We start from the raw sequence: 69,830 nt of genomic DNA, 5'->3' as shown, positions 1-69,830 counted from the left end.
ACGTGGCTGAACGGGGTTTCATCTTCTGTCTCTGAGCACGGTAAAGCTAGGTAAGCATTCAAAAAGAGAGACATGGAAGGACCGTCTTTTGGCGGCGGTCCTCCACTTTTCACAAACTGGAGAGTTCGTGAAACTCTCCAGGCAGGCGGCTGTACCTGACTGCAGATATGCCGGACATCTAACCCCACAGCAAATGTGGAGTATGAGACCTTTTCTCTGCTATGGGACAAGACCCTGCTTGTAGGCAGTTGCTGGAGAACAGCTGATTCGTGTTAAACTTATACCTTCATTTTCCTGTGCAGTATCGTCTGCATCACAGTTCTATCCACAAAGCCGAGATGCTTTTTCCCCTGCCTTTCAGGATTGCTGCAGGCACGTGTTTTAAAGATATGTTGATCTAGCCAGCATGCTGTAAGGGTATGGATAAGATCAGGTTTCTCAGTGATACTTTTTCTTCCCACCAATTTAGACTGGTAAAAGAGATCATTTTCTACTAAGAAAGCTCATTCTATATGTTGCTAAAAACACTGGGCTGCTCAGACATTAGAGAAAGGGGCTAATTACAGAGAGAGAGGCTAGACAAGTCTCTCCATAGTAGCAACAGCACTGTGTTGAATGTGAGTTGTTTGCTAGCTCTTGTGACTGTCCTTTTCCCAAATAAGTATTGCTGGACTTGCCTCGCAGGTAGGAAAGCTGAGTCCCTGCGAGATCAAACACCTTGCCTGGTCCCTGGCAGAGCTGTCATTAGATGAGTGCGAATCTGCGACCGTCAGTGTCATCCTTGGTGCATCTTCTGTGCTGCCTGTGGCACAGGAGGGATTTTTTTCTATCTGTAGGAAAGAGGAAAAGGTTTTGGGTTGGTTAAGAAAATGGGGAAGGTTTCTTCTCTGTGGCCCGGTTGTCCTGGGAGTCCCCGTGCTGCTTTGTAAGGGAAAGTTGCAAGGCTGTCTCTGTGGTGGAGCCCAAGGAGGATGCTCTGGGGACAGCAATGGAGCAGACCCCTCCATTGCAAGTTGAGCCTCAAGGAGGAGAAGGTTTCAGCCCAGGTTGCGTCACCAGCTTTTGGCGGCAGTCCTCCACATTTCACAAACTGGAGAGTTCATGAAACTCTGAGAGGCGTCCCACTGCGAGGAGGATGCTGGTGGCAGCCCGCTGCGGTGCAGGAGAGCTCACTTGGGACGGCTGTTTGTAGGTTTGTAAGATGATTGGCTTTAGTCATCAGGAAGTTACTGGAAAGTTACTGGAATTCCAGCAACACTGGTACTGTTTCACTCGGGCTATGGCCCAGGTAAGGGATGTTCCAAGGCTGTCAGGGGATGGCTGGTTATTCCCGCTCTCGTTACCGCCTTGAGTTGGGTAACAGGAGTGCTTGGTACAGTCAGTGCTGCTCCCCACCTTAGCCATGCAAGAGTTCCTGGTACAGTCAAGGGACGCTTAACCGCCCATCTCGTTGCGCAAAGGCCGAGGCCCAGCTGGAATTCCTGAGATCATAGAGCAGCCCAGGAAAAAAGTGGGGGGGAAGGAATGCACCACCAGAGCCCGGTACTCCCCAGCCTGTGGTGCCCGGTGGCACTGGGTGGGATGGAGAATGCCCTGGCGGGACCCTGCCAGCTGAGGAGAAGGGCTGGGTGTGCGGGAGGGGAGACTGACCCCTGCTCTGCCTCTGTGACCGTGAAGGACCACTGAGCCCTGGTCCTACAGTGTGGTGGTACCGCAGCATGTTTCTGTCCTCAATATCACGGGGACTTAGATGGCTTTTAGCTTCCAGAGGAAACGTGAGGCCAAGACTAAGGATTAAGGTAGTGTCAGTCCCAGGAACAGCTATCGAACCGTCCTGTAACTGCGTGGGTGATCAATGCCCTTGACATCTTTGCGTTTCCTTGTTCAGGCTGAGCTGCTGTGGCAGTACCTTGCTGAGTCAGGCCTGAACCTCCATCCAGAGCCTACCCATCTTCTTGTGCATTGTCTGCGGGCAATCACAGCCCCAGTTATTGCCTTCTCTATGTCAGACATTCCCCTTGAAATGGGATTAACTTCTTGAGGCTTATAAATTTTCTTCTTCTTTGTTTTAAAAAGCAGTGGGGAAAAAACAATTTTTTTTTGGGGGGGGGGGTTTCATGGCTGTACGGCAAATGGCAGGGTCTCCAAAATGTAGGCGTTTGAAATCTTGTCTTGATTCAGAACAGGAGTAGAGAAGCAGTTCAGGGTTTGGAAGTGAGATGTAAACTAAGCAAAAAGTGAGGAAACAAAATGGATTCCCAGCATGGGAATAAAAAGGGAGAAAGCAAATCCAGGGCTGTGCCTTGAGGTCTGTGCTACCAAAAAACCCGATGTTCTCCCCTGCAATGTGGGATTGCATTGCTCAGAGGAAGGCAGGGGGGAAAATGGCTGAAAGGGGCCAACTCTATTGTCCTTCTTTTTTCAGAAGAAGACAAGTATGAACCCTGCCTGGACAAAGAGGGCTATGGGCTGCCTGTTTGGGACTTCATGATTGGCACTTCACGAGGTTGCAGTTAGGTAAGTGATGTCACTGCAGTTATTTGGGAGGAAAAGTTTTGATAGCATCTAAAATGACTGAGTGTTGCAGTCGTATTCCTTTCTTTAACCAAGTGCTGGAGTTTTACCTTTATGGGTTGAAGTGGGGGTAGTGGATGCTCCCATCTGCATCCCTGTGACGGTGTAAGCTGTCTGCGCCAGCACTTCCCTGCTCTCCCTGGATCCTCATTGCAGCTCTGGTCTTTGCCTTTGCTGTGGCTCTGTCCTCTGCAAGACACCAGATGTGTCCAGTTGTTCTGTGGGTTTGATCTGGTGAGTGCAGCACTGGTGACAGGACAGCTATGTTTCTGATGTGCCTGTTTCAAACCCGCCCAGGGGCTCTGGTGTTGGTGTTCGGAAGCTAGACAGTGCCTGTGCTGTCAGGTCTCATCTCAGAGCCTGCAGCAGGGCTTTTGGGGATGGTGGCTGATAGTGCTCTGTGTCCCTCTAGCACTGCAGCAAGGGAGAGGTTACTAATGCAACATGGCTGCCTGTTGCCCTTGGCTGTATGCTCTTTTGTTTCTGCAGGAGGGTAAGAGCGATGTAAACAAGGCTTCTCAGGGGATGGGGGGGAGGATTTTGAGCCCTGTAGAGCAGCTCCCGGCACGGACTGTTACCTGTGCCTCTAAGGAGACCAGGGCCAAGAGCCTGCTTTGGTCAGACCCTGCTAGGGTGGAGAAGGGTGGCTTGTCTGAAGTGCTGAGGTGGGTGGCTTGCTTCTGTGCTGGGCTGTGTGCAAGTGTGATCCCCCCCTCTCTGCTTGCTTGGGACTAGCTGCAGTCTGTGCTGTTTGAAATGTGTCCTTTGAGGCAGAAACGCAGGCAGGCAACTGAGAGCCAAGTGTGAATTGGGAATGGTGGCTCCAAGGTGAACCTAATGGTGAGAGTTGGATATTGTGAAGGAAAACTCTCCCAGGTTGCATAAAAAGCAGTGTGACCAGCAGGTTGAGGGAGGTGATTCTCCTCCCCTCTACTCCACTCTCATGAGACCCCACCTGGAGTACTGCATCCAGTTCAGGGCCCTCAGTACAAGAAGGACATGGACCTGTTGGAGCAAGTCTAGAGGAAGGTCACAAATATGATCGAAGGGCTGGAACACCTCTCCCATGAACAAAGGCTGAGAGAGTTGGGGTTGTTCAACCTGGAGAAGAGAAGGCTCTGGGGACACCTGATCGTGGTCTTTCAATACTTAAAGAAGGCTTATAAGAAAGACAGATAGAGACTTTTTACCAGGGCCTGTAGTGACAGAACAAGGGACAATGATTTTAAACTGAAAGAGGGTAGGTTTAGATTGGATATAAGGAAGAAATTGTTTACAATGAGGGTGGTGAGACACAGGTACAGGTTGCCCAGAGACGTTGTGGATGCCCCATCACTGGAATTGTTCAAGGTCTGGTTGGATGGGGCTTTGAGAAACCTGACCTAGTGGTTGGACTAGATGATCTTTAAAGGTCCTCTCCAACCCAAACCATTCTATGATTCTATGAAAACAGGTGAGCTCATGGGGCAGAGAGGGTGTTGGCAAGGGAAGAGGGGCTTGTTGGTCCCTGTGGGGTTGTATGTACAGCCCCAGGAATGGAGAAGGAGCAGTGATGTAAACCCTGTACCTCCTCTGAGTTGGTGGTCCTGAGCATCCGTGGTGGTGTGAATTTCAGCTTCTGGGCTCTCTTTTTGAAAGCGTGGGTCTCCCCTGGGGAAGATGGCTGATGCTTCACTTTGTGGCTAGCTTGCAGGCGTTCTTGGAACTGATAAGCCCTGTCCTGAGGAAGAAGCCTGGAAGAGACTTGGTCTTCCCTGTCTCAGCTACACCTGTGTCTCTGGCAGCAAGCTCTGTGAGACGAATGGTCTGCCTTATGACTTCCACCTCCGAGCACGGTGAAGCCCAAGAGTGGGCCAGAAAGCGGTAGCTGCAGTCTTCTACATCCTGCAGGACGTCCTGAACCATGCGTGTAGGCTTGCAAAGTATGTACACCCATGTTGATTTTAATTTTGGGTCTGTTACTGTTCAAAAATGGCAGCTTGGCAGGGCTGCCTGGTGTCTGTATCCACCAAGAGCCATGGTTATGGTGGAGAAGCTATGGGACAAGCTGGCTGTGGCCTCCCCCTGCTCAGCTGCCAGCACTCTGTCTGGTAATGTACAGCTGCAGCGACACCTCCCTGCTGTGCTCTCTGGGAATGCAGTGTATTCCTACCCCTCAAAGTCCCCGTTAGCTAGAAGTAATAATCTGCAGTGTTCACCTTCTGTGCCATCAGAAGTTAAGCAGCTTTGGCAGAACATGTGTTTTGCAAAATTCCGGAGCCCCCCCGAGGGCTTTTGTGTGCAAAAGCCGAGAGAATCCAAGAAAGCTGCTTTTTGCAGAGAGCACCGCTCCCCTTCTGCTTGCTGACCAGGGTCTCCGAGGCTCCCCTTTCACAGGGCTGCATCAGCTATTGCCTGCTGCCTGCCAGGATTTTGTCTGAGTGTTTAAGGCCCTGGCAAAGGGAGTTGACCTCCCTCGGGGCTGGGAGCAGGTTTTGCAAGGGTTACCCAGACTCTCCCTCTAGTGATGGGTGCTGCAGGGAGGCTGAAGAGCCTGGCTGAGCGCAGGGATAGAGCTGGGGCCCTCTGGGTGCTGTGCTTCTGTAGCCTGGGTGGCTGAAATTAGCTCCTGCAGACTGTCTTGGTGTGCTCTTCCCAAGTGGTGACCTCTTCAGGGCTGTCATTTGGAATTTCCACAGTGATAAACCGTGTTGCTGTGTGTGCTGGTGTAGTTGCCCTCCAGGTGGTGGGCTTGGGTATGTCCAGCCCAGGGTCTGGCAGGAGCAGATGGAGATTTGCCGGGAGTTGAAATAAAGGGAGTTAATGTATGGGAGTTGGGATGTGGGAAGAGGAGCCAAGGAGAAAAAGGCTTTGGAGTCAAGGCATGTGCATAAAAAAATGTCAGCATACGTTTCTCCCTGTCCGGCATGATTGAGCTCCCCTGTCCCAGGCTTCTCTTGTACTGTGAATTCTGCTTTACTTTGGATTGAACCTGCCTAGGAAAAAAAACCTGCCTAAACTTTGTGCAACATCTGTAAGATCTCGCTGGGTCTTCATCTAGATGAGAAAGTACAGTGAAATAGCCAAGCTATGGGATCCATATCCCAACGTCCACCTGGTAGAGTGGGGGTGAATAAGCTGGCCTTTGCTGATGTGAGGTGGATGGAAGGAAAGCAGTGGCTGGGAAGAACTGCAGGTCACATCTTGCCCTGGTTACCTGACCTCAGAGCCCTGCGTTTCCGTCAGTTAATGACTGGCTCGTCTCTGTGGCAGTGTAGGGAACATAGGGCAAAAATGAACCTGCCCGTAGCATGTAGCTCCAAGGTCGATGCATGGTGGGAGGAGGATGAGCCCAGGTTGTGCTCATGCTGAAGGCACCGGAGGGTGATGTGCTGCATACTGGGGTGACACTTTATTGCGTGCATTTGTATTTTGTCGCTCAGTCCTTGGAAGAGACTGTACGCTGAGAAGCAGACGTTCTGCTACGTGCCTGTCCTGTGGCACAGGGTGAGCCCTGCCTGAAGGCTTGCTGTTACCCAGGAGCACAACGCACGTGCTCCCAGGTGAAGTGTGTTAATGGCTGTGGGTCTTCTCAGGTCTAGTTGTTTAGGCAGGAGCCTTTTTGTTGGAGAGGAAGTGTGGGGAAGAGGAATGGCTGACATGTGCTTTTTTGATGGCTCTTGTCACAAATAGCCTGGTACAAAGATCCTGGTTATTTTCTCTTTCCTCTTTTCCGCACTGAGAAGTCCCATTTAGTTTTTGCAGCTGTCCGGACCCTCTTCCCCCCTCTCGTTACTGGGAAGCCCTGTGGCAGTTAGAGCTGGCCACCCCCGGGAGGAGGTGTGCTCCGCGGGCTTTTAAAGAGTTTGCAGCGCTGTACTTTGTGCTCATCCCCAAAGCTTTTCTGTTCTCCCTGTGCAATGGATTTTAATGTTATGCTGCTCCAAGTCCAGTAACAGCTGTACAGATACAAAAATATCTAGATCATGGATTGGTTTCATGAAGCCTTGATTCTCTGAATCTCCTTTGGAAGGTATATCATGCCCCATTCTCTCTCTTCCTCTTTCCTTCTCAAACTGTTTCACAACTGGCCTTCTTCCCCAGGCTTTGCCTGGCCGCCTGGGCGGACTCGAGCTGTTCGGATACTGCAGGTTGAGTGGCTGTTGTGGGAACCAAGCTGGTCAGAGACAGCAGGCGTTGATCTAGTAAGGAAGGAAGGTTTTATGGTCTAGCTCGGGTCTTGCCGAAGCTGCTTTCGTTACCATTTCAGAAAACCAACCTAGGGCTGAATCGGACCTGGATGTTTGCTGAAGGTACCAAAGAATGAGGGGTTTAGGTGCCAAAGCCTAATCCTGTGGGCAAGCTTAATTCCACTTCTTTAACTTGTAGGAGGTATTTTATTTTGGTTTCTGCATCAGGTGGTACAAAGCAGTCCCGTGCAGCTGGAAGCTAGAGGCAAGGCTATTTATTTCAGGGCTTTGAAGATCTCCGCACCAGCGATCGCTGTCTGGCTGCTGCAGCGGTTGGTTTGCTTTGGAGCAACTGAACAAAAATGTTCCTTTCATTTTGTTTTCCCCCAAGGTGGGAGAATTCCTGGAAGTCTCCTGATGGAGGTGAGGAATGTCTTCATCTTTGTATCCCTGAAATGGGCTGAGTGCAGCTGCCAGAAAGCCGGGCTTTGGAAGCCTGGGAGCGCTGACCTGACCAGACTCCTGCCTTCCAAGAACTGTTACCAAAAGCTGCTGTATTTTTGTCACTTGCCAAATGCCACCCATGAATCTCGATTTTTGTTGCTTTGGGCTTTTATATGTTGCCTTTAATTAGGATGTGTGCTTTTCTGGCCGGGGCTGATGGACAGTGCTCTGGTGACCAAATCCAGGAGAAAAATAGAGGCTTCCCAGAGACTTGCATGTCTCAGCCTACATCTCCCCGGCCTCCGTCCTGAGCGGGGCAAAGGAAGCACCGAGCTGTCTCTGGTCTTTGCCGAGAACCCGGGTGGCGGCACGTAGCTGCGCTGCTCCAGCTGCAACTGTCGGTTGTCTGGTGGAGTGCAGCTAGAGCTGGGCTGTGCTGCCGTCTCCTCTGGCTCCCGAGGAGAGGCTCTGCGGGGCTGTCCTGTGCCCTTGGAGTCAGTCGCTGCGGTGCGGTAGAGAAAGCTGACCCAGAACCAGGCTCTGTCCTTCCCAGGGACCTTGGTGCCTTCCCTTGGAAGGCCTGGAACATTTCTGACGTGCTGCGTGCAGGAAACGGGGCCTTTGGCTTTGTAGGCAAAAGTCACAGCGTGAGAGAAGGGCCCGTTTGTCAAGCAAGACTTTACAGGGCTGCTCTGCCTGCTCCTCTCCCACACAGGGCTTGTGGTACCTGCCACGGTGAGCCCTGGGCAGTGGCTCTGAGCCAGGCGGGAGCCCGTCTCCCCAGTGGGCAGGAGAGCAGGGGAGAGGTCTGGCAAGTGGCGCTGCAGAGGATCTCCTCTCGGGGCTGGAAGCTAGAAGCAGAGAGCGGGACAACTAGCGCTTGCTCCCAAGGGGCCCTGTCGCGGGAGAGGAAGGCTCTGAGCGATGCTTCCTGCTGCTGCGTCTGCTGGAGGCATGCAGGGGGCGAGGGCCTGACTCCTTGGCCTGCTCCTGCTCCGTGACGTCCCGGGGGCCTGCAGGGGTGTGGGCCGGGCCCTGTGGGGCAGGGGAAGCTGAGCCGAGGGAGTGTTTTGCGGAGAGGCTGCCGTCTTGCTGGGGCTGAAGTAGCCCTGAAACTCCCCCTGGCCTGCAAGGCCACCCTTCCCTGCCTGCAGAGCCGGAGCCGGAGGCAGTGCCGGCACCAGGGCCTGCGAGGCTTCCCAGGGCCACGTGCCTCCCCTCCATCTCCCCCACTCCCCAGGCCATACCTCTCTGTCTCCCCCACGACCTGGACCTTTTTCCTCCTTCTCCCCTGGTTCCCACAGCCATATCCCTGCCCCTGTCCCGCTTCCCTGGGCACCGGATCCCTCCCTCTTACCTACATCTCACAGCCATAGCCCTGTGTTTAGCCATTTCCCACACCCGTAGCCCTCCCTCTCCCCCAGTTGCTGGGCAATATCCATCCCACCCTCTCCCGCTGGTGCCCACATGCCATAGCCTTCCCTCTCCCCAAGTCCGCAGGAACTCGCCTGCCTCTCCCCCAGTTCCCAGGGCTAGATCCCTTCCCTTGCCTCCAGCTCCAACATCCACCTTCCTCCCTCTCTGCCAGTTCTTCAGCTGTGTCCCACCCTCTCCCCAAGTTCCCACAGCCATATCCTTCCCTCTGCCCCAGGTCCCAGGGCCATATCCCACTCCCCTAGTTGGGCAGCAATGAGCAAACCAGGACGGAAGAAACCAGGCGAGGCCCCTCTCAACATCCCCAGGGTTTTTATTCCAGAGGGACCCCGGGAGGCCCGGACGTCCCGCTCACAAGCAGAGCCAGGGGAGGCGGCGCGCGTGGTCCCCCGAGCCCGGCTCTTCCTCCCGGACCCTGCGCAGCCACGATGGGTCTTCGCTTGTCTCCGGTGGGTGGTGGAGCCGGCTGCGCCCATCACTGTCCCACTGCCCGGACAGGCTCCGGACACGCTGGCGGAGCAGGGCAGGGCTGCGCTCCCCACCCTCAGCGGAGAGGCTCCGGCGCCGGGGACCTCCGGGGCCCCGCTGCTGCTGCCGCTGCCGCCCCTGCCGCCACGGCCCTGGCCCCGCGTAGGGATGGAGGCGGCCGCGGTGATGGTGGGCCACCCCACCGTGGGCATCCTCCACCTGCAGGCGGCAGATGGCCATGATGGGCTGCCGGCAGAGCGGGCAGGTGGCAGCGATGGCGGTGGCAGCCCAGCGCTGGATGCAGGCATGGCAGAACGCATGCCAGCACGGGGCCACGCCAGCGGGCTCTTCAGGGGGCCCCAAGCAGATGGGGCAGGTGTCGCCCACCCGGGGGATCCTGGCGGCTCCCGGCACCGCTGGCTCCTGCCCGGAGGCCTCCATTGCTGCTGCTGGCACTCGCTGTCCTGGCAGGGGCTGGCGGGACTTGATGGGTGCCGCTGGCGGGACTCGAAGGCTCGTGTTCCGCAGGTGGGACTCGGCAGCTCTTCGGCTGCTGGCTCGGGCGCTGCGCACAGGACTCGACGCCTCGTGTGCCACTGTCAGTACGCGACGCTGGCATGTATTCTTGCCCACCGCAAGTGACGTCATGGGGTGACTGGGACTCTTTGGTGACATCACAGGGCTCGCGGGGGCGCACGGTGGGGCTAGCCAGGAGCTTCCCCAGCCTCAGAGACAAACCCTGTGATGCAAAGCCCACCTGGCGGCATGCTTCACGCCTCCGCGTTTGCTCGGGCCCCTTTCAGGCGGTCCCTCTTGCGGGGGGGTTGTTGTGCAGCGTCACACACTCACAGAGTGGTTGGGGTTGGCAGGGACCTCCGGAGCTCATCTGCTCCCAGCCCCTGCTGCAGGAGGGCCACCCTCAGCCGCATGGACCCTGGGCACCACTGAGAAGAGCCAGGCTCCACCTTCTTTGCACCCTCCCTTCAGCTATTTAGATAGATATGCAGGAGATCCCCCGAGCCTTCTCTTCTCCGGGCTGAGCAGTGCCAGCTCTCTCAGCCCCTCCTCACTGGAGAGATGCTCCAGTGCCTTGCCCATCTTGGCGGCCCTTCGACGGACTCTCTCCAGTCTGTCCCTGTCTCTCTTGTCCTGGGGAGCCCGGCACTGGACACAGCCCGCCAGGGCTGGCCTCACCACTGCTGCTCCCCTCCCTCGACCTGCTGGCAGTGCTCCTCTCCGTGCAGCCCAGGACACCACCGGCCGCCTTTGCTGCCTCAAGTGCAACGGGGTGTCCACCAGCACCCCCAGGGCCTTCTCTCCAGTTATACACCTATAAGCTAATTTTGGTATCATTAAGGTGAACTGTCCAATATACAACTTTGTATCTTTTCATTTCACGTCTAAGATCAAAAAACTTGATGAGAAGATACTGCTTTATCTGTAAAGTTGGTTTCCTTTTTTCAATGCAAAGGCTTAATTTAACTAAAATGAACTTTCAGCCTTTACCCACTGTGCTTTTGAATTCAGATTAATTTTCCCAATACTTACACTGATAAGGGAATACGTAAAACATGTCAAGTGCATGGCTGCTGGCTATGATTAGTTTCAGTGAAACAGGGCGTATGTGCAACAGATTTCCTGTCCAGTGACCAATGCTGTATGTCTTGTTCAGGTCTTTATGCTGTACTAGCATAACAGCAATAAAAAATAAAAATATAATACCCATTCTTGACAACAGGTGACCTGTTCTTTTAGATAATGATTTCACACTTTGCAGTCCAGTGGCATTTTCCCAAGGCTCAGAGTTTGAAGTGGATGGCTTCTTAATGAAATACCAGTGATGCTGACTGTGAAGCAGGAATTAACCTCCAGATATCTGCTTTGGAAGTGCTCTTGTTTGCCATCTTAGGCAACTTGAGTTTTCCACCATGATGGAAACAGCCGGTTCCGTTTTCCTAGTCGCGGAAGCATCTCTGGCCTTGACATGGGCATGAGGGATTTGAGGAGAACTCCGCAAGCCCTGAGCTCCCTTCAGCCCTGTGTCAGACCCTGCACAGGAGTGCTGGGCAGAGGCACTTGGGTGAAATGCATCCGTTTGAGTGGACCAGCAGTGTGCCCAGTGATGGAGCTCAGAGCCCATCTGGAGCTCCTCAGTGAGGGAGTGAGGGGGAGCCTGGCTTCAGGGAAGAGTGTAGAGCTGTGTCTGTTGGGCTGTGCTTGTCGGGGTGTACTTCTTACAGCGCTTCCCTGAGGAATGACGAGGTTGGCTGTGCCGGTTTGTGCATCGGTGTCGCCTGTGCCGAGCGCCGTGCCACAGGCAGACTGGGAGGTGCGAGGTGGCAGCCGAGCAGGTGAGCGGGTGGGACTGGGGTGCGAGTTATCACCCAGAGAGCAGGAGAAGAGCAGATAGTCCCTTCTGAGGGCAGAGCTGGTACTTCCGTGGGATGTGTGTGACTTGATTAGGCTCTGTTGGCACACCGGCTGTTTCCCAGTGGTGTGTGGCTCTTTTCGTGATCAGTGCTGCGTGCTCGCTTGCTTGATGTTAGAGCTGGCAGAGGGGATAGCCCTGGGAGACCGCAGGCAGCCACGGCTCCTCAGCGGGGCCGTCCGGGCGCTGAGCGCCGCAGGCCCCTCCGCCTCCGTGTCCGTGTCCGCCCTCCTGTCCCGAAGGCGGCGCCTCCCTCCCCTGCCGGCGCCCGGCCCTTGGCCGTGGCCATGGCGGTGTTGGGGAGTCCCGGTTGCCTTCGGCAGGAGGGCAACAGCCCGTCTGGCAGCGGGGATCGGGGGTGTGAGTGTGCCCCGTGTCCCCCGCGGGGGAGAGAGGTGGGGGGACGCTGGTGACCCCCCGTGCTGGGGTGGTGGTGGCTGTGTCCCCTCCCCGGAGGAAAGCGGGAGGGCGGTGCCAGTGCCCAGGGTGCTTTTTTGGGGAGGCTTTAGGGGTGAGGTTGCGGGTGGAGCAGAGTGGGGCTGTGGTGCTGGGTGAGGTGCCCCCGGAGGCTGCAGCCCTTTCTCTGTGTGGGGAGGGGGAGTTGGGGCCCCTTCTTCCCCCCAGGGCTGGACGGGGAGCGAGCTTTGCTCCCTGAAGGAGAGCCTTCCCAAACTTCTCCCTTTTTTCCCCATGGGATGCCGATGTGGGTTAAATGTGGAGGGGGATGGAGGCTGCCTGCCTCGCCGCTGCTGGTCTTGCCCCCCTCGTCTCGCACGGGGGCTTTCGGATGTTTTGGCCTTAAATCTTTGTGTGGCCCCGTCTGTAAATGAGGGACGAGACGATTTATTCTCACTTTGTCTATAAAATGCCGTGAAGGCTTATGATGCAAAATGCAACAAATGGCCTAGCTCAAAGCGACTGCGCAGCCAGCTCACCCTGACTGTCCTTTCCTTGCATTCTAAATCCATAGGTGATTTCCTGAGAAGCAATTCCTGTCTACATCGAGAGAATACCCAAAGGCTGGACTACTCCAGGAAGGTGCAGATTGCTCCTAACAGGTTGTCCAGCCTTGCCCCTTGACTTGAAGGGTGGGAAATAACTCGGTGAAGCCAAAGTCTGCTCTGTAGCACCTCGGGGTTACAGCCAGTGCTGTAGTGTTACAGGAGTAATCCAGTCAATAGGGAATATTTTCTATTCTGGCAGTCATTAACGTGTGTGTGCTGGATAATTGGGTACGAGGCTGAAGCCAGCCAAGGTGAGGTGGCGGGGTGGTAGTCCTGCCTAACCTCTTGGCTCCCAGACTTAGGCAGAGGACTGTGAACTAAAAGGATTTGCGTTGTTGTAGTCATTCGCTTGTTTTGCTTTGTAATTCTATAGGTGTGTTTACAGTGTTGTATTACCTTATGAACTCGACTTACGACCTAAATAATGAAGAGTACAGTGTGAGCCTGATGGTCATAAGAAAAGGAGTGACTGTTAGGAAAATCTCATTCCCTAACTATGCTACCAATTAGGCTTAAGAGCATGACATTGTATAAACATAGTATATGCATCCCAGCCCCTCCGACACCTCTGGGAAACCCTCCCAACATCTGGCATCAGGGATACAGAACTGCAGCGAGACCGACTCCAGGGATGTCTAGATCAAGAAAGAAGCAGATGGATGATGACGCCGTAGAATTAGAGTTGCTTTGCAAAACAGCAGCGCGTGTGTGTGTGCATGTGTGTGTGTATGTTAGGTAGTGATTGGTCAAATCGCGTTGTACTTGAATGCCTGGAAGGCATAAGAACCATGTGCAAAACCACCTTCGGGGTGCCCCAGTTGGAATGGGACACCTCATGTCCATGAATAAAGAATTACTTTTTTAATTCTACACTTTGTGCCCTATCCTCTCTCCTTGGGCGGTACAGGCCAGTTGCTAAATTTTCCTGACAGCTCCCCATCTTGGCCCCAAGGTACCGGTACCGTCTCCGGTCCCACCACAGTTGGGAGCAGCAGTTGCCCCTCCGGGGCAGAGAGGGGGAGCACAAAAAAACCCCAAAAGCACCCCGACCCCCACCATCCCCACCACCGGGGCTGGATGGGGCAGCACACACAGGTTGGCATCGCAGGGCCTCTAGTGCTGGCCCCATCCCTTCCCCTTGGACAGGAAATTGAGCTCCTTGCAAAAACCATGCTTGGCATGGGAAATCGTGGGGGTGTGAGACCGTTGGCATAGGAAACCCTCACAGGGCTGAGAAATCACTGTTGGGCTGGGAAACCACCGTGGGGATGGGAAATGATCATTGAGGATGGGAAATCACTGACACGGGAAGTTGTTGTGGTATGGAAAATCTGGCTGGTTGAAGCAGGTGCTGGCGGAATGATCGCCATGGGGACGGAAGCCCCAACAAACCCCACCCTGAGCAACCGCCATGGCAGGTACAGCAGCCGGCTCCCGCTCCTCCTGCTGTTCCTGCCCTCCAGGTAACCCCCCAGCCGGCGCTGCCTGCCAATATCTCACCTTATCACCCCTCTTTGCCTCCCCCAACAGAGAGGTTCCCTCTCCGGCTGCCGACGGCATCGGAGGTGCCCGGTGTGAGCTTCACCGTTCCGGCCATGCCACCACCGGTTGCTGCCTCTGCGCTGCCTTCTGTCCCGGGGCTGCCGGTGTCCTCTGAGCTTGCCCAGGTCCACCCCATCACCTTCCAGCTGGCGCCGGCCAGCGTCTGGCATGGGGTGCCAGGGCCCCTGGGGACCCCAGGGCAGCTGGTGCAGGTCCCCTCCATGGTGCAGCTCCCCGAGGGGGTGCAGCTCCCCTCTGTGCTGCAGCTCCCTTGCGGGGTGCAGCTTCCCCCTGGGGCGCAGCTCCCCCACGGGGCGCAGCCTTCACGTGGGGTGCAGCTCCCTTGCGTGCCTGCTCCCTGTCCCCCTGCCTATGGCTGGGGACAGCAGGTGGTGATGGGGACGCTGCTGCCCCAACAGCCCATGGGGCTGGGGCTGGGAGCCGTGGTCCAGGGCCAGCCCCTGTACCCCACGGGCTCCCACCTGCTGCACATCCCTGCCTACCCTGGCCCCCCACAACCCTGCTGCGCCGCAGCTCAGCATTGGGTGCAGGGCCCCCCTGTGCTCCACACCCTTCCTGGCAGCACCCAGAAGCCATCGGAGGCCTCCAACAAGGACGGGGCAGCCATCAAGGACAGCATCCCTGCCGCCAGCCCCCGCCAGCCCGCCTTGGCTTCGCCGACCGGCACAATCACAACAAAGGCCAAAGGTGTGTTTTGGGGGGTGCCAGAGCTCGCAGGTGGGCGGCCAAGCTGAGGAAAGCTTGCATCGCCACGGGGTTGGGTTGGCTTTTTTGCTTTTTCAGCAGCGGTGACCACCCTGGCGGCCCCGGGGAAGCCCTCCAATCTGCCCGAGCAGGGGCCAGCCGCCTTGGCCCAGGCCTTTCCTGAGCAGGCAGAGGACACCACTGTCAACCATACGCTCGCCTGGCTCGACACCGCAGACGGCGAGGACACCGTCCCTGATGTCCCCGACAGCCCCAGCTTGGCCTCCTTCCTCCACGAGCTCCCCGACCTCTCCGAGGACGTGGCGGAGGGCGACTGCCCCAAGGAGCGAGTGGCAGTGGTGGGGCTGGGGGACAGCAAGGACACCGTCCCTGATGTCCCCAACTTGACTGCCTTGCTCGATGAGATCCCTGACTTCTCCGAGTACAGAATCACAGAATCAGTACGGTTGGAAAAGACCTGTAAGATCATCGAGTCCAACCTGGGGGGGGGGGGGAAAAAAAAAAAAAAAAAAAAAAAAAAAAAAAAAAAAAAAAAAAAAAAACCACACAACACAACCACAAAACCCACGCCACACAACAACAATAACAAGCCACAACCCACCCAACACCACACAGCACCATGTCCATCAAGCTACATCCCACAATGCCACATCCACACGCTCCTTGAATACCTCCAGGGAGGGTGACTCTACCACCTCCCTGGGCAGCCTATTCCAGTGTTTCACCACTCTCTCAGTGAAGAACTTTTTCCTAATGTCTAGCCTGAACCTCCCCTGGCGCAACTTGAGGCCATTTCCTCTAGTCCTGTCACTAGTCACTTGGGAGAAGAGACCAACACCCACCTCTCTGCAACCCCCTTTCAGGTAGTTGTAGAGAGCGATAAGGTCTCCCCTCAGCCTCCTCTTCTCCAGGCTAAACAACCCCAGCTCGCTCAGCCGCTCCTCATAAGACTTGTGTTCCAGACCCCTCACCAGCTTCGTCGCCCTTCTCTGGACACGCTCCAGCACCTCCATGTCCTTCTTGTAGTGAGGGGCCCAAAACTGAACACAGTATTCGAGGTGCGGCCTCACCAGAGCCGAGTACAGAGGCATGATCACCTCCCTGCTCCTGCTGGCCACACCATTTCTGATGCAAGCCAGGATGCCGTTGGCCTTCTTGGCCACCTGGGCACACTGCTGGCTCATATTCAGCCGGGTGTCGATCAACACCCCCAGGTCCTTTTCTGCAGGGGAACTTTCCAGCCACTCATCCCCAAGCCTGTAGCGTTGCCTGGGGTTGTTGTGGCCGAAGTGTAGAACCCGGCACTTGGCCTTATTGAACTTCATCTGGTTGGCCTCAGCCCATCGATCCAGCCTGTCCAGATCCCTCTGCAGAGCCTTCCTACCCTCAAGCAGATCAACACTCCCTCCCAACTTGGTGTCATCTGCAAACTTGCTGAGGGAGCACTCTATCCCCTCATCCAGATCATCAATGAAGATATTAAACAAGACCGGTCCCAAAACCGAGCCCTGGGGGACTCCGCTTGTGACCGGCCGCCAGCTGGATTTCACCCCATTCACCACAACCCTCTGGGCTCGGCCATCCAGCCAGTTTTTTACCCAGCGAAGAGTGTACCTGTCTAAACCACAGGCCGCCAGCTTCTCTAGGAGAATACTGTGGGGAACAGTGTCAAAGGCTTTGCTGAAGTCCAGGTAGACAACATCAACAGCCTTCCCCTCATCCACTAGGCGGGTCACCTGGTCATAGAAGGAGATCAGGTTGGTCAAGCAGGACCTGCCTTTCATGAACCCGTGCTGGCTTGGCCTGATCCCTTGGGTAACCTGCACGTGTCCCGTGAGCGCCCTCAAGATGAGCCTCTCCATAACCTTCCCCGGCACCGAGGTCAGGCTGACAGGCCTGTAGTTCCCCGGATCCTCCTTCCGACCCTTCTTGTAGATGGGCGTCACGTTGGCAAGCCTCCAGTCATCCGGGACCTCCCCCGTTGACCAGGACTGTTGATAAATGATGGAGAGCGGCTTGGCAAGCTCTTCCGCCAGTTCCCTCAGCACCCTTGGGTGGATGCCATCAGGCCCCATAGACTTATGAGTGTCCAGGTGGCATAGCAGGTCGTTAACTGCTTCCTCCTGGATCATGGGGAGCCTATTTTGCCCTCCATCCCTGTCATCCAGCTCAGGGGGACGGATACCCTGAGGATACCCGGTGTGGCTGTTAAAGACTGAGGCAAAGAAGGCATTAAGTACCTCAGCCTTTTCCTCATCCTTCGTGACAAGGAACGTACGTGGTGGAGGATGGCTGCCCCAAGGAGCGAGTGGTGGCGGCAGGGCTGGGGGACAGCAAGGACACCTTCCCTGATGTCCTTCATTTGCCCAACAGCCTCGCCAGAGCCGCTTTCCTCAGTGAGAACCACGACTTCTCGGAGTACGTGGCGGACGGCGACTGCCCCCAGGACCAAGCGGTGGTGGCACGACCAGGGCACAGCGAAGACGCCATCTTGACCGCCAGTGTCCCCAGCTTGACCGCCCAGGTCCTCGATGAGCTCCCCGACCTCTCCGGGTACGTGTCAGAGGGTGGCTGCCCCAAGCAGCGAGCAGTGGCGGCGGGGCTGGGGGATAGCGAGGACACTGTCCCCGATGTCCCCAACCTGACCACCTCCCTCAACAAGCTCCCCCACCTCTTGGACTACAGGGCAGAGGGCAGCTCCGACAAGGAGCAAGTGGCGGCGCTCATGCTGCTGGACGGCGAAAACACCTTCCCTGATGTCCACGACAGCCTTGCCAGCAGTGCCTCCTTCAACGAAGTCTCCGACTTCTTGGAGGACGGGGTGGAAGGTGACTGCCCTGAGGACCGCCTGGCAGCGGCGATGCTGGGGGACACCGACCCCTTCTGGGGGGTGGCGGCCTCCCCCTTGCAGGACCCCGAGGTGAAGCAGGGCGGACTTGCGGCAGACCTCCCCACCTGGCTGTCACTGTCTCCCTTGGAGACTTCCGAGGACAGCTCTCCACAGAGTTCTCTGGAGACTTCACAGGAGACTGCAGAGGACACTCCTGTGGAGAGTCCCTGGCAGGATCCGCTCAAGGCTCCTCCGGAGAGTCCCCTGCTGAGCCCCCTGCAGATCCCGCTGCCGAGTCCCCCGGCTGCCCGTCCGCGTCATCCACCTTGCATGGCCCAGCTGGTGGAGGAGGCACTGCGGAGGCAGCCACAGGTAGTTATGACCCGCTTGCCGCTGCTGCCGGGCGTCATCTCCTGCCAGGCGGTGCCCAGATCGGGAGAGGCGGGCAGCAAGAAGGCCAAGCGCCCCGCACCAGCCAGCACCCCCAAGGCGCAGGAGACCACCCGCACCACTCAGAAACAGTCAAAAACTCTCTGGCAGGGGAAGCTGGCTGGGGACGGCACAGCGGCGGGCAGCAGCGGGCAGCAGGCAGGAAGCAGCAAGCGGAGAGCATCCACCAACAACAAGGTGCTCTCCAAGCGACCTAGAACCTGGGGAGATGCCATGGGGCAAAGGTCCTTCATGCAGCCGGACGGGACAGGTTTTATGCAGCCGGTCCACCGTAACCCCACAGCACGGAGGCATTAAACCGCTGGACGGGGGCTCCGGCCCCACACCCAGCCCAGGGACCTTCGCCTCCGCAGTCCCCTGACCCCCCGCGCTTTAAGCTATGGCTCCCCGCTGCCCAGGGACTGCGATATATGTTCAATGGAAGAGGCAGCACAGCGATGCCAGCTGCCAACACCGACAGTGTCAGGGCCTGGCTGGGCCCGCGGCTCCCGGCAGCACTGGGCCGCACACCGCTGCAGCGACCAGGGGCAGCCCCGGGAGGCCCCGGGCCGGGAGGAAGCCGCCACTTCCGCTTCTGCCACCTCAGCCCCGCGCCCTCACCGGCCTTGCCCCCGGAGAGGTGGCCATGCCCCCTGCCTGGCACAGGCTGCAGCCGTGGCTCCACCTCGCCGGTACAAAAAGGAACAACTGATACGGATCCAGCGTCCCCACCCTGGCCTGGCACCAGCACCCCTGGTACCGCCGTCTCTCCCCCATCCTGCTACTGGCAGCCCCACGACTGGGCAGCCCCATTACCGGCAGCCCCACCTCAGCCTGGTACCGGCCTCCCCACAACAGCATCCCCGCCCTGGGGCTGAGGACGCCCCGCACCAACCTGAGGGTGTACTTGCTCAACTCCATCCAGAGTTTCCACCCACTGGGGCAAAGACTGATGGTGGTGGGGCCGGTGCGCCCACGGCCCAACCCGGAGCCCCAGGCCGGCCCCACTGTGCCCCCCAGGGTCCCCAGTGCCCTGCTGGTGGCCTCGAGACCCAGCGCGGGGTCGGCTGCCTCCAAGGCCCCGGCTGATGGCAAGAAGGAGACGGCACCGGCAGCGGCATCGAGCAGCAAGGCGCGCACCAGGGAGTGTGCCAAAGCCAAGCAGCCGAGCTGGCTGCGCCTGTCACCCACGGGGGGCCAAACCCCATGTGAGGGGCTGCCGCAGCAGCTGCACGTGCCGCCGTGGCTGCCGCGACCTTCTGAAGAGTCTGTGCTACCCCTCGGGCCTTGGGGTCCTCACGGCTGCACCCACCCCACTGGAGGAGCAGGAGGAGTCGGTGCCCATCACACCTGAGCAGCGGCCCTAGCGCAGCGCATGAAGAAGCTGGCCCAGGAGAAGTGGGAGCGGGCGGCCCTGCAGAAGTCACTGGGCCAGCGGCAGTTTTTTGTGCAGAGGGAGACCAACATGGAGACAGCCAGCGAGTACGGTACCCATAACCCGCCACTCTGGCACCGTCCCCCGTAGCACCCGCATGCAGAGGACATCTGGAGGCAGAGACCTGCACCCACATGCTCCAGCCCCAGCCCTCTCCCAGATCCCCCTTTTTGGCTTAATTCATTAAAAGAGTTGGCTCTTTGCTTTGTAGTGCCTCTCTCTGCTGGCGGTCATTTGCACAGCGGGAGGGGGGATGGGGGGGTTAATGCAGCCCCTGCCCACCCCGCGGGTGGCTGAGCTGGGCTGGGGATGGCCACCGAGAGGATGGGTAGATGGAGCATTGCTCCGGGTGGCGGGCACCCGTGGGAGACATCACGCTGATCAGCATCAATGCCAGGAGGACAGAGACCTCCATCGCTGCCCCAGTACCGGCATCATCGCCCCAGTACTGGCATCACTACCACTGCCCCAGCACCAGCATCACTGCCAGCGAGCTGGATCTGACCCTGGGAAGGAGCTGCGGGAGCCCCGGGGGAGCAGGCAGGGACTGGCTGAGTGCAGAAGACTCAGCTGGCACCTAGCTGGCGAGGGGGCATCACTGCCCGGGGCTAACACGCCGAGATCCCGGAGCTGCTCAGCTCTCTCCAGCCCCTCTACGGCCTTGGCCGGCACTGCTTGGACCTCGTCTGGCAAAATGCCCTGCCCACAGGTGAGCCCCGAGCCCCATTTGCTTGCAGTAAGCACACTGATCTTTCAGGAGGGCTTGATTTCCCCTAAGTGGGGCACTTACACCGCTTCTCATGGCCCCCCTCCCTCCAACAGTGTTGTTTCTTGATGGGTTCCGAGGGGGTACCTGGCCCCCCGTGGTACGTAAGGCAGCCACTGTAGCATTGGCAATTGTTTTGCTCATTACTCTCTCTTTCTGACTATCCCTATTCCGACACACTTGCCAGGCAGCCTCCAACAATTTCTCCAAATCTCTCATATCTGTCCCTTGCACTTTCTGTAACTTTCTCCTGATATCATCCGCCGACTGTCCCAAAAGCAGGAATGTCAAATGACCCTTTCCCTCCTAAGAGGTAGGGTCTAAAGGGGTATATTTCTGCATTCCTTCTTTTAATCAGTTAAAAAAATCAGCAGGGGATTCTTTTCTATCTTGTTTAATTTCATACAATTTAGACCACTTCACTGATTTTGGGACAGCATTTCTCATTCCATAAGCAATCCATTCCCTGTACGGCGCTAACAAATTCCGAGCTCCGGTCTGATTAGGGGCCCAACCAGGATTAGTAATCGCAACATGGTTATCCACTGTTCTGGGCAGAGTTCCAGCCAAAACCAGAGCCTGTACCTGGGTTCTAGCCGCTCTCACAACCATCTGCTTCTCTGACTCACTAAACACCGCATCCAACATTGCATCCACATCTTCCCAATCAGGGCCCTGGGTTTTAACAATCAATTCAAAGCCTTTAGCAACCTTTTCGGGGTCATCCTGGTAATCACCTGCAGTAGCTCGCCATCCCTCTAAATCTGCTAAAGCGAAAGGTACTTTAATTCTGACAGGTCCTCCCATTGCCTGTCTTAGTGGAGCCTGTATGATAGGTCCCACTTTACTTTGCATTCTGGTAATGATGGGAGAAAAGTTAACATTAATCTCTTCCCTTTCCCTTGCCTCTTATTCTTCACCCCCAACAGTGCTAGCATCTCCTTCTCTATCACCTTCTCCTTCTGGTGGAGGCAAGCAATCCTCTAATCTCTCATTCTGTGAACCAATCTTTAAACATCTTTGCCCAATGCTGCAAGCCAAGCAGCATCTTTTTAGCTTCCTATTTTGCTTCTTGTTCTCTTTTTCTATCGCCAGGACCATAGGGTCCTGGGGTGCTAAATTGATTCCGCATTCTTTTTGCCATTCAGGGTGATTTCGCAAAGTGAAGAACGTATCTGCATAAACCCCTTCATCCCATTTTCCTTCTCGGCGCAGAAATAACATAAGCTGCAACCAAGTGTTGTACCTTAAAGTTCCGTTAAAAGGCCATTTTTCTCCATCATCTAGCTTGTCTAAAGGCCACCACTGGTTACAATATTTAATGAAGGTCTCACGATTTACAGTCCCTCCAGGTGGTCCCCCGATATCTTTCTAAAGTGGTCTAAAATGCAGCCCAAAGGGCTCTTTTTCAACACTCCGCCTTGTTGGTTCCCCATTCTGAATTTATAGGACACAAGGACAGGGGTCGGGGCACGAACACTACACACAACCAACAATTACTATCACAGTAAAATAACAACCATTAACTCCAACCGTTAATTACCAGAGGTCCTTGTCTGCCCCCGCGAGGATCCGCCGAACCGGTGGGTCCCTCCAGAGAATTCTCCGGGGCCGGCCTAGGGAGTCGCCGACTCAGAGGTTCCTGCAGCTGGACAGAGATTGTCCCATCGGGGTCGCCGAAACTGAAACAACAAAGTAACTCAGTAACAACTAGTTGGTTATTAAGCAGGCATCCTTTAATACAGCGCTGGGCAGCACTGGGGATTTGTCCACCACGAGTGCTCCAACGGGTTAGCAAAGCACCTCAGTTCAGATACAGAAACATCATGCATATTCATCAGGATTCTAAAAAGGGCGGTCTCATGTGGATGAGTTCCCGGAATTCATTTGCATAGTCCAAGCATGCGCAGTGAAATTAGGATTAGGGTCTTTTCACCCTCCGGTGGTCGTTCATAGCCTTCCTCACACCGTCTGCTAGTTGAACTTCGGGCTTCCTTTGTCCATACATGGTCATGGAATTGGCCCATCCATCCTTTGGCCTCGGAATGTTACAAAAGGGTCACTTTGAACTAGTTCTTTGGCACTTATCTTGACACAAACGTCCCGAGTCCCTGTCATCAAGGATATACTCAGGAGGCATAATGAGCTACCTCAAGGCCCATTTGATCTTGTCAGGAAGGGAGTCAGACGTCTTGAAACATCCTATTATCAACTCTACTCAGCAAATAACTAAAACTATGCAAGTAAAGCTTTTATGTATGACAGTAGGGTCTCAGCCAGGGACCGTCAGTGATTTAACCCTTCATTCACACTCACTTTGTCAAATGTTTTTCAGCTGCAGTGAGACTCAGTAACTGTGATTTGTATGCTCCTTATCTAACATATTGACAAAAATGCCTTATGGCAAGTGGATATTTTCATGAGTTTCGTAGGTTTTATTGAGAATTAAAGATGGTATAGTGTGGTATTACTGGATCTCTGTATTCTGCTCCCCCCATCCAGAGCTGGAGTATTGCAATGAAAACAGGGAATATATTTAGGTGTTGCCAAAGTGTTTCTCAGCATTTCAAATGGCTACTGCAGTAAATTATTTCTATAGCTTTTCTCCCATCCCCGTAGTAAAATGTGTGCACAGAAATGGATTTCATACTTAATTTTTATTCTTATTTTTCTTTTGATAGGCAATCCTCAGGTAACACACAATTCCAAAGTCTTGGGATGCTCTAAAACAAATATTGCAAGCATGCCTGCCATCTTTTTTTTCTTTCTTAAAATCTTTCTTTGGACCAGGGATTTTCTTGCTGAGAGAACACACTTTTGCGTGGGTGTTCTCCTGAGGTTTGGAGGGAATATAATTAAAACTGAGTCTGAGGTTTTATTCTAAAATGTTCTAGTCTTTCATATTCCAGTAAGTAGACTTGTTGAAAAACAGAGGGGGATGTACTGTTTACATTTTGTCTGTTCTTCAAGAATTCAAAGAGATACTTTGCATTTTTTGGTGCTTTTCCTTGATTATTGGACTTGGAGATTTTTTCCACTTGAAATCTCAATGCAATAAACAATACTACAGAGCAGAGCACAGCAGTCATGGAAATGTAATTATAATGTATTTTACTTCAAAGAATCAGGATTATGACATTATTAAGGAGAAATTGCATTTATGGAAACAATGGTTTAAAATATTTAAATCCTTTGATAAAAATACCAGTCTTGATGACATTTTTCTAGGGAAGGAATGGTTCATAATCACAATTAGAACAGTTTATCTGGGTAATCTTTCAGGAATCATTCAATACAAAACAGGGATTTTTTGTGTGGGAGGGTAGTTTTTGTCCTACAGTACAGTATTTATTTTAATAGGTCAGTCTTTCATTGTAGCACCCTCTATGAATGACACTTCTGCTGGGCTGTGCTCTGTCCTGACTAACTTTCCTTTCTTTAGTAGCCAAAAGAGGAACCTGACAGCAAACTTCAAAGAATGGTGTGTTCTTAGGTGATGAACCTAATCACAGGATGCCCTGTAATGAACGGGCACATCAGCATGGGCCACAGCTGATCTGCTTTGGTTTTTTGGGCATTTGAGAGTGCTGGAGATACTTGCTAATACTTACCTGATGAGAAAGCCGTCCTTATTTCATTTTAGTAAAACCCTGCTTGCTTTTTAACAAGTGGCAGTGCTGAATGGTATGGAGTATGGTGGTATGTAGTCACCTTTTCAGAGCAGTGTCATGAGCGTGTCTTTGCTTGTGGTGTGGGTGCCTGTTGCTCTCCCATCTCTGCTGCTCACGGTGGGAGGAGGGGACTCGCTTTCAGAGAAGCCTCCCTGCCCTCCTGCTTGTGAAAGTCTTGTAGGGTCTAGTTTAAAGTGCATTGGCTTGCACATTGCTTTCCCTGCTAAGTACCCGCTTGCAGAATTTGCTGCATTCTGGTGTTTGGCAGCCCAGAAATGAGTCGCTCTGCTTTATTTTTCTTCTGTATCGCAGTGTAGTAATGCTGTTCGTCTGTTGCAGCATCTTCTGACGAGCTTGAAGCTAAGGTGAGGAAACTAGAGCAGACTGGTCACCAAGTGGGCTTCTCTGTGATACAGAGCGGGGACCCGTTCTCAGATGTCTTTCAAGCTTGATGGTAAGAAATTCAAGTTGCAAAGCAAGAGTATTGTGGAGGTGAAAAGCTGAGCAGAAGCAAAATGTGGTAGAAACGAATGCCGTGGTTAGCTGACACCTAGTCCAGATTTCACAAGCTAGTGTAGCTGTAGCTCGTGTTCACACTCGTGCTCAGTGGCGATGCGGGATGCTTTGACCTGACTGAAACCCATGTGTAGCCTGTTCTCCCTTCTCCTAGCTTTTGTGACGTGCATATCCTCCAAGTACCAGTACCTGGCACCTCCTGTCTGTCTGTCTGACAGGTCTGCTTGCATGCAGCCACACAAAATGGGGACATCCAGCAGCAGCACCTCAGATTATTCTAGAATAACCTTTGCTTTGAAATGCATTACTTCTTGCTAGAAAGTGGGAAAAGGCCAAGAACAAAATACCTTCCGCTTGATGCATTTAATAAAAATTCATCTCTGTTCTTAGATCTGCCTATTCTATCCAAGGCTTATTGCATTCCTGAAGGGCAATCTCCTTGGTTCCTTCCTCTCTGCCTTCCCAAGGTGAATTCATTTGGTAGGGTGGAGGGATTCCCCTTTCTGCTTGGTAAAGTCAGTGTCGTATCTGGTGCTTATGGTAGCATCTTGCATTTGGGAAAAGCAAGCGAGGAACACTTGTTGCCTGGGGGGAGGCCAGTAGCAAGGTTTGTAGTTGTTATGGACCCTTGCAGAGCAATATCGCATCTGAGCAGTCCTGAGATAGCTGTCCTGAGTCAATATGCTTTCCCTTTGCTGTATGTGGTTCTCTGTGCTTGAAGCGTAGTCCTGCCGGCAGTTATATTTAAATGGGAATGTTTTTAGGAATGATATTTCTGTAAAAGTACTGATATTTTATAATTCTGTAAATAATGATATCTGTCTGTAGATTTCTATAAAATAGATATAAAGACTTTTCTATTTAGTCTGAAGGGGTATGTCTCTGTATTAGATACTGCCCAAGAGTCTGACCAGTTCACTGAGTTCCTGGGTGCCCTCCACAACAGGGTGAAAGCAAGGTTAGCTGAATGTGCTTCCTTCTTCCTGCCAGGGGAAAGAAAGGTGGGGGGAGGAACTTGAGCTGAACACGGCCAGCTTTCCCCAGGAGGAGCTGTCCTGTGTCTTCTCATGTTCCTGCCAGCCCTGTGCTTTCCAGAACTGTTTTACTTGCCCCATCTGGCCTCAGATGGCTTCAGATGGGAAGACCTAGCCTTAAACCCTGCCTTCCTTTCTGTTACCTGTTTGCAATGGCTTTAGTGTGCTCTAGGCTTGCCATGCTTTTGTTCTCTAGAAGTGATGGAAGGTAAGGCTGGTTGTCTCCAGCAACTCCCCTGATGTCCTAGGAGCAAGTGTAGTGCTCCGCAAATGCTTTTGTAGAGGTCTTAACATGAGCAGTTGCTGGTGATGAATTGGGAGAATACTGGAGTGACGTGAGAAATCTCTGGGGATTCATAGAATGGGGTAGGTGGGGGGGGTGTCCTCCCGATGCCATCTGGTCTGATTTCCTGCTCGGAGCAGGTCCAGTCAGATCACGTTGCTCAGGGCTGTGTCCAGTCCCGTTTGGAGTATCTCCAAGGAGGGAGATTCAGCATCATCCCTGGCAACTTGTTCCAGTGCTTGGGCACCCTCGTGGTGAGCAACTTCCCTTGTCTTGAGTCAGAATCTGCACCTTGTCCATTGCCCCTTGTCCATCCAGTGTGCCCCTCAAGAAGAGTCTGGCTTTGTTTCCTCCAGTGAGGGAGAGAAGTAGAAGAGAGAAGTGGGGCAAACACCCCCCCAAAACACACACCCAACCCCCTGCCCACACACCTCTGCCCTGTGTAGCATCTTCTCTAGCTTTTCCTTTGTCCTTTGCCAGTAAGTTCCCTTCCTGTTGAGCAGTGGCTCGCATTTCCCTTAGCTTTCAGTAGCTTTCCAGAAGACCCTCCTGTTGTCCTTCATCTCTTCCTAGTTTGCCTCCAGCTAAGCTGTGGCTTTCCACAATCCATCCCTGCATGCTTGCGCAATGTCTCTCTGTTCCTCCTGGGTATCCCGTCTCTGCGCCTTGTGTGTTCTTCCTTTTTGGCGTTTGAGGTGTCTCAGGAGTTTCCTGTCCGTCAGTGCTGGCCTTCTGCTACTTGTGACCGACTCTGTGTTTTGGCACGGACCCTTCTGGTGCCTGGGGAGGTGGGGGCTGTTGTCCTTGAAGTTCAACCAGTTGCCCTGAGCCCCTTTGCCCTCCAGGGCAGTCTCCTGTTGGCTCTTGCCTAGAAGCTCCTCAGGAAGCAGAGTCTGAGAAGGCTGTGGTGGTGTATGTGGTTGCAGGCCTTCCTCACTGGGTTAGCCAGCCTGCTCGCAGAGACTCTCTTGCATGCTCAGTCAAGGGAGCCGTGTCCCTGGGCCGGCAGTCCTTATTCCTTGTGCTCCTCGAGGAAGGGTCCTGCGGTCATAGGAGCCGAAGCCCTGACTGTGCCACCAGCCCGACGGTACTAAGCAGCAGGATGTGTTTGCTCCTACTTGAGCCTTCCTGAGGACAATCCTGCCAGAGCCCCGGGCTCTTCCCCCTGGATGTCATTGGGATGAGGGCCTGATGAGCCTCCTCAGCCTCCCTGGAGCATCGTGGCCCTGAGCACCCAGTGAGCTGCAAGCCACTTGAGCCTTCAGGCAAGGCTGGCAGAAGGGTGCCTCTACCTGGCTGCAAGAGGAGAGCTCTGATAGCTGCCAGCCCCCCGGCAGCCTTGCCTTGCCTCACCCTTCTGCCTGTGCTCTACAAAGAGGGCATTGCCTGCGTACGGGCAGGAGCGCCCCACCTTCCCCAGCCTGTCTGGGTCTGTTGTGCAGATGAGCAGTGTATGTTCTAAGTACAGAGATAGCTCTCTGCTCTATAGACAGCCTGTATTCCACATACAGGCGGAAGAGCCTCATACTTACTACCTGCGTGCACCAAGTCTTTGCTCTGCAAAGAGAAAAGCCTCACCTCCCCTGTTTGTGTGCTTCTGTAGGCAGAGTGTGCCTGATGTATGGAGACACTCCCCCTCCACCCCCAGCCTCCCCAGATTTCACATGCGGGTGGGTGGGAAGGCCCTGCCTCACCTGGCCCGTCTCTGCTCCATCACCAGAATACGTTTTGCGTCCCAACAGGAAAGTGGTGTGTAGTGCTCTCCATATGTATTCTCTGTACAGCCATTTTATAGCCTGTCTGGTGACAGAAAGCTATTGCCCCACTTCAGCCTTCTGTTGGTTTCTGTTCTCTATACAGCCGGTTTTCATTGCATAAGCAGACCCAAAAGCCCTGCCTTGGCAGTATCTAGCCCATGAGTAGACATGCTTTGCCTGCATACAGTCTATCTACAGAAGAAATAGAGTCTGTATCTGGAGAGAAAAGCCTCACCATCTCTTTTCTGATAGGCAAAGTATATCCTGGTATATGCTGCATACTGAGAAAGCAAGCCTGGCTTTGCCCGTCCATGCGTAGTCTTGAGGAAGACAATGTGTAGTCTGTATAGTGACAGAAAAGCCTCCCCTTGTTGCTGGCATGTCGTGTGCACACAGATGGTCCTTATTAGATGTAGAGGTAGGTGAGGCTCTGCCTTTCTATGTACATTTGTTCTATTGAGCCCATATATTCTCTATGCAGACAGAAAAGCCTCTCATCACCTTGCCTGCCTATATTCCACATATGCATAGGCTGTATTCAAAGAAAAGACTGACAAGCCTTCCTCTCCTGTCGAATATATTCGATAGAGATAAACCAAATCCTCTCTTCAGCCCTGTGTGTATTTGGTAGTTAGGATCTCTTGTGCGTAAAGACAGAAAAGCGTGACTGTATGGGTCTTCTATAGTCTTCTATGGAAAGAGGCTCTCTTCTGTAAGCAGAGAAGACCTGCCTCAGCTCTTTGGATCTACTCTACACAGAGTTAGGACATATTCTATATAACGGCAATACGTGAGCTCTATGCAGACAGAAAAAACATACCTTGCCTTTCTCTCTGTGTATGTCTGCATGTAAAGTGTGCGTATTCATGTGCATGTGTTCCAAGTCAGGACAGCGTATGCTCCACACACAGAGAAAAATGACCCTCCTCCCTTGGCCTTGAAAATGTCTGTGTTCCGTATTGATTCAATATGAAGACATCGACATTCGTATTCAACATAAAGACATGAAGCGTAGCTTCCCCTTACCTGACTGTTTTGTGTAGTATGTACACAATTAACACATTGTATGTCTATTCTGCATGTTCTATGTGTGTGTTCTGTGTAGAGAGTGCATCTACGGAGAGAAAAACATGGTTGTGCTTCCTGTGTCTGTATACTCTTTTTATGCGTAGATAATCTATCTTCTGAATCAAGAGAGGAAAAAAGCCTCAGCGAGGTGAGGTCAGCTGAGGCTTCTCTTCCTGCAGGCAGAGAATATAGTGTCTGTGGGTGTTCTGTATAGACCGTGCATGGGGGGGTGTGTATCTGAGTTTGCAAAAGACATATATTTATGTGTATCTCTATGCGTCTATGCGTATGATTCTGTTTATACTTGCTGCATGTTTTCTGTGTATATTCTATGCCTATAAAGGTACCGAGATGGTGTCATACCTGTGTGTATTTTATATCCAGACAGAAGTTCCCTCGCTTGGGCAATGCAGGACTTGTTCTGTACGTAGACTATACGCAACCTACAGATATTGTAACTAAAATGAAGAAAGCTTCAGCTAAGCAAGGTGAGGCTTTTTTGCTTCAGTGCAAAATACACACTTTCTTGTTTATGCCCTGTTCACTGGTGCAAAAACCTCAGCCAGACTCTTCTGAGTGTAGGCAGTAAACATAGTGTCTAGTTCTATTCAAGCTGTAGATGGAAAGCAGGGACATAGTCGAAACCCTTTTGTCAGTCTGCCAAGTCTCTGCTGTCTGAATGTCTTCTACCTTCAGCCTAGGGAGCTCGGCTGAGCCTTCTGTGTTGCCACAGACGTGGACTTTGTGCTGCTTGTGTATCTCTTAGGTAGCAGGTGAGGGCGAGGTGAGAGTGACCAGAGGAGCAGGGAGGTGGCTCCCAGGTGAAACAGGAGCTCTCCAGGTGGTCATTTAAAGGGGCTGAGGGGAATGTTTTGGGGGCCACCTTTTATCTCGGCCAGAAGGGGCCTTCTGTGAGTTGCAGGTTTCTTCAAAGGCAGAGAAGTGGATTGCACCCCTGCGCCAGTGCCACCTGTGAAGGTTGAAAGCTCACTAGGAAGCATTAAGAGCGGTGGGCCGCAGAGCTGACTAATCCCTGTGCAATAAACAGGAGGGGTCTGGGAAGAGGTGCGGCATTTGTGTCCTCATCAGGTGTAGTCCGACTCTGCGCAGGCAGCCTTTCCGTTGTGGGAATGTGCAGTGTGGCTTTTTGGCACAGCAAAACGAGGGAGAAATGAGGACTTTCCCAGGAAGCCCTAGGAGATGAAGAATTGGGATGCATTCAAGGACTTTCACAGGACTTGCTAGGAATGACTGTCTCTAGGAGACTGCAGGAACGTTGTACAGCTGTTGGCTAGGAATTTCCAAATGGGAATAAAAATACCTGTTCCACTGCTGTTTTCTAAGATTGCCCACAGTCTGGGATTGCCCACACTAGTTTTGAAGCGTGTGAGGAGCACATCACCATATGGCTCTGGAGGAGGGCTTCACCACCTGGTTGTTTTTCTTGCAGTCCTGCGCTGTTTGGTTTTTTGGGAGCTGTCCAGCCTGGGACTTTCTGGGAATGTAGTGGTTCAATGAATCCTCCAAACACCATGAGCAAACGTGGCAAGCAAAAAGAGAAGTCCCAGACTGCCACTTCCAAGAGACTCTTTTCCACCCCCTTGCTGGTCTTCTCTTTGTGCCCGTGCAGCTGTCTTCTGCAGATGTCTTCTCAGCAAACAGAACCCATGAAGCAACCAGCTCAAAACCAACCCACCAAACCGAGGCTTATTTTTGGAAGCCTCATTTTGTTAGCCTGCCTAGTCAAGCTCTTCAGGTCCTCCTCCTCCTCCTCAAAACCAGATGGCCCAAGGACTATTTCATCCAGTCCTGAAAGTGACAGAGAGAATCTGAATCCTTTTTTCTGAAAGGTAGGTCAGAACTTTTATACAGTATTTTTAGGCTATAGGAGTAGATTTGTTGCCCCCTTCCCTGCAGATCATGCCACTTTTCTGACTTGCACAATTATAGCTGCTCTGTTTCTTGTAGTGAGATAGTCAATCTGTCATTTAGTCAGAGAAAAGACGCAGGTCAGTCAGGCATGCTCCTTCTTAAGTGAATGCACGTAGGACTCCATCTGCTTAGTTTGATGGTGTTGATTAATTCTTTCCTTTGCAAATTCTCCAGAGCCTTGCATACTACTGATGTCAAACCCATTAGGCTATAGCTGTGCAGCTGCCTGACTCCAGTTCTTTGGGGAAATGTTTTCTGTAGCTCACTAACAAATCTGCAAAGTCAGAGGTAGAAGATGTCGGAAGTTCTTGCTCTGAGATAGGACTTCAGTTGCATGGGCAAGTTCTTTCTGAATTCTGAAACAAGTTCCCTGACTGCTTTGATCCAGCCTGCTGAACTCAGTCCTTGCTTCCTTGTCCCACATGTACATTCCTGCTCAATATCATTCTTTTTGTTTAAAAAGGAGACAAAGGATTTGTTTGAAGATCATCTACATACAACTCAAAACTGGGAATCTCCCTGCCTGCCTCCTGACCTCTTTCCTCCTGTCCTTTCTTTTCATCTTGGTGAGGCTGAAGACTGCTCTAGTTTGATTTCTCTTAGGACATTCCCCTGGCTGTTTGCGGTTCTAACGCTTGTCATTCTATTCCTGCAGTTCTTCTCCCTGTGACACGGCTAACTCGTCCCCATTCCCAACTGCCTTCCTCTCCACCTGCTGGAGTTGCTTAAAGAAGACTTTGGTTCGGAGATCTTCCCCCCAAAACCTGAACCAGGTGAGGGCAAAAATGCGTCTGCCAGACGGCCAGTTGCTGCTTCCAGAATTGCCCCCGGTATCTTTTGTTTTGTTCTCTGCTCCCTTTGCACGTGGGACTGTGGCCTCTCCCCGTTTGTCTTTCTGTTGCTGAATTTGACTAGAAATCATCTGGTAGCACTGAGCAGAGCTTTTCAGTGGCCAGTGTGTGCCGACCTTCCAGAGCACTTCAGCTCCAGTCATAAATACCAGACTGGCCAGCATGGGCCTGTATGTCAGGGGAAGGATCCATACAGGAGATGTCTCTGGATCTGGCAGCCTTACATACTGCTGGACTCTGCCTCTCTTGAAAATGGTGATTGCCTGAGCCGTTGGGCAGCTCCTTCAGGCTCTGTAGGGGAAGAGAGCGAGCAGCAAGGTCGTGTTCTCGAGGATCTCGGCTTGAGAATGCCGTTTATGGAAGAGCCTCAAGTGGGGCTCTTGTTCTTGTCCAGACTTTTGCTCTGACACCATCAAGTGCGGAGGACTGGGATTTTTCAAAAGCATCATGTTTCTCTTTGGGCTTCCTGGGGAGGGGTTGCAGTTGTGCAAGGCATGTTGGGGAGCTCAGTCTTCTTTTGGGATGCTCTCTGTGGGACTGGAGGACAACTTATTTGAGCTGCCTGTATTTCTGGAAGGCTTACCCACATTTGCCTTCCATTGGAAATACTGCTTAGTGGAACTTGGTTTTAATTAATAAAAAAGGGCGGGGAGGGAGGGGTGTGTGAATAGCAGAGTGTGAGTGTACAATGAATGATCTTCTCCTGTTTAGAGTAAATGGTTTTATCATTAAAAATATCCCTTCAGTGTTCCAAAATCAGTTCCCTTAAAGATTGAAGTGCTTGCTGATGGATTCCTAGCTGACAAAATCCCCTCCCAGCTTGCTTCAATATGAAATCCTCTTGAAAGTGGCATTGAGATTATCTGGCGTGATTTCCTTCAACTAATCATACTTGTCTAAAGCCTGTATTTTTGTTCCTAAATACTAGGATCAGAAGTTCATAGAAACATCTTCTGTGTCTGGTTTAAATGAGTTAAAGCTATTGTCGTGTCAGGTTGAGGGTTTCTAAAGTTATTTTTTCCTCTTTCAGAGGGAGATGAACACGCATATCTCGCCCTCCAGGAGCGAGGACGCCATGTCCGGGTTCAAGCCCGTGCTATCCTCAAAGCTTGCGTCCTGGAGTTGGGCATGGAGGGGCGTCACCCTGGGAAGGTGTGGTGTGTTGTAGCAGTTGGAGCTGTGAGGTCTGGAAGGCACCAGCGCTGTGAAGTCTGGTGGGTGGTGGGGGGTGGATGCGGCTGTTGGGGGGTCCGTCATTTGCATAGCCCCGCCCTCCCCCGCACGCTTCAGAACGTTTGGGTTCCGGTGGCAGTTTGTGAGTGGTCCCTCCCAGGTGGCTCAACGGACCCGGCACAGCCAGTGGATCCCGTTGGAGCTCCTCTCTCTGGCATAAACCCCTCCGTGTTTGTGATTTAGAAGAGGTGACATTTGAATCTCCAGGTCTCCTTAGATGACCTTCAGGAGCTGTGGGCCGTAGATGGGGACTGTCTCTCTTTCCACTTCCTAAGTGGAAGAGCTTTAAGAGGTGAATCTGCCATTTCCCTTCTTCTGGGGGTTACGGGAGCTGTTGGGAGGTGAGGGAGATGTAAATTCACGGTCTTGAGCCAAATTGGATAGAGCAGAGATGGACTGTCATTTGTCTGACCTCAGTTGTGTATCTGTAATGTAGCTGTAATCGTCTCCGCCTGCAGAAGTGGACTGAGGTCCTATTTTGTTTTAAAGGAGATATAACAAATAAAATCAGTGAGTCTAGTGTGCGGTCTTTCTGCCCAAATATGTAAGCATTTACTTTAGGATAAGGTAAGCAGTGCCTTGAACTCACTGGTTCTACTGAGTAACTCTCTGTTGTCTAAAAATGGGACCGAGGTTGGCTCAGACGCGGGTGTCTACGTTAGAGACATTCGTGTTTAGTCAGATGAATCCCACCCCAGTCTCCTGTGGTCCTCATCAGGTCTCTGACAGCTCTGCTGTTAGCCCTTATGGAAGCCAAGTACAGTCTCTGTCTCTTCTATTTCTCCTTTTTTTAGGGAGGTTTATTTGGGTTTTTTTTTCGTTGAACAGAAAGTCAGTCTTGGGCATTCAGCTGCAGAAGAAAGTTTGTGTTTGAAGATCACGCTTGGATCTTTCAAGTAGGTCTAATTAGATGCCTTTTCCTCTTCCGTTGATCCGTAATAAGCTTAGGCACTCTCTGTTTTTTTGTCCTGTTTCTGAGGACCGCTGCCCAAGGCGCCTAGCATTGCACAGGGAAATTTCTGTATCATCTCATTTCGCACCATGAGCTTTGTTAGTCAGCAGGAATGAATTATTTTTAGGACATAAGCTAACTAAATTGCACTGAAGTGAAAAAGGTGCTCTGTAGCTTCCAAGAGGTAATATTAGAATATAATCGGAATATAAATATTTTGAGCAAAAGATGCTTAAAAATTTGGTAAAAATTAGTAGCATAGTGCTATTTTTTTAGTTTGGATTTTTATACGTTTTAGATTTTAAAGTTTGAATTTAAACCAATTTAGTTGAATTGATGTGGAAAACATGTTCAAATAGCCAAGCATTTCTTTCAAACGAGAATAAGCAAAGTAGCACCTACAAAGAGTGTTTCGGCTTTAAAGTGTTTTGTATTTTTGAACCCAAATCTACAAGTTCCTGTTGGATTAAAGTGGCCTGGAAAAATGATCTTTTAATTCTGTGTTGCAATATTTATGAGCCACCCCTGTCTCAAAATGGCTGCTGTTGCTTAGTGGAGACGTAGGCAATTCGTGGTTGGGCTGTGGCCTCTCAAGACATGTATCTCCTTTTGTTCAGAAGACTCTCAGGCTGCAGGAAGCACCCAGACGTCACAGCAAAAATGGAGAATGCAAAAAAGAAGTCAGCAAGTTACAAAGGAGGAATGGGCAAGTAAAAGGCAAAAGCCTGAATCCCATCTGTCCTAAATAATGAACTGCTCAGCCCTGGGCTGGCGGCACAGGCCACCTGCAATTCAGGGTGTCGGGCACAAATCTTCCGCAGTTAGGTACTTATCTCCTTCCTCACAGAAAAAAAAAAAAAATAAAAAGAGATCCCTTTTACTTAGTTCAGTAAAGGGAAAAGAAACTTCTATTTAGATGTGTTTGCCTCTTGGAGGATGGACTTGAGGACAGAGGAGAAGGGTGCCCTAACAGCAGGCTGCTTGGCAGGCTGAGGGGATGTGGGGAGTCTGCTCCAGGGAAGCTGTTCCACTTCATATCATTCAGTAACGGTTTTATTGAGGGTTTGAAGCCGAGTTCCCAGCAGGCACACCATAACTCCTTTCTCTCTCTCTCTCTCTGGCCCATTGATTGTCTCGATACCGCTCCAGATGTACAGAAAGTGGGATGCCCACCGTTAAAGGGAGGTTCTCGCCTCAGGATGCCTGCCACCTCGAGCTTAGCCTCGCGCTTGGTCCATGAGAAAGCCACGGCTCCGACTGCAAAGCTGAGTGAGTAGGGGATGCAGAGATGGGACTTTTGCAGGGAGCGCCTGAGCCGCCGGGCTGCTGGACAGGGTGAGACCCAGGCCAGCCAATTCATCTTTTAGCTCCACATGCCTTTTGGTAGAGATGCAGGTCTCGTGGGGATTGTGGGGACGTGCTCCTGCATCTGGAAAAGATGGCTGAGTTCTGGCATAAGAAGGGCCCTGGGGTTTTGAGGTCAGAGTTGAGGCAGGTATGGAAGATGGCAATAGCTGTGATCTTTAGTCAAAAAAATTCCTTTTTGTATATTCAAGCAGGTTTTTTTTTCTCTCCTCTGCTAATCCAGTCTGGAAGATGAGTCAAAAAAGAGAAGCCGATGCTACACACACTGCGCACTCTTAAGTATTTGTTTTAAAATAGGTGTGAGGTCAAGCTAGAACATGGTTTGCAATTTGGGTATTTACTGCAGCAAATTTTCTGCTCTTTCTGACTGTTTTCTGTGACTTTCAGCCAGTTCCACCTCCACAGAAAGAAATACTGTGCATATGAAAGAGGCCATTATGAATCTTCCCTTAGGAGATTTGTGTGTGTGTGTGTGTGTGTGTGTGTGTGCTCTGCTTGTAAACTACAATCTTCATTATTTATGCCAGTGTTTAAAACAGCTTTCTGATTCTCTGGTTCAAATATTCCAAACCTACTCCAGCTACATTTTACTATGCACAACTCCCACCGACCATCAGATTTTATTTCAAGTCATTTTTCATGAAATAACACGCATCACAGCCAGAATCCTGTGTTGCTGTTACCTGGTTTTCTTCACAGTTTTCCAGCTGTATTCCTCCTCCTTGTGACAAACTGTGGCCAGTATTTCTTTTTATCTTAGAATACACAAATTCCCGTCATCTCCCTTCCTAAACAGTGCCCTGTAATCCTGTTATAATTGTTGTTGACATTTTTGGGATTCCTGCAGGTTATTAACGCCTTTTTAATGAGACTCCTGGGATTGGAACTGTTTTCTGAACAATGTTTACTCAGGAATTGGTAGATTATTTCTTTTTCTATTTTCCTTTACATCCCCTATTTTTTTTTTTTGTCTGACACCTTGTTATGTTCAAAGTGGAACTATGGGACTAACTGATTCGGGGCTTTGCTGCCAAATCAATACATTAAAGAAAACCTCTGTTTCAGACTGAGCAAAGATGATACTCAACCTAAAATATTTAGAATGACTGGGGAGATTTTTTAATGTTTTCACCCCTTTTTAAAAGAAGAAAGAAATTTGACAGTTTTCAAAATTAAACTGTCGTTTCAGACAGAAAGAAAATTCTGGTTTTCCATTTTCTGGCCATGTTTGACTTCAAATCATAAATAGTTTCAGTGTTCGCTGAACTTTGTTTTTTGGTGGCCAAATTACTTCCCTAAAAGTTTTTGTTTCCCTCAGAGCGATTCCTTTTAATACTTTTTGAGCAGTGTTGAGTAGATATGTCTGTACGTTCCTTCTGTTTACGTATCTGTATTTATATGTAGGCATAGAAAGCAAAGGGAATGTCTTTATCTTAGTCATGCACATCTCACTTACTTGATTCCACTGTGGTATAAGGCCATGGGGTAAGTGGTGGTTACTGGGCTCAAAAGTGGAAGCTCGACCATAAAGACCTAAGCAGGTCTTTGCAGAGAGATAGTAGTGGCATTTTGAACATTTGGCCCCTTTAAACACTGGGATTTTACTTGCGTTTATGTACCTAGATACCTAAATCCTGGGGAGGTTGTGTTTTAGATGCCTTCACTCTATGTTTGGTTCTCATTTGACATCACAATTGTGTGTTCCGAATCACTGGGCTTCTGAAGGAGCCACGTGAGCAGCCTCATTCACGTGCTGATGGCTGTGAGAGAGCAAACAGGTTGTCACAACAAATGTTCCTAGCTACATCCTAAAATGGTTTCTGTAGTGTGAGGGTTTTGTGTTCAAATGTTTTTTTCTGCTCTTGTTGAAGTGCCAGATCTGAAGACATGTTGAAAATCTGGAACAAGCCCAGCGCTTGTCCTCAGGGATGTTTGAAAATTCATGCGACTTCTAAAATTCACTCAGGACGGACAAAGGAAGGATGCTTGTGATTCATTGTTATTTTGAAAACAGACTTTGAGTTATCATCATGTTTTTACTCTTCCCTTTTCCTTGCCAGGGAGTGAAGCCGATTTCAGGTCTTCAGGCAGCATGGGCGGTATTTCAGCGCCTGAAGTCCATGTGTCTGCTGCTGGAAGCAAAAGATCTTCTTTTTCTCTCAAGTAAGCAAAGCAATCTTTCATGAATAGTGCAAGTGTCACTAGTGCAGAGGTAGACTACTCTGTAAGGTCTTGCAGCTAATACAGACAATAGCAGTATTGTGAGTTTTAAAACAATTTGGGTGATGCTGTGCTCTCGGGCAGTACTTATGTTGATGAGAACTGTGATATGAGAAAGAAGAAAAAAAAATACAAATGCTGTGTTTGGAGACCAAAACCAAAGAGTTCAAACAGACAGGACTGCTTTCCTGCCCTTTGTGGAAGAGCTGGCAGGCAGGCTGGGACCGGCAGTGGGATAGCCCTGTGCTTAAGGCACACACGTCTCCAAGGTCGCAGCGTGCCCCAGTGTACAGAGGTTGGCAGAATGATGCTTAATGAGCAGTTTCCTGTCTGTGTCATGAGACTGTTGGAAAAATAAATGTTACTGAAGTGCTCTCTAGGTTATACCTAAAAAGTAAAGGTACTGGCTGGGGGAAAAAGCAATACTAGATATAATATGAAGCCCTAAAATCACCTTACTTGCAGTAAGATGATGTATCATTTCATAGATTATTGTGCATTTAAATATAACTTTACGTTAGAGCATACTGACCTACTTAATTGGACAGAAGTCCTCTGTAAGAATGCTCCTTCCAATGCATGGCTGTGTTACGCACAGTCTGGGCAAATTCTGCCTCACACAAGAGTTGATGCTGTACTGTACCGAGTGGAAAGAGATGTCTCCTTTGCAATATGTTCTCTTTTAACTGTTTGGCTTAAGTCGCTGTGAAACGTTTCCACGTTGTCACAAGCCACAGTCCTGCACTTCATTGTGAAATGGTTATAAAATGAGTGAAGTGGTTATAAAATGACCCAAACGGCAGCAGTGCGATGAAGGTCTGCAGCAGCCACTCAACCACCTGTTCCTTATAAACGGTTCCATTTTCGGAGAAGGGAGGAAACCAAGTCAGATGATTTTGAGAAGAGAGCTTGCTTCATAATTCTGTGGTATTTCAATTTTTATGTTTAAGCTTTCTCTTTTGCTGGCTAGATTTGCCTTTTACCATATTTTTTTGAAAACAGCCCTTCCGTTACAGTTTAGAAGAACAACTGGCATGAGAGGATGAAGTTAGCAGCGTAGTAGTGCAGAAGGCAAAGCAAGTGAGCAACTGAGGAATGCCCCTCGAGAAGCTGTCCTCAGAGCACCCCAGCCCTTTGGCAGCTGTCGGGCAATGCAGATACCAATTGCTGTCAAGCACAAAGCTGACAGTCCGATTCTTTAGTAAAGAGTGGGAAAAGAAAGGTAGATATGTACGAGGGAAACTGGAAGGAAGAAAGAAAAGGCTGTGCTTTTCTAATACTCTTTCAGACTGCTCACAGTGGGTTTTGAACTATATCTAAGCAAGTGAATAGCTGACAATGGCAGCTGAAGCAGCCGGTATGCCAAAGGCAGGAAAGAACAGTGGCTCAACCAAAATCTGTTTTCACTGCACGCTGTGATCCTTCAGGCTGCTTGCTGAGGAGCTTGAAAGCAGTCTTACAGCAGACCTCCGTGGACAGGCATCTCTATGCAGACTTGGCTGGGAAAGGCTGAAGCGTGGTTCTTCTGGCACTAGTCCAGGCTGCAGTTCTCTCATTACTTAATGGAGTCAGAGGTTCAGGGAACGTGGATGATCTGATGGAGTCACTGGGAATCGTGCTGTCCACTGAGAAATGTGAAAATGGCTGAGGTTTTCCTAGATCACGTAATTCAGACTGAGTGCCCCACAGTCAGTGAAAGAACGTGCAGTGGCTGTTGACTTTGGGACTGACTTTCTTCACAGCCACTCACAGTTTCCTGTCTGTTTTAGTGTTTAGACAACTTTGTGTGTAAAATAAGACGCATAATGGGTTGCGTGATGAGGATAATCCAATATGTCTTAACCGTGTTGCTTCCCCTGCAGCCGTGGCCCTTATGGTCGGGATAATGGATCCTTATCCTACAAGTTCTTAGCCAGCCCACCTGCTTCCTGTGAAAAGGACCCTTTGTCAAGACTGGGCAAAAGCCAGCTGTGTCCTGCTAACGTCCGCCAGAATCACAGAGCTTCTTCAGCCAGCAGGAGCAAGTCAGGCTCATGCAAAGGAAGCGACAGCAGCTCAGTGATGAGGCAAGTCTTTATTTCAGCATGCCAGTGTTCAGCGCACTGACTTACCGTCTCTGCACTGTAATGTGGCATTGGCTGTCTCGGTTGCCGTGCAGGTCAACTTGCTCCTCAGCATAGGTGTGACTCCTCATATTGGTGGCTCGCCAGTCAACAGGGTGCTCCATCCCCTGTAAAACCTTTATTGTTTCAGCACTGTAAAATTCAAGGTTACTTTTAGTCAACGCCCTTTGTAGTTGGTTGTCACTCCAAGGCAAGCTCCTTCATGGGGTTTCATGGCATCAATTCCCATGTGGATTTACTGGTTCTTTTGTATAAGGGTCCTTTCACTTTGGAGAGTCTTGGCTGGGGTAGTATAGAAAATATGATCCACTCAGGTGAAAATTCACCCTGCCCAGCCTTAGGCACCTCTCTGTGCAGTTTCCTGTACAGGAAAGAAAACAGATACCTGTCAGAGCATGCAACCCGTATTGCAGAGAAGAAATTGCCACCACACTGCTGCTGTTTCCCTCTCTCTCTCTTAACAGCCAAGCATTATCAGATGCGCACCTAAAGCTAGACAGGATGAATCTAGGTTTCAGGGTGCTCAGCTTCCTACCTCACATGTGGAGCTGAACGCAGTCCCTACACTACCTCACCTGACCGTGTCTGCAGCTGGGTGCCTTTGCCGGTGGCCCGGCTGCCTGCCCTTGGGCACACCACACCTGTTTAGGGTGAGGGGTTGGCTGGGTGTTTTAAAGTTAAATGTCTCCCTACACTGAAAACAAGTACAATAAATAGCAGATTTTGCACTATAGCCACAAATCAGCCATTTCCTCAAGTACTTTGATTTGCCAGAGGGAGTCACTAGTGCGGACACTGAGGAGCCCCAAATGAGTCAAGCTTTGTATCAGTCTATGGGATGTTTTTCTTTTTGCCAGGACTGAAGAACTGTAGGAGTGATGTCATGTGATGTTTGTTTTTTTTTCTTGTCACCATTTCTTGTGGTGACAATCACAGCATGAAGCCAGAAAATCCAGAGCAGTATTTAAATTCTCTGCAGCAGAAAGAAGTTACAGTACGGCATTTGAAAACAAAGCTGAAGGAATCTGAGGGCAGACTTAAAGAAAGGTATATTTCACTTCAGAAATCAGAGGCAGAAAGATTTATGCAGGAGCATTTAGGGGTGGGAATCCTGAATGTTTTTACTCATTTCTTGGCCACATAAAGTCTTCATTAAGAAATTTGAAATGTGATCAATCTGATTTGGTTGGTTTCAGATATTTCAGGTTTCATAGCGTGCTCCGTGAATACGTACCATGCAGTTTAGTTATGAATATGGCTGTCTCTTTTTCCCTTTTTTGAACTTCCCTAGCAGAATATTTTTAAAGGGTCATTTTTTACCAGTCTGATTTAGCATTGAGACCTTCTCTACATAAACCAGTTTCTACCTGCAGGCATGTCTTAGCTTAGTCTCCTGTTCTGCCTTACTCAGTGAAATATGACTACAGCTGTCCCCCTTCTCCCCTAATGAAAGAAAAGCTCTTACACAAACCAGTGTGCCCGCTTGTGGTTTTGTCACTTAGATATTGAATTTTTTGCAAGAGCCCTTTGTATGGATGCTGAGCAAAGAAGCGACAACGTGCATTCCACAGCAACAGACGTCATCTCTTTTGCTAAAGCTGCACTCTGAGAGCTGGCTCTCCAGCACACACAGCCCAAGCGGGCACAAAGGGGTGTTTGAGTGGAGCCCCAAGGCAGAGTCCCAGGGACAACTTGGACCAGCTCGGGATAGCCCGACCTCTGCATCTGGGAGGGCTGGATCTCAGTAAGGGCCCCCTCTCCCCACTTGCTTGCAAGTCAAGGCAGCAGCCTCTGGCTCCACGCTGGGCTGGGTGGGTGCAAAGCAAGCCAGGTGCCTGCAGCCCCGAGCCCTCCTGCTGTCTGAGGCCGGTGTTGGCTCTGGCTGTACGTGACGAGCTGCTGGCAGGCACAGGGGACGCATCCAGGCAGCAGTTCCTCATTTCATAGAATCACAGAATCATTAAGGTTGGAAATGACCTGTAAGATCATCAAGTCCAACCATCAACCCCACACCACCATGCCCACTAAACCGTGTCCCACAATGCCACATCCACACATTCCTTGAACACCTCCGGCGATGGTGACTCCACCACCTCCCTGGGCAGCCTGTTCCAATGCTTCACCACTTTCTCAGTATAGAAGTTTTTCCTAATATCCAACCTGAACCTCCCCTGGCGCAACTTGAGGCCATTTCCTCTTATCCTATCACTTGTCACCTGGAAGAAGAGACCAACATCCACCTCTCCGCAACCCCCTTTCAGGTAGCTGTAGAGAGCGATGAGGTCTCCCCTCAGCCTCCTCTTCTCCAGACTGAACAACCCCAGCTCCCTCAGCCGCTCTTCATCAGGCTTGTGCTCCAGACCCCTCACCAGATTCCTTGCCCTTCCTTCTCTGGGCACGCTCCAGCACCTCAATGTCCTTCTTGTAGTGAGGGGCCCACAACTGAACACAGCATTTGAGGGGCGGCCTCACCAGCGCCCAGTACAGGGGCACGATCACCTCCCTGCTCCTGCTGGCCACACCATTTCTGATACAGGCCAGGATGGCGTTGGCCGCCTTGGCCACCTGGGCACACTGCTGGCTCATCTTCAGCCGGCTGTCGATCAACAGCCCCAGGTCCTTTTCTGCCGGGCAGCTTTCCAGCCTCCAGCTTTCCATTTCCTCCAGGGGGAGGCAGTAGGTGAGATGTTAAGCGCTGCACTGGTTGGACCTTACCTAGAGCCAGCACTTGCACCTCAGTATGTCCAGGATCAGAGCACAGCCCACAAGGCTGCTGGCTGTGTGGCGAGGTCGGTGACTCTAGTGTTGTGGTTTAAGCCCAGCCGGACTAATCACCACACAGCTGCTCACTCACTCCCCTTCCTCAGCTGGACAGGGGAGAGAAAATATGAGGAAAAGGCTCGTAGGTCAAGATAAGGACATAGGGAGATCACTCACCAATTACCATCATGGGCAAAATAGACTTGACTTGGGGAAATTAGTTTAATTTATTACCAATCAAAATCAGAGTAGGATAATGAGAAGTAAAACCAAATCTTAAAAAGCAACACCTTCCCCCCACCCCTCCCTTCTTCCCGGGCTCAACTTCACTCCCGAACCTCTTCCCCCCCGAGCGGCACAGGGGGATGGGGAATGGGGGTTGCGGTCAGTTCATCATACGTTGTTTCTGCCGCTCCTTCCTCCTCACACTCTTCCCCTGCTCCAGCGTGGGGTCCCTCCCACAGGAGACAGTTCTCCACGAACTTCTCCAACGTGGGTTCTTCCCACGGGCTGCAGTTCTTCACGAACTGCTCCAGCATGGGTCCGTTCCACGGGGTGCAGTCCTTCAGGAACCGACTGCTCCAATGTGGGTCCCCTGCGGGATCGCAAGTCCTGCCAGCAAACCTGCTCCAGCGTGGGCTCCTCTCTCCACGGCTCCACAGGTCCTGCCAGGAGCCTGCTCCAGCATGGGCTTCCCACAGGACCACAGCCTCCTTCAGGCATCCACCTGCTCCAGCGTGGGGTCCTCCACGGGCTGCAGGTGGATATCTGCTCCACCGTGGACCTCCATGGGCTGCAGGGGGACAACCTGCTTCACCATGGTCTTCACCACGGGCTGCAGGGGAATCTCTGCTCCGGCGCCCGGAGCCTCTCCTCCCCCTCCTTCTTCACTGACCTTGGGGTCTGCAGAGTTGTTTCTCTCACATATTCTCACTCCTCTCTTCTCCGGCTGCCGCTTCCCGGTTTTTTTCCCCCTTCTTAAATATGTTATCACAGAGGCGCTACCACTGTTGCTGATTAGCTCAGCCTTAGCCAGTGGCAGATCCGTCTTGGAGTCGGCTGGCATTGGCTCTATCAGACATAGGAGAAGCTTCTAGCAGCTTCTCGCAGAAGCCACCCCTGTAGCCCCCCCCTGCTACCAAAGCGCTGCCACGCAAACCCAATACACTCTAGTTAGCAATCAGCCGGCGTGTCTGGGCAGCCGACTTACATCTCTGCCAGCTCCGTCGAAGGCAGCAGCAAGTGCTGCATGGAAAAACTTGCTTCTTTCTTGGAGCATCTCTGCAGCATAGCCATCCCAGTGCAGTGGAGCCTCACGTTGACTCTTTAACTGACCGGTCAGCAGAAGCGTTATAACTTTTTTATTTTGCTACAGGGAAGTGGAAATAGAAGAACTCAAAGCTCAGCTGGGACGGATGAAGGAAGACTGGGTTGAGGAAGAGTGTCATCGTGTGGAGGCAGAGCTGGCCGCCTTGGAAGCAAGAAGGGAAGTTAAACAACTCAAGCAGGTTATTGAAAGCATGAAAAACAGCTTGGCTGAGAAAGACAAAAAAATGCAGCAATACTTCATAGACATAAGCATTGAAAACAAGAAACTGGAGTCTTTGCTGCAGAGCATGGAGATGGCTCAGAGCAGCTCTGTGAGAGATGAGCAGTGCCTGGAGCACAGGTGTGACTCAGAGGGGAAGCCGTTGGTGTTGTGTGCCACAATGCCAGACAGCCTCACCACAGAGGACCAAGCTCTGGAGGAGGTGGCAGATAGTGGGCTGCTTCTTAATGAGGGCACAGCTAACGGGACTGATTCCTGTGAAGACAGTTTGACCACCATAACCTCTGAGTTGAGTGATCCAGCTCCCTCCAGTTCTGCTGTGACTCAAGAGATGCTTGAAAGTGTTCTGGATGAGAAAGTAACTTCTTTCCAGGAGGAGGAGAAAGTCAGCAATGTGATGGTGGAACAGGCCATCCAGACTGACGTGGTGCCATCTAGCCTAGATGTGGAGCAGCTCATTCAAAACATCTTCAGAGCTCAAGACGCCTGTCCTCTAAGCCCACCATCTTCACTGAAGGAACTGGGTGAATTCTCTCCTGGAAGGTTCAGTGACTCTGGTATCGTAGTGGACTTAACTCCAAGTCATCTAAACGCTGCCATCCTTTTGTCTCCTGTGGAGTCTCCCTGCAGGAAGGTGGAGCACGGAGTTAATGAAAACCATTTCGTGAAAGAACGTGATTTTACAGAACCTCATGATGATGAAGCCTTTGGGTATGTCAAGACAGGAATAAAGAAGAGATACTGTAGCAGCCCCTGTTGTACCAACTATCCTGTGGGCTTTCCGTACTCGGAGAGGAGGAACAGATCCCGTTTACAGTATTGGAGCATTGTTTTGTGTTTGCGGCCTGGTGGCCCTGCACTCTTTACACCATATACCCTTCAAGATGAGAACCTGAAGTCCACTCCATCCCTGGGCACCGGCTGGCTGAGGCAGAGAGAAAGAGGGATGAGAGAGATCGTAAAAAGTTATTGTCTATTCTGGTAGTCCACCATTTTGCTCCTGACTATTTGATTGGCACTATAAATTGTTTCGAAAACACATTTCTTGTTTCAAAATGAAAAAGCTGAACGCTGTAGTTCCACAAGATGGTTTTAACTGGTGTTTTTAACAGTACTGCTGCCTACAGAAATAGTCTTCCTGCTCCCAGGCACTGTGTCCCTCCCCTGTGCTGGTGTCTTTCTGGTGCCAGCACATCTGCACAGTGAACATGACCAGGGAAATCAAGGAGAATTACAGCTAGCGCTCTGCCATGTTTGTTTGCTGAATTAGCTTGAAGGTCAATCAGTTTCCCTGGCTGGTTCACTGAGCAAACGTACAAGTGCTTTGCACTGGCTCAAGGGTAGCAGGAGATGCGCATGGGAACAGATGGCCGGAGAAAGGTGGGGTATGTCTTTAGGCAGCACTAACCTGAAACATTTGTGAAACTACAGTGTTAAGTGAGGGACGTGGAGACTGGTTCCCACTAAGGGTATCACTCATGTACTCCAGAAAGGCTGCTAGTGTTTACAATTTGTTGTCCAAAGAGTCAATTCAATTTATAGGTAAAACCCGTATTTCCCAGGAAGCTTCAAGCACATCATTCATGCCTGTCTCGTGTAGTGCTCTTAATCGTTGTTGGGAGTCTTCAAAAGTGTTACAATGCTAAGTATGGGTGTGGATACACTTTGAAGATTGATGTTGTTTTGAAGTCTTAATGAGTTGGAACCTGATAGTCATTTGAGCCCTTTGAAATACTTTGTATAAATGTGTGGTGTTTTAACTTACTGTTTGTTTAATCGCTTTATTGTAAATTGCCTTTATAATCACAAGTTCAGCAAAGCATGTTAAAAATGTTAAACATGTGTGAGTGTTTTCTTGTAGCAAAGCTATATAAAATAGACCGTCTCAGCTGAGCTATCAGGCACAGGCAGAGCTGGAGGGGGCACTGTGTCAGGGCATAAGGAACCATCAGGACCCGGAGAACACCTCATTTCAGCTCCAAGCGTAAGCACTCAGCCAGAGAAAAAGGCTCCAGCCGGTCTGTGGACACACAGGCCACCTGCTCTGCCGCATCCACGCTGCATTAAAGATGCAAGTGACCTCATCTTTAACCCAATGCAATCTTCCAGAAGCTTGCAACTTCTCCTTTCTGCACTGCCAGGAGAGTATCAGTCTTCCTGGCATTTAACAGAAGTCCAGAAGGCCTCGTTTAACCCGGCCGAGAGGCATGCAGTCTCCATGTGCCCAATGAGATGCCACTGTGACCATCAAACCACGAATTCTCCGTGTCCCAAACTTGAGATCTGTGCCTAGGTCAGATGAGGGCAATGCTATCCAACAGATGAAATAGTGGAGTTTGTCTGGCTCCACCCAACCTTTCATCAACACCTTACAAAGAAGGTAATTCTTACTGTCTTGCTTGCTCAATTACTTCTCTTTTAAACAAAACTTGTGTCAGAACCTACTTATGACTTAGTTAAAATTTCTGGTTTTCTAGGCAGAGATGATCTAGGCAGATAGCTCCCCCCACCCCTTCCCATTCTTTTACAACTTCACTGTTCCCTGTGTTACAAATCTGTAATATAAAAACTCACCTACACACTGTACGAGGGTGAGCAGGCACTTCTTTATTGCAGCGCTGGACGCACAGGGGATCGCTCCACCTCGTGTGCGTGCTTAGTTTCTCCGCTACAAAAGTTATATACAATCAAAGTATACATATTCATCACATTTCCAAGAAACAATTAACATACTCATACCATTTCTGAGAACTCATTAATATATGTAAATGCTCGTGACGCATGCGCCTCCAGGGACACAGGTGGTCGTCTAAGGTCCTCTGGTGGTCGTCCATAGTCTTCCTCATGGTGTCCTTTAGTTGAACCCAATCTTTGCGCATGCTCAGGTTGGTTGTAAGATTCCATTCTTGGAATCTTCTTAAGTTTTCCTCGGTTTACTGACCAGGCCTACAACTTATCATTGTCTTGACAAGCAAATTCTACCTATTCACGATGCTACATTGTTCAGCAGTTAGTTTATGATTAAATCACAGATAAATCATACCTAGTTACCTTCATACAGAATATATATAATTTAATTTTTATTAATCGCTCTCTGGATTATACCATTCTACCAATATCCATCCTTAAAACAATCAATGGTTATTTCTATTAATATCGATTGATTGGCATTCTTGATATTCGAATCAAGGTGGGAAAGGTAAGGAACTTTCCAAGCAGCATCACTGGTGCATATCAGGTCACATTGTCACAGGACTCAGATGAAACTTTTCTATTCCATTCTTCATCGTTCCATCTCGTTACTGTTAGTTCCTTAATATGCAACAGCGACTCCCTGGTGAGGTTCCTATGGTTATTGTTTCTAACTTAACAATCCTAACTTATGCCTTTGTATTTTATTATTTTATTTGTTAATCAAATTTAACCTTTCTATATGATCATATTTTGATTATTTTAGAAAATCAGAGTATTTACAATACCTGTATGCACAGGGACTAAGGCTCAGGCACAGAATTTGCTGCCTTCACTCATCTGTCACAAGATAGGAAATCCATACAACCCATGAATTCAGGGATAATAGCATCCACACAGCAGAAGATGGAGAAGGTATTCACCGAAGCTCTGAGCGGCACCTAAGAACCACAGGGACTCCCCTCTTCCTACACACTTTTCCTTCCCCCAGACATTAACTTTTCCTCTTCATTAAAGCACTGTTGCCTTCTACTGCATATTTACCTTGCACACTTTTCCAAGAGGAATTCCACTGTAAATACACATAGTAAGTGTACAAAAATTGCATTTGAGAAATGCTGTTAACTGAACTGAGTTTTCACAGTAGCTTTATGAACAGGAGGATGCAATTTTTTTTCAGTTATGCTACCTATGTAACGAGTATAAGGTGGGAGGATTTTTTTCCCTAACTGTAGGAAATAAAAGAATTTCTGCTAGAAATACGAATTTACCAATAGAAGTAAGTGGTTAAATCGCTCCCCTACGTTCACAACATCAACCTTCCTCAGAAAGGAGCGGTGTGCACCACTGTTCTGTGGTGATGCCCCTGCTGGTAACCACTGCAGTGTTGTAAATGGCCATGGTAGCGCAGGAAGCTGCAAGTGACAAAGTGACAAGAAATCCACTTTAGTCTTCAGCTCTAACTTGTGCTCTACCATAGTGGCCTCTACCAGGAGTACATTCAGAGTTGCAGGTCAGCCATAACAAGTCATTTTCTTCTGCACACGTCACTATGATCTCCCATGGAAAATGGTGAAGTATTTAGAAACACTTTGATAAAAAAGCAAAAGCAGACATTCTTCATCAGGCAGGAAGCAAAGGGTTCTTTAAAACTCTTTAATGACATGTTTCAGGTAAGCACAGCTTCTCAGATTAATCTAGTCTTAGGCAGTAATATTTGTTCAAATACTGTACAACCTAAAGCCACTCAATTCTCAAAGATTCAGAGTAAGTGAATCAGTGAGAGCACAGGACAGTTACAAGGCCTCGAGCCTATTTAGAAAAATCTATCAAATGCTTTGAGTAACACGATTATCCATATTGTCGCATTCAGACCAAAACAATTTGACTTGTCTAGAACATCGAGATGTGTTCCCCCCGCTTTCCCTCAGCAGAGGCATCAGCAGCTCTCCTCTTTGTAACGCAAGTACTACAAACATTTTCCTCATGGTCAGATGAGATGATAACTTCTAATATTCCCTTTCACGTGTTCAGGATCTGTGTTGTAGTCTATTGTTCAGTACAAATATATACAAGGTATTTCTACTTCTCATTTAGAATCACGGTTACATTTGATCCTCAAAGCTGAAGACCATCTGTGATCTCCCAAATACAATCCCCGCAGCACGCAGACATCAATCCGTCTTACCTGAAATTCTTATTCCGGCACCGGCAGAGGATGTGACCTGAGTAGCTGAGGTTTACAAGAAGTCTGTGCGCTCAACAGTGAAGTGACACAGGATATACGTCTGGACCCACATCACCTGAAAGAAAATGACTCCCCGCTAAAAGGCACAGAAGGGGTCCAGAACTGGACTTCAGTTTCGGGGGGGAGTGGGGTTTTTTTTGGGGGGGTGGTGTTACACAAAGACGTACATGTCCAGTGCCAGTGCCAGCAGAACACAAGCTGGCGAGATCTCCGTTTCAAACGTTTTTAAAGCCGTTTTCAGCACTAAACGAGCATCGCAAACACACGTCGGTGAAGGATCCACAGCCGTCAGTAACTAAACGAAGTAAATCAGACACGAATTTCATACCTGGGACTTGAACTGGGGCTCCTCGCCCCGCGCACCCCCCCCGCGAGCAAACCCGAGGGGTGGCCCGAGGGAAGGAGGCAGGGCCCCCCTTCTCTCCAGCACCTCCAGCCGGGACTTCTTCCGCAGCCGCTCCCCAGCCCCGCGTCTGCTCCGCCCGCCCCCCCCGCTCCGTGCGGAGAAGACCTTTCCCGGACGCCGTCCACCCGGGAAGAAGCGGAGCCGAACCCCCGCGGGAAGGCGCCGCCCCCCCCACCTCCGCCGAGCCGCGCCCGCCCCTCCCGCGCCGGGGAGGGCTCCGGCAGCGCCCCGCCGCCCTCAGCGCGGGCCGGGGGGCCCGGCGGGACCGGCCCTCCGCGGCGGGGCCCCTCCTCGGGGGCGGCTCTCCCCCCTCGTCGGGGCCGGCGGGAGTCGCTCGGCAGCGCCCGGCCTGCGGGAGGGCAGTCTGCGGACCCCCCCGCGAGGCTTCCGCGGCCCGGGGGGAAGCGCCGGGAGGGCAGCCGGCAGCTCCCCCCCGCCGGCGAGCGTCTCTGCCAACCCCAACCCCAAACTATCCCCAACCCAGCAAGGGATAGAAAAAATGGGAATGAAATGCTTTCAGCTGCTGTAAGTGAAGGACACTGCATTTGCAGCTTGCTGCGTATTACTCTGCGCTCTCGCCTGTCTGAAGGTTGAGGTCTCGCCCTTGTCTGCGATGAGGTTGCTTGGCCGCTGCAAACTTGCGCTCGCTTTGTCAAATGTTTTCCAGCTGCGGTGAGACACAACTGATGCGGTTTGTACGCTCCTGTGTCTTACGTATTGACAAAAAAGCTGTGTGGCAAGTGGATATTTTCATGAGTTTTGTAGGTTTTGTTGAGAATTAAAGATGGTATAGTGTGGTATTACCGGATCTCTGTATTCTGCTTCCCCCCGTTCACAGCTGGAGTCTCACAGTGAAAACAGAGAATATATTCAGGTGTTACTGAACTGTTTCTCAGCATTTCCAATGGACACTTTGCCTTTTTTGGTGCTTTTTCTTGATGATTGGACTTGGAGGTTTTTTCCGCTTGAAATCCCGGTGCAGTAAACAATTCAGAGCAGAGCAGAGCCGTCACGGCAATTTAATGATAATGTGCTTTACTGCAAAGAATCGGGATTATGACATTATTAAGGAGAAATTGCACCCCGGCTGGGCCCCGTTATTACAAACTGCTGCGAAACGAGGAAAAGCAAATGCACACGCGGGTGCCGAAACGACCCGAGCTTAGCCGAGTCCCGCCGAGCCGAAACGACCCGAGCCCAGCCCAGCTAGCGAGGCGGAGCAGAGCCAAAACGAGCCGAGCAGAGCCGGGACGAGCCGAGCCGGGCCGGTCGGGCAGCGCTGCCCACGGGCTCCTCCCGCCGCAGGCGGTGGCGGGCAGGAACCGGCCCCTCGGCACCGCGCACCGGGCGCTGCAGCTCCGCGTCCTGCCCCGCTCCGGCGGCGGTGGGGGAGCGGGACGCTGCCGGGGGCCGGGGAGCGCCCCGGGGGTCCCCGTGTCCCGGGCGGCGACAAGGACGCCGAGGCCGAGGGGCCGAGCCGGCTGCCGCCGTCCCGGCGCTCCCCGGAGGCGCACGGTGCCGGCCGGGACGAAGCCCGCGCCGGCCCTCGGCCGCACCCGCGGCAGACTGCGCCCGGTGCTCGGCGCTGCCGGCCGGCCCGGCCCGGCCCCGCCGCCGCGCTCAGTAGCCAGCCGGGCTCGGTAGCCAGCCGCGCCCGGGCTCGCCCCGCTCCCGGGGGCGCGCCCCGCTCGGGAAGCCCGGCCCGGGCCGGCCCCGGGAGGGGACCGGCTCGGGAGCGTTTTCCTGCTGCCGCCGCTCCCGCCCGTCCCCCGGGCAGGTCTCCGCCGGGCTCTGCCCGACGGGACGGGACCCCTCGGGCTCCGTGTGCGCAGCCCTGCCCCGCACGCTGGGGACGGGCAGCAGCGCCATCCCGCTGCAGCTGCCGCGGGGACAGACCCGCGGGGGAGAAGGGGCGGGCGGGGGCGCGGGTGGGGGCCGCGGGAGGCGGCGGGGCCGGGCGGGCTGCGGGTGCGGTCCCTGTCCCTACACCGGGGCTCTTCGCCCGCTGTGCACAACGCCCGTCAGCACCGGGGGCCGAGACCTCGGTCCGTATCGCCGCTCTGCAGAGCGGGGTGCCGGGCACTGCCCATCAGCCAGCGCACCCCTGGGACACACGCGGGGTCCTTCGTACGGAACAGCGACAGAGACAGAATCACGTCGCAGTCACGGACTGGTCGCTCACACCAAAGTCCGTCTGCGCCTGTCTTCGTTTTAATGTCACTTGTTACACTGAGGTGGACCTGTACTTGCATCTAAAATCTCCTCCGGGGGGCCCATTTTTTACTATTAAAATCACTAACTGAGGTTAGTTTAGGATACGGGTCTTGATGAAATCCCAGACTCCTTCTCCACAACAACTCCCACGTCCCCACACGCCATCGCACACACTCAGCAGGTTGTTGCCCACTCGAAGGCCCTCGCACAGCACCATTCTCTTTGCCAGGACACGTATCCCAGCGACCAGGGTAAGTCTCCGTCCCCGTCCTCAGGGAGACCTGAATTCCGTTGCTCTAATCTGGTTCCAGATACAGCAATTTTCCCCCTTTTGAGGCTTATGGATATGTTTTACAATTCCCACAAGTCTCAACCTCCTTAATTTCCATTGCCTTCTGTTCGATCTTGTCAACAAAGGGGTTAATTTCTTTTTGCACCATTAAAATATTATTTGAAGGCTTTTTCTGAGAGATTATTTCAGCCAATTAGAACCTAAAGGTGAGCATTGTATCATGCAACAGCTGATCAGAATCCTAAATACCAGGAGGAGGCCAGCTATAAACAGCTGCTTTAACCATCCAAAACTGGGCAACCAGGATGTCAGCCAAGAAAAATCCAAGCCTTCTCTCTCTTTGGTGTTTTCCGCTAATTCTTTCAGCTGTTGGATCTTTTCTTCTGTGATCTGAGAATCGTCTGTCAAATTAAAACAACACATTCCTTTAAATTCCTCACATCCATGGGTATGTCTTAAAAGCAGAGAGTCCATAGTTACTCGGTTTTCTGATGTGGCTTCTCTAATTTGTGTCATCTCTTCTCCCAAGGCAGCGAGCACCTGGGAAGGAAAGTTAGTAGTTTTGGCTAATTCACAAGCTAGTCTCTTTATACTGTGATAATTCATAGCTACCCCAACTGCAGGTGCAAGGATGGCAGCTGCCATGATTTCACTAGGGCTCCATAATGTCAATTGAGAGTTACAATCTGGAGACAGAGTAGAGACTTGTCTCTTCTGGCTAACAGTTTTCTTTTCATGTGAGCCTTCCTTTTTTTGGTAACATTGCTGTTAACCTTCCCATTGCGCATGGTCCTCCAGTGACGTTTGCAGGGATATAGGCATATGATCTCTTTCCACAGAGAAGAAACCATCCTACTGGCAATTTAGCATGGGCCCAAGCATAACTCACTGTCCCAGTTTTATTACGTTTCAGTGGGGACTTGAATCTTGAAAGATTTTCACATTTAGACCGTGGAGTGCAGTTCACAAACTGAACACAACTTTCAGCTGGAAACATGCCCTTAACTCTCACTCTTAGCTTACCTTTTTCCCTGATTTTAGTTGGTTTTCCCCAACTATACATGCTGCCGTATGTCATATTGATACTAAAAAATCTTAAAATGTTACAATTTTTCAAAAGCGTCGGAGGAGTAGGTACTCCTAACAGGCAGGAGGTGAAAACTTCCTCTACCGAGGTTCCACCGGCTAGACAGAAGGTGGTGGTATTTATTACTTTTCTTGCCAAGCTTTCCCAGACATTTCCAGATCTGTCCCATTTGGGGAAAAACACATTCGTACCTCCAACCTGGAAAAGAAACAAAACCAGATAGCTTTTCATTTTGCAACCCGATTACGCAATAGTACAGTTTTCAAGGGTCCCGCCGGAATGGCTCTCCACTTGTCTTTGGGTTCTGGCGGAGGAGCTGGTTCGACTCCCGTGTAGTGGATCCAGGAGTTGATTCCTTCTACCTTCACAGCACTCTAGGTGGTCAGTAGGGTTGTAGAGGGTCCTTTCCACTTCTCTCTCAGTGGCTCATCCTTCCAGGTGCGAATATAAACCAAGTCTCCAGGTTGGAAATTGTGTACTGGCGAATCCAGGGGCAAAGGAGCTCCCTGACTGAAGTACCTCTGTAAGGATGATAAAACACGCGAAAGGGACAGCGAATCATTTCTCAACATTCCTTCCCCTATAACATGCATTTGGTCACTTCGGTTACCTGTGCTTCTGACCGTATGGGGTTTTCCCTTAATATTTCAAAAGGGCTTACTCCTTCCCTTGCTCGAGGGGTAATTGTAATTCTCATTAAAGCCATTGGTCAAACATCCACCCGCTTAAGCTGAGTTTCTTGACGTAGCAAGGGAAAGCTTCTGGCCACCCTGAAAACACGTCTGCTAACACTAACCTAAACAGGTTACTGTCTACTTGAAGGTTCTTGTACAGCACCATTGTCTTCACCAGGATGCGGATCCTAGTGACCAGGGTGAGTTTCCATCTCCGTCCTCAAGGATACCTGAATTCCGTTGCTATGATCTGGTTCCAGATACAGCACATGTAACTGTCACCTGAACGATTCCCACTTGCACAGTGATCAGTAGTGATTTTGCTTGAGCGATTTTTCACTGCGTAAGCAAACTCAAATGAATGCAACAATAATAAGAACTCCCAGCAGAGCAGTTGTCATCGCAAGAAAGTCTCCAGAAGTGCGCGTGTGCACACAGACACACACACGCACAAGGTCTATCAGTATTATTAAATTATTATTCTTCTCCCCTTCTCAAACACTTCCTCCGCTGTGTTGCCCCACACAATGATGTCATCAATGCACTGCAGGTGTTCGGGAGCTTCACCTTGCTCCAGTGCAGTCTGTATCCATCCATGACAAATGGCAGCCTTGGGGCAGTCGATTCCAGGTGTAGTGGACACCCCTCCATGTGAAAGCAAATTGTGGCCTGCACTCTGCTGCCAGAGGGATCGAGAAAAATGTGTTGGCGCCCAGCCGGGATGCCGGCACTGAGGAGTTCTTCTACAGGCAATTAGGAGAAATCTCTGGATGGGCAGCCCATGTCTGTATGGGGGATTTCAACTTCCTGGGCACCAGCGGGGAATACCGGTCGCCAGCGGCGTTCCTCAGGGCTCAGTCCTAGGGCCGGTGCTGTTCACTGTTTTGATCCATGGTCTGGATGCGGGAGGTGAACGCCCCGTTGGCAAGCTTGCTGACGCTCCCAAACTGGGCGGTGCTGTTGACTCTCTTGAGGGACAAGAGGCCTTGCAGAGGGATCTAGAGAGATGGGAGCATTGGGCAATCGTCAGCGGCACGATACTGAACAAGTCCAAGTGCTGGCTTCTGCAGCTGGGAGAGTATTACGCCGGGCACAAGTCTAAACTGGGAGAGGAGTGGCTGGAGAGCAGCCCTGCAGAAAGGGTTCTGGGGGTGCTGGTGGGCAGCAGGCTCAGGATAGGAGTCAATTTGGACAATGTCCTTAAGAAGATGCTTTAACTTTTGGTCCGCCCTGAAGTTTGGGTTGTGGGCTTTTTCTTTTCTGCTGTTTTCCTCCTTCCCTGGAGCAGAAGAAGTCTCTGTGGCCCCCGAGAGCTGTGGGCGGTGGCGGTGCAGCTGCTCCAGGGGACAGGAGTTTTGGGGCGAGGAGGATGCTCGGGGCGGGTCAGCATGGGAGGCGAGACGCTGAGCAGCAGCGGCAGCGGGAGCTGCGCCGTGCCATGCTGACGCCAATGGGACTGTGCCTGCCCGCGGTCCCGAGCGGCTCCCACCACCCCAGCGGGATCCCTGGGACTGCCCTAAGGAAGGGGCTTATCCCCCCGACCCCTGGCACTGGGGGACTGCCCCGACAGGGACCTCACCCTGCACTTTCTGCAAGCCAGAGCCGGAAAGGTGAGGCCACTTCCCGAAGGCACCGTTGGCTGCATTGGCCCCAGGTTGTGGAGCTGGGATGGGAAAAGCGGGACAAAGAGAGATGAAGTTTCCAGGCACTTTCTGGCTGGTGCGGTGATTTTTTTTCTTCCCTTTTTTTTTTTTTTGCCACCTTCCTGGTCTTGCGTCTGCCCAAGGTGCAGCCAGACAAGGGGAAGAGGGTCCCTGCCTGGCCTGCAGCTCCCTCCCTCGCCATTCTTGGGGTGATTTGGGGTTATTTTGCTGGGCAGTGAGGCAGAGCTGGCTCCAGAGTGGAGCACGGTGGGACCTAAGGAAGGGTGTGATTGTCTTGAGGCTTTGAAGGGCTTTGCACCGAGCCCTGTCCCTGCTGGAGGGGACACTGGTCGTGTTCGGGACGAAGGCGTTGCAGCCCCCGTTGTCATGTGTGTCCGTCCCCAGCCTGGCCCCCAGGGTCTGTCCTTGTCCCGGGGACTCCATGCTGCTTTCTGCGTGGGGCCGTGTCCGTGTGTCGTGCAGGGACCCGTCTGTCCTGGCTCCCCTGCCGAAGGGCTGCTTCCCCTGGGGAAGGGGACAGGGCAGTCCCCCGGCTGCCGCCATTGTCTGCCCCACTGCTGGTGACTCAGCCCTGGGGGCAGCTCGGTGCCCTTCGGGGCTCGCCGGCTCTGCTGTGGGGCTCTGCGGGGCTTTTGCACCTCTTGGGTGCCCTTTCCCGGTGCCCCCTGCGCTTCCTCCCGCTCCCACAAAGGCACGGAGTAGTTCAGGAGAAATGGCTTTTAATGAAGAAAACAAGAGAAGCGGCCTCATCAAATCTACTATAACACCCCCCCCCCCTCCCCAAATACCCAGCCCTCCTCCCCCACCCCCCACTCCCCCCATCTCCCTCTCACCCCTGCTGTGGGTCTAATCCCCCCCCGCCACCCCCCTGCTGCCGGCGAGAGCCCTGCGTTTGCTGGCTGGCTTTGGCGAGGTGCTCTTGGCCCGCTTCTTCCCCCGCTTCTCTGCCGTGGCAGGCTGGGACGGTGGCAGGTCCCTGCCCTCATCCCCCCATGGCTCCTGGGGCTCCAGCCCCATGACAAACTCGTCCAGGCTGAGGATGGCGTCGGCAGTCTCGGGGACGCTGTAGTCGGGGCTGAGCAGCTCCTCGGGCAGGGAGAGCGAGGCGAAGTCGCAGTGGGGGATGGCTGCACCGGTGCCACCAGGGTCCCCAGGCCTGGGGCCGCTGCTGGGAGCGTCCTGGCTGACCCCCACTGCGTCCGGGGAGCAACCAAAGAGCCTCAGGGCCTCCTCAAGAAGGACCTCCTCGGCCACGGCGAGGTCGCCTGTGGGGTCCCCCAGGGCTTGCTCGTGGGGGGCAGCAGAGGGGCTGGGGGGGACGTCGCTGCCCGGGGGGATGTTGCTTCCCGGGGGTGCTGCCCTGGGGGTGGCACTGCCGGAGGTCTTGGTCTCTGCGGGCTGCCCCTGGATCTGCTGGTAGCCGGGGATGGACGTCGGCAGCAGCGGGGGGGCTGGGGTCACCGCTCTCCCCTGCTGGGTGTAGGGTGGGAGGTGTTGCGGCTGTCCCTGGGGGCTCCGAGGGGCTGCCCAGGCCAGGGGGGTCCCGCAGCCCCCGGGACCCCACAGGGCAGCACCCGGCAGAGAAGCGGCAGCGCGGCCAAGCGTGGCCGTGGCCAGTGGAGGCAGGTGGGTGCTCGTCCATGGGATGTGGAAGAGCCGGGGGTGGAAGCAGCAGCCGCATGGAGCCCTCTGCAGACCTGTGGGGGGGAGAGGGAGCCGTGCTGGGCCGGGGAGACCTTCCAAGGGCACCCGCCGAGCCAGCCCCGATGGCCGAGGTCCCCCGGCTCTGCACCAGGCACGTGGGGAGCTTGTGGCTGGGGCACTCGCCATGGGGTGAGCTGCTGTGCCAGCGGGACGGGATTGCAAATCGGGGAAGGAGACTCACTTCCAGGGGGCTGAAATGGGAGAGGTGGCCCCAAGGATTTGGGAAGTTCTGTGGAAATGGGATCTAGTGGGCACCCGTCACCCAGGCAAGGGCAGGGGATGGTCGCCCGGGCTTGCTGAAGCCCTGTGCCATATCTGCCGGGGGGGGGGGGGGGGCAGGGGGTGGTGGTGATGCTGGGAGTGCTTGGGGGTGGTGGGGGGATCCTGGGCGTGCCCAGGGGTCGGGGGTGCTGAACGTGCCGAAGGTGGCGGGGTGCCCGAGCAGAGAGGGGTGCCATACCTGCTGGTGGTGCCTGGGGGGCCTGGGGGGCCACCCCCACTGGGGGTGCCCAGGCTGCAGGGAAGAGCTGCTCCTGCCCGGGCAGTTGGCACAGGTTGGGTGAGCCTGCAAGAGAGACAGGAGCGATGGCCATCGGTCACCTCCGCTCTTGCCCCCAAGAGCGTCCCGGGCTGCAGGGGTCGGGGTGGGTCCCTACCTCGGGGGTAGAAGGTTTTGGGGAGCACAAAAGGCTGAAGGAGCCAGGGTGCCGGGGGGGCCCAGGGCCCACGCGCTGGGAGCCGCAGCGGTGGCAGCGCCATGGTCCGTTGTGGCTGTTGGCTGCTAAGGACTCTCTGGCGTCTCCCAGGAGGGAATGCGGGGGCTCCCCGTGTTCCGCCCCGCCCCAACAGCCTCCCCAGCTCCTCCTGGGGAGGGAAAGGGTTAAGGGGGGCTGGACCACCCCGGCCCTGGCAGGCGGCTGTCAGGGGCTGTGGGTGTAAGTGCCTTTGGCTGGAAGCCTTGGTGCCTTCCCAGAGCTGGGATATCCTTGGGATTAGTGGGACTTGGTGGAAGGGGTCCCGCTGGGATGGAGGGTCCAGGCTGTTCAGGAGGGGTGGGCAGGGCAGGCGAGGTGGAGGCGTCACGCTCTATGCGAGGGAGAGGTTTGATGGTGGAGCCCTTACAGGCAGCGATGATGTGATCGAGAGCCTCTGGGTGAGGATGAGGGGGATGGAAAGCAAAGCAGATGTTGTAGTGGGTGTCTGCTAGCCATCGCCCGGCCGGGATGCCAGCGCTGGGGAGTTATTCTACAGGCAATTAGGAGGAATCTCTGGATGGGCAGCCCGTGTCCGTATGGGGGATTTCAAGTCCCCAGGCCCCAGCGGGGAATACCATACTGCTGTGACGAGCAGGTCTGGGAAGTTCCTGAAGTTTGTGGGACAGAACTTCTTGTCACAAGTACTCAGGGAGCCAACTAGGAAAGATGCCCTGCTAGACTTGCTGGTTGGGAATGGAGGAGGACTCGTGGGAGATGGGATGCTCTTGGCCACAGTGATCATGAAACGGTTGAGTTTAAAATTGTCAGTGTCATGAGAAAGAAGGACAGCAGAGTTGCTACGCTGGATTTTGAGAGAGCAAACCTTCCGTTATTCGGGGAGGTACTTAGCAGAGTCCCCTGGGTGAGGGCTGTTGAGGGCTCAGGAGTCGGCGAGTGCTGGTCAGTCTTTAAGAAGCACCTTTGATAAGGTCAGAAGCAGGCAATTCCCCTGTGTCGGAAATCAAGCGAGCGGGGCAGAAGACCACTTGTTGAAGACGGTCGCCTGACTGATAGGGATGGAGAAAAAGCAGAGGCATTCAATGCATTTTTTTGCCTCAGCCTTTAATAATACTGATAGACCTTGGGCTGCCCGGTCCCCTGACTCGGTGGAGCACGAGTGTGGGAACAGTGACTTTCCATTTGTGGAACAGTGAAGCTGTCAGGGGCCCGCTGTATCAGCTGAATGCTCACAAGTCCATGGGGCCTGATGGGATTCACCGCAGAGTACTGAAGGAGATGGCAGATGTTATGGCAGGACCCCCCTCGATCATCTGCCAAAGGTCTTGGGACCCAGGAACCTACAGACCTGTGAGTCTAACCTCAGTTCCTGGAAAACTTCTGGAGACGATGGTACTGGGTCCTCTTGAAAGGCTTTAAAAGAATAATGCAATCACCAGGCACAGTCAACATGGGTTCACAAAGGGAAAGTCCTGTTTCACTCATTAGATACCCTTCTAGGATAAGGTCACACCGCCAGCGGATGAAGGGATGGCGGTGGTGTCGTGGTTTAAGCCCAGGTGGCAACTAATCACCACACAGCCGCTCGCTCACTCCCCCCCTGCCCCAGCGGGGTGGGGGAGAGAATCGGAAAAGTAAAAGTGAGAAAGCTCGTGGGTTGAGATAAGAGCAGTTTCGTAAATGGAATTGAACAAAATAAAATAATAATGATAATAATACTGAAAATAACAACAACAACAAATAAAAGCCAAGAAAGACAAGCGATGCAAAGGAAAACAATTGCTCACCACCCTCCGACCGATGCCCAGCCTGTGCCCAAGCAGCAGTCCTCTGGCCAGCTTTCCCACTAGTTCATATACTGAGCATGACGTCATATGGTATGGAATATCCCCTTGGTCAGTTGGGATCAGCTGTCCCGGCTGTGTCCCCTCCCAGCTTCTTGCGCTCCCCCAGCCTCCTGGGTGGTGGGGTGGTGTGAGGAGCAGAAAAGGCCATGACGCTGTGCAAGCACTGCTCAGCAGTAACGAAAACACCTCTGCATTGTCAACGCTGTTTTCAACACAAATCCAAAACATGGCCCCATACTCGCTACCATGAAGAAAACTAACTCTATCCCAGCCAAAACCAGCACGACAGGTCAAAACATTCCAGGAGATGCCTGGGAGGAGTCTCGGGTGCATTCCGGAGGAGAGAGCTTCCTTTAAAGGACAAAAAACATCTTGGGAAGCTTTCTTGGAGGAGTCTGGGGCTGCTACCCGAGATCTCAGGTCCCTAAAGGAGAGGAGAAATACTCCGGGATGTGCCTGGGAGGCGTCTCAGGTGGATCCCGGAGGAGGGAGCTTCCTCCAAAAGAGGCCCAACACCTCAGGCAGCTGCCTGGGAGGAGCTCTTGGTTGCTGCCTGGGCTTACAGACACCTGCCAGAGGATGAAAACCACCTCGGCTGTCCGTGCTGGGAAGCCCCTGAGGTGCCTCCAGTGGAGGGAGGGAAGGGCTCAGGCAGCGCTGGTGTCCCCTGCAGCCGGGGCAGCCCTGGGCCCTGGGCGGCAGGTCTGGCTCCCGTGCTCAGGGAGCAATCGCCAGTTCTGGGCTCAGGAAGGAGTTTTTTCTCCCGGGGCGGATTGGCACAGGTCCCCGGGGGTTTTCCGCCTTCCCCCCCAGCACTGAGCAGGGCCCCTTGCCCGCGCTCCTCAGGGCCGTTTCTGGCCAGCGGTTCCCCGCTGTTGCAGGAGCAGGAGTCCGGCTGTGCCCTCCATCCCGCCGCCTCTCTTCCCTGTGCCAGGCGGGCAGGGGAGCCTCAAGGACTTCCCCGCATGAGGTCCCCTGGGGCTCTTCTGCCCTGTGCCGGACGTGGCCCGCTCGGAAAGGCTGCAGGCGTGCTGCTCCGTCGGGAAGGAGCCGCCGCTCGCTGCGCGGCCGTGCGCGCAATAAAAGCGGAGCGTCCGTCTCCTCTGCCGGAGCCGCCGTGTGTGTCTCGTCTGTCCTGGTCGCGCTGCCCGGAGCTGCCTGTACCCTCCTGCCCGTGGGGCCGTCCCCCGTGGAGAGCCCGCAGCTGCGGTTCCCCGCCAGTCCGGGGGGTTTCCCCCGGCAGCGTCGGCCCGCGGCGTGTTCGGCTGCTGTCCCCCGGGCAGCGGGTCGGGCTGTTGTCCCAGGCCAAGGGCCGCCGTGGGTGCCGGCTGCTCCGCACCCGCCCGTCTCCCGCAGCCCCCTCCGGGGGAGCCCGGCAGCCTCTGCCCCGCCGGCAGCCGGGGCTTCCCTGGGCCCGTCCCCGCGGGCAGGGACGGGACAGGAGCCCGTTGCCGGAGCCCGGCCCCGCTCCGGATCCCCACTTCCCCGCGGGCATCCCGGTGCCGCGGCCCTGCCAGAGCCCCAGCAGCAGCGGGCAGGGGCCGGGCCGTGCCCGGGGGCTCCGGAGGCGCTGCGGGGAGGGAGGGAGGGAGGGAGGGGAGCACCGCTGCCCCCCCGGCCTGGCCAGCATCCAGCCCTTCCCTCCGGGAGCGGCGGGGTCTGCCAGGGCCGTGCCGCCGCCCAGCGCGGAGGGTTGCTCGGTGCCGGCGGCAGCGGGAGGAGCTGCTCTCGGGGGAGCGCTCGAGCCCGGCCCCCCGCACCCGGCCCTGGGGGCCCCCGCCGGCCCGGCCCGGGGGTGCCCGAGGGCCGCGCCTCTGCCCGCTCCCGGGGGACCCGCCGGCGGCCCCGTTGGCGCGGCGTCTCTGCCCCTCGGGCCCTGCCGCTGCCTCCGCAGCCCCCCGCTCCTCCGGAGCGAGACCCCCGGCAGCTCCGCGCTCCTGCCGTGACCCCCCCGCCGCCCCGCGGGAGCCCGGTTCTCGCCGCGGGACGTGGCCGACACGAGCCCTGCGCTCCGCTCGCCCACCGCCCGCCTGGTCCCGCACCCCGGCCGCCCCCTTCCTCCTCCCCGCCGGCCGGGGCGGGGGGGCCCCGCGTCCCGCCTCTGCTCCCGGGCAGCGCTTAGGCCCCGGGAGCGGACCATCCCCCTCCGCCCCTTCCCCGGCAGAGAACCCCCCGGGTGGGCCCCGCGCACCACCCGGCTGCGGCGGTGGGAGCCCCGGCAGGGATGCGCGGCCGCGCCCGCCCCCCGCCCCGGCTCCGTCCCCACTCCGTCCCCCGCCCGCGGCCCCGTTATTACAAACTGCTGCGAAATGGGGAAAAGCAAATGCACACGCGGGTGCGCGCGCGCGCTGCCCACCCGGGACGGGGGGGGTCGCCGGCGAGACGCTCCCCACCCCGCTCCCCGCAGCGGGGCTCGGCGGCGGCGGCGGAACCGTCTCCCGGGGGAGATGCTCCGCGTCCCGAGGCTGGAGCCAGCCGGGCGTCCCCGGCCAGGGCCCCCTCGCTCCGGGGAGCTCCTGCGGGGGGGCGAGTTTGGGGTCGGCAGCCGGGGGCCTCTTCCACCCGCTTCGGTGCCGCCGCACGGGTGGGCGTGGGGCAGCAGCCCCGGGACAGCCGCTGCGGACCCCTCTGTCCCGGGAGGGGAGGGGAGGGGAGGGGAGGGGCGGGCCGGGACCGCCGCGCCTCTGCCCTGCGCCCGCCGGGGTCTCTCGGTCCCGCCGGCTGCCGCCCAGCGAGGGGGGTTCGGCGGAGCTCGGCAGGGGTGTCCCGGGACCCGCCCGAGGAGAGCTCCTGCGTGGGCAGCGCCCGGGCCGGTTCGCCTGGGCGGGGGCTGCGGCACCGGCACCGGGCCCGGCCCAGACCCGCCACGCCGGGTCCCGCCGGGTCCAGCCGGGTCCCGACGAGCCGGGCCGGGCCGGGCCGAGCCCAGCTCAGCAGAGTCGGATCGGAGCGGAGACGAAACGACCCGAGCTGGGCCAAGCCGAGCCCCCCCGGCCGGTCGGGGCGCAGCGGCAGGGGCGGGCGCGGCGGGCAGCGCTGCCCGCGGGCGCGGTGCGGCTCCTCCCGCCGCAGGCGATGGCGGGCAGGAACCGGCCCCTCGGCACCGCGCACCGGGCGCTGCAGCTCCGCGTCCTGCCCCGCTCCGGCGGCGGTGGGGGGGCGGGCGAGCGGGGCTGCCGCCGCTCCCGCCCGTCCCCCGCGCAGGTCTCCGCCGGGCTCTGCCCGACGGGACGGGACCCCTCGGGCTCCGTGTGCGCAGCCCTGCCCCGCACGCTGGGGACGGGCAGCAGCGCCATCCCGCTGCAGCTGCCGCGGGGACAGACCCGCGGGGGAGAAGGGGCGGGCGGGGGCGCGGGTGGGGGCTGCGGGAGGCGACGGGGCCGGGCGGGCTGCGGGTGCGGTCCCGGTCCCCACACCGGGGCTCTTCGCCCGCTGTGCACAACGCCCGTCAGCACCGGGGGCCGAGACCTCGGTCCGTATCGCCGCTCTGCAGAGCGGGGTGCCGGGCACTGCCCATCAGCCAGCGCACCCCTGGGACACACGCGGGGTCCTTCGTACGGAACAGCGACAAGGACAGAATCACGTCGCAGTCACGGACTGGTCGCTCACACCAAAGTCCGTCTGCGCCTGTCTTCATTTTAATGTCACTCGTGACACTGAGGTGGACCTGTACTTGCACGTAAAATCTCCTCCGAGGGGGGCATTTTTACTATTAAAATCACTAACTGAGGTTAGTTTAGGATACGGGTCTTGATGAAATCCCAGACTCCTTCTCCACAACAACTCCCACGTCCCCACACGCCATCGCACACACTCAGTCGGTTGTTGCTGTTACAAGACATGTTGAAAAACAAGGGTTAAAAGTAAGAGAGAAGAATGTAAAGAAGATACTTCATAACAACTGCGCCTGGCACTTAGACATATTAGAGATAAAGACTGTCTTCACTGACTCTCTGCTAATTAGCAATAACGATTAGCACAAGGACGAATCGTAGAAAAATAGAATGGACTGCCAAAATAGTGCCCTACAGTTAACTTGTCTAATTATAACCTCATTATAATACTAAGGCACACACCTCCTGGCTAGAAAAGCCCCAACCCAATTAAGCCCCCTGAGCATGTGTGGTGAATTAAAAGAGAACTGTAACTTTAAGATGAAGTAAGAAAAGTATTAACCAAGAGTTAATTAAGGGGTAGCACCAGGAGGCGTAACTAACTTCGTTAACTGTTTTAAATACCTGTCATGATTTTAACCCGCTGTGCATGTCAGGAGGAGAAACCCCCTTGCACCCGGGACCGCAATAAACCAATGTCAGCTTTATAACTCTGTGTGAGCTGTGAAGTTTGTTTCCACGTGTCAATTTTGGCACCCCAGGTGGGACCCTCTCTGCCCGGCTGCGGGACCGGCTGAGGGGGGGACATCCTCGGCGCGCCCCGAGATTTCTCGGAGGACCTCCCTCGCTCGCCCGATCACTGCAGGGACAGACAAGGACCATCAGCGGACCCGGTGTGTTAAGGAGGGGAACCTGTAAGTCGTGAGGAGACGTCCTACGGGAGGTAAAGAGCGTTGTGCTCGCCCCGGGTGGGATTTGAATCCAGCAGTGAGGGCGCGGGAATCCCTGGATAGGGAAGTACGCAGGGGGGTGCTCTTCGCTGAAATTGCGGGAGTGCGGGATAGCTACAGGAACGCGGGAATCCCTGAATAAGGGAAGTACGCGGGGGTGCTATCATTTGTACCAACTATTATAACCCATGGGAACTGAAATTCGTATTATTGTGGCTATAATTGGCATTTTATGATAGTCATTACAACCTATATACTCAGGAAGTTTTGTGCCCGGTACTGTGTATTCTGTGAAAAGTGCTTCATTATACAATTAATGTTGTTGTAAGTTGGGTGAGTGTTTGAGTGAGTGAGGCGCAGTCGGACTGCGGGGCGAGTGCGGAGTCCTGATCCGCGGTTCCGCGTTCTCCGCGAGGAGAGCGGCCGGAGACGGACGAAGCGTATGACGGACTGTGTTAATCGAACCGATTGTTAACCCTCATTGTCCTATACACAGATATTAGGAATTTTCATGCAACCCAATATATGTTTTTGAATGTTTTGGTTGTAAACAGAACGTTTGAGGACGGTTTGGGGACAAGATCATTTTTGGCGTAGTGAGTGTCAAGGAAATGGAATAAGATTGAGCGCTCAGGCCAGCTTAGGCAGGTGCTTTGTGGAAATATAAGAGGTAGAAGGAATCAGTAGGAATGTCTCTGGTATGTGTGTGGGGGGAATGTAGATGTAGTGATGGGTTTATTTGGCGTGGAGCATGGACGAGTGCCTGTCTGATTTGCCATTGGTGTTGCCTGTTTGTTCGTGCTAAGTGTTTGGAGTGTCATGAAGTACATTTTTTCCTCTTCGGCAATTGTCTTGAATTTGGGTGCATTCGCTGTGGGGCGAGTACGCCCTTGCATCTTTTGCCTTGGACAGGGTAGTATTGCTGTCAGTTCAATCAGGTTGTGTTCTTAGGCTGAGGAATAAGCCCCTGCGGGCAGGGTGTTCATTATGGGAGGTAAACAAAGGGGCGGAATATTGAAAAGGAGCCCTCTAGGTTGTATTTTAGCTCACTGGGAGGAGGTAGGAGAGCTGCCAGGAGGAAGCGTGAGCAGAAAGACTTTAATAAAATATTGTCATCAACGGTGGCCTTTGTATAAATTGGATGATGAGGAGAATTGGCCCTTCAATGGAACCTTGAATTAGAATACCTTGTTGCAATTGATGTTGTTTTTGAGGGGGAGCCGGTACCGCGTTTCCCGGATGGGGGGAAGCAGGGAAACGTCCCCGCGGCCTCCCCCGGCTGGGGAGGGAGCTGGAGCCCAAAAAAACCGCTGTGACGAGGCCCGAGCGCGGTGCTGCGTGGTGTGTGCCCCAACCATCGCCCAAGGGGGCCCCTCCCGCCTCAGCGGTGCTTCTCGGAGGCAGCAGCCCCGCTGCTCAGAATGACAGAGAAAGGGCAGACCCTGTCCTTGATTTTATTTTCTCAAGATGAAACCTATCAACCAAGCTTTAACACCTACGGATGATGGTTTTGTAACGGTACAGGGAGCTACTGGCCAAAGTGAAAAGGGGTATTTTTTAAAAACCTCTTTAATTTAGATTGGGAAAACAATTGGGAATACACAAATTCTTATCTGTGCCTAACTCACCAAAACCTCTGTTGGGGTGAGACTTATTGGAACAACTAAAAGCGGAAATAATATTTGAGAAAGAAATTAATTAAGGAATTAATTATAAATGCATTAGATCCGGCTCAAACTAATGTTTCTACAGCACTCAGTTGTATCCAAGGTCAGTTATGGATACAGACAATAGCAGCTGCAATCATTAGGGAAGGTGAAGACGGAATCCTACCAAAAGAAAGCCGAAAGGTGATTTGGAATAACGCAACGGAATTTGAAAGGAGATTCCAATCGTGGTGGCATTTGGTTAATTTTACCTTTGACCCTACTAACAACACATCTACAGCTTTTGTACTAACAATATATAAAGCTTTAGTGTATAACATATACCCGATTGTTGCACTAGGATTAAACTACCATGGAACTGTACTTTATCCCCCAGAACATAGGGTATGGGCTATGAAAAACAGGAATAAGTGGCAAACTATTGATGTCGAGGCCTGTGTCGTACGAGACCAGCAAGGATTTCTTTGGAAACACCATCAAAGGGCAAGATATTTGTCTTGACACTGACCAAAATGTTTGTCACTTTGAGGTGCATCCCAACGAGACCCTAAGAACCATCATAATTTACAGGGGTATGGGATGTGTTTGTCTGAGAAGTCAGTGTGATTTTGTACAAGTAGATGATCAAACGGTGGACACGAGCAACCATTCAAATATTTTCATTTGCAACTTTGTTAGTCTTACAGGATGTGATTTTGACTACACGGCTCCTGTTACTACTTATCAGTTGCTACAGTTTAATTATACATCGATTCAGGATATACAGCCCACCCCTATTGGAATGAATCTCCCTCTAATAAGAAAACTATTGCATCATGAAAATTTAAAAAGGTTGTTAAAACAAGTTGAGAAAGTGGAAGAAAGACTTTAATTACTGTCCATCATGATGCAGAGGAAATACACCAAGCAGTGGAACGAGTGAGGTCAGAGGGAGAGCACAATTGGTGGGATGTGTTTAGGGGGTATTCCCTGCCAGCTACCAAAATCTTAAACATAATGACCCACCCGATATTGGTGTTACTAATAGCTATGACAACATTAACAATAGTAAATCTTATCCTTTGATGTAAACTCAAGGAACTTATTGGGCAAGTATAGACACTAAAAATAATAATGAAACATAACGAACCACTTTTAAAAGCCAAAGAATTTGCTTAGGGGAAAGAAAAGGGGGAAATTGATACAGGACGTGTTGAAAAACAAGGGTTAAAAGTAAGAGAGAAGAATTTAAAGAAGATGCTTCATAACAACTGCGCCTGGCACTTAGACATATTAGAGATAAAGACTGTCTCACTAATTCTCTGCTAACTAGCAATAACGATTAACACAAGGACGAATCGTAGAAAAATAGGATGGACTGCCAAATTAGTGCCCTAGAGTTCACTCGTCTCATTATAATGTCATTGGAATGCTACGGAACACACCTCCTGGCTAGAAAAGCCCCAACCCAATTAAGCCCCCTAGTCTCTGAGCATGCATGGTGAATTAAAAGAGAACTGTAACTTTAAGATGAAGTAAGAACAGTATTAACCAAGAGTTAATTAAGGGGTAGCACCAGTAGGTGTAACTAACTTTGTTAACTGTTTTAAATACCTGTCATGATTTTAACCCGGTGTGCATGTCGGGAGGAGAAATCCCCTTGCACCCGGGACCGCAATAGACCAATGTCGGCTTTACACCTCTGTGTGAGCTGTGAAGTTTGTTTCCGCGTGTCACCGCCCCCTCGAAGGCCCTCGCACAGCACCGTCCTCTTCGCCAGGACGCGTGTCCCAGCGACCGGGGTGAGTCCCCGTCCCCGTCCCCGGGGACACCCGAACCCCCTCGCTGTGGCGCGGTCCCAGACACGGCAGGAGGGGCGGCCGAGGGGGTGCGGTGCCTCCGCCCGGCAGAGTGGCGGGCGGGTCCCGCAGGAGAGAGCTGCTTCCAGCACCGCGGGAAGCTCCCCCGGAGGGGCCTGGGGCCGCTGCCCGGCTGTGGCGGAGAGGCGCGGGCCGTGGCCGGGGCGAGCTGCCCCGCAGCCGGCCCGGCCCGCAGCGGAGCGGAGCGGAGCGGCAGGTCTGGGCGCAGCGGGGGGCTCCCGGGGCGGGAAGCGCCCGGGCCGCGGAGAGAGCCGCCGGCAGCTGCCGCCAGAGCCGGGGCGGGGCCGGGGCGGGGCCGGGGCGGGGCCGGGGCGGGGCCGGGGCGGCGGCGGGCGGTCGCCCCGCGCTGTAACGGACAGGAGCGGCCGGTGGCCGAGGGGAGCCGCTCCGGAGCCGGCCCGGCCCGCAGCGGAGCGGAGCGGCAGGTCTGGGCGCGCCGGGCCGCGGCCGCCCCCGCGGCTCTCGACAGCGGCCGGGGCAGCGCTGGCGCCCGGAGCGGGCGAGGCCGGCGTGGCAGCCGGGAGGAGCTCGGCTGCGGTGCCCCGCCGGCAGAAAGCCGCGTCCTCTGCGCTCGCCAGGCCGGCGGCGGCAGCCGGAGAGAGCCCCCCCGAGAAGGGGCAGCCGCCCGGGCCTCGGGCTGCCGGGCGTGCCGGAGCCTGGGGCTGGTGCCGGCGGGCGGGAGCGAGAAGAGCTGCGGAGGGGTGACCCAGCGGAGCGCCTGCTCGGCCCGGTGGGAGAGCTGCGGGGGGAGGTAGGAAGGTGGGGGGGCGCCGGGGGGCTGAGACGGAGCTGGGCTGGGGGAGCCGCGCGCTGGAAGGAAACAGACGGACCCGGTCTGTTAATACAGGTCTCTGTGACTCGTGTCACCATCACAGTTTGGGGTTTTTTGATAATGGGGAGGCTGACACGGCACCAGGCCAGCTGGTGTCGGATGGGATTTCTCAAAGGGGGAAGAGGGTCTTTGCTGCCGAGCTAGCGGGTCTCATTGACAGAGCTTTAAACTAGACTTGGAAGGGGAGGGAGATGATATCAGGCTAGCCCTGACAAGCTGAGGGATGACACGCCAAGGTTAGCGGGACAGGGTGCTAGCGAGGGCCCTCAGCCTGTTGCTCTGAGACGTGCTGGGTACAGGGCAGCACAGGTGAAGTCTTACGGAGATGAGCTGGGGGCTCCCGAGGTAATATGAGCCAAGAGGGAAACAACAGTGAAATCACAGAGTCATAGAATGTTGTGGGTTGGAAGGGACCTTTAGCGGTCATCTAGTCCAACCCCGCCCCTGCCATGAGCAGGGACATCTTCAACTAGGTCAGGTTGCTCAGAGCCCTGTCCAGCCTGACCTTGACTGTTTCCAGGGATGGGACATCTACCACCTCTCTGGACAGCCTGTGCCAGTGCCTCACCACCCTCATTGTAAAACATTTCTTCCTTATGTCTAGTCTAAATCTGCCCTCTTTTAGTTTAAAGACATTACCCCTTGTCCTATCGCTACAGGCCCTGTTAGAAGTCTCTCCCCATCTTTCTTATAAGCCCCCTTTAAGTACTGAAAGGCTGCAAGAAGGTCTCCCCAGAGCCTTCTCTTCTCCAGGCTGAACAACCCCACCTCTCTCGGTCTTTCCTCATAGGAGATTTGTTCCTCCCTCTGACGATTTTTGTGGCCCTCCTCTGGACCTGCTCCAACAGGTCCGTGTCTTTCCTGTGCTGAGGACTCCAGAGCTGGACGCAGTATTCCAGTTGGGGTCTCGCCAGAGCGGAGTAGAGGGGCAGAATCACCTCCCTTGACCTGCTGCTCACGCTTCTTTTAATACCTCAAAGGAATTAATGTGTGTTCCTCTGAGGAGGTGACATGCTGAAGTGCGTCTGCACCAATGTACGGAGCATGGTTAGCAAACAGGAGGAGTTGGAAGCCACCGTGCTGCTAGAAAGCTACGACCTAGTTGCCATTACTTAAAGCTGGTGGGAGGAACCCCATGACTGGAGTGGGGCTATGGATGGCTACAGGCTGTTCAGAAGGGACAGGCAAGGAAGGAGGGGGTGAGGGCTTGCCCTCTATGTCAAGAAATGGATAGGTTGTGAAGAGTTGTCTCTGGAGGACAGCCACGAGCAAATTGAAAGCTTGTGGGTGAAACTAGAGACCGAGGAAACAAAGGTAACCTTATGGTTGGTGTCTACTACAGGCCGCCGGATCAAGGGGAGCCTATTGACAAAGCCTTCTCACTCCCGCTACAGGAGGCATCGCACTCGCAGGCTCTCGTCCCGCTGGGGGACTTCCACCACCCCAACATCTGCTGGAAAAGTAGCACGGCGAGCTGTAGGCGATGCAGGAGACTCCTGGAGAGCACTGAGGATAACTTCTTAAGCAGGTAATGGACAGCGTGTCGTGGATGGCATGATAGATGCACTTCTCTCCTAAGAGAGAAGCAGCAATATGTTTATTGATATCAAACCTTGTTAAATCGCTGTTTCACAGTAAATGTGACAGTGCTTTAACAAGATTCGATGGCAAGGGACACTTGATTATTTACTGCATAGAGGACAGGGTCAGACAGAACTGTTAGGGAGACCCTCCCGCTGACTCACGAGGTTCAGAGAGGACCCCCTTTGCATTCTAAACTCCTTCCCTCGGAGGAGTCTAGGTGC

General features: G+C 53.3%; 2 protein-coding genes across 2 annotated transcripts; one reads left to right on the top strand and one right to left on the bottom strand.

Moving 5' to 3' along the window:
* Positions 1–19,423: 19,423 nt before the first annotated feature.
* Positions 19,424–44,572, top strand: LOC132317147 (syntabulin-like). Its single transcript, XM_059818228.1, is given in 9 exon segments — positions 19,424–19,535; positions 32,392–32,540; positions 34,164–34,263; positions 34,696–34,815; positions 36,972–37,074; positions 38,994–39,201; positions 40,120–40,301; positions 43,390–44,304; positions 44,306–44,572. Coding segments are annotated over 9 exon segments (2,043 nt in total). The 3' UTR covers positions 44,460–44,572.
* Positions 44,573–55,685: 11,113 nt separating this feature from the next.
* Positions 55,686–57,302, bottom strand: LOC132317146 (basic salivary proline-rich protein 1-like). Its single transcript, XM_059818227.1, has 3 exons — positions 57,200–57,302; positions 57,004–57,108; positions 55,686–56,362 (listed from the first exon to the last, which is right to left on the bottom strand). Exons 1-3 carry the CDS (start codon positions 57,300–57,302, stop codon positions 55,686–55,688), a joined length of 885 nt encoding a protein of 294 aa, XP_059674210.1.
* Between the last annotated feature and the right edge of the window lie 12,528 nt (positions 57,303–69,830).

Source organism: Gavia stellata, chromosome 5 (genome assembly GCF_030936135.1).
Source record: "Gavia stellata isolate bGavSte3 chromosome 5, bGavSte3.hap2, whole genome shotgun sequence".
NCBI lineage: Eukaryota > Metazoa > Chordata > Aves > Gaviiformes > Gaviidae > Gavia > Gavia stellata.
This window is presented reverse-complemented; position numbering and strand designations above follow the sequence as displayed.

What these genes read in the sequence shown, in the direction of transcription:
- LOC132317146 (XM_059818227.1), bottom strand. Translation starts at nt 57,302, where the DNA reads ATGGCGCTGCCACCGCTGCGGCTCCCAGCGCGTGGGCCCTGGGCCCCC. An exon ending in CAAAACCTTCTACCCCCGAG is followed by an intron (nt 57,109 to 57,199) that starts GTAGGGACCCAC and finishes TCTCTCTTGCAG; the next exon opens with GCTCACCCAACCTGTGCCAA. An exon ending in CCCCCAGGCACCACCAGCAG is followed by an intron (nt 56,363 to 57,003) that starts GTATGGCACCCC and finishes TGGCCTGGGCAG; the next exon opens with CCCCTCGGAGCCCCCAGGGA.